The 70,775-nt window shown below is 41.1% G+C and overlaps 2 protein-coding genes and 1 pseudogene across 4 annotated transcripts; all 3 read left to right on the top strand.

The window, feature by feature from the left end:
- Positions 1–9,190: 9,190 nt before the first annotated feature.
- LOC117546533 lies at positions 9,191–12,617 on the top strand (annotated as a pseudogene).
- A 30,240-nt stretch (positions 12,618–42,857) lies between these two features.
- On the top strand, positions 42,858–48,658 carry LOC117546534 (E3 ubiquitin-protein ligase TRIM21-like). Its single transcript, XM_034216749.1, has 2 exons — positions 42,858–42,962; positions 46,383–48,658. The coding sequence occupies exon 2, from the start codon at positions 46,392–46,394 to the stop codon at positions 48,033–48,035; it is 1,644 nt and encodes a 547-aa protein (XP_034072640.1). The 5' UTR covers positions 42,858–42,962; positions 46,383–46,391; the 3' UTR covers positions 48,036–48,658.
- Positions 48,659–58,281: 9,623 nt separating this feature from the next.
- LOC117546539 (E3 ubiquitin-protein ligase TRIM39-like) lies at positions 58,282–68,939 on the top strand. 3 transcript variants are annotated; one of them, XM_034216755.1, is made up of 2 exons: positions 58,282–58,950; positions 66,157–68,939. In XM_034216755.1, exon 2 carries the CDS (start codon positions 66,159–66,161, stop codon positions 67,788–67,790), a length of 1,632 nt encoding a protein of 543 aa, XP_034072646.1. In that variant the 5' UTR covers positions 58,282–58,950; positions 66,157–66,158; the 3' UTR covers positions 67,791–68,939. The 3 variants fall into 3 exon arrangements, with proteins under 3 accessions (XP_034072646.1, XP_034072645.1, XP_034072644.1); XM_034216754.1 differs by having other exon boundaries at positions 66,150–68,939; XM_034216753.1 differs by having other exon boundaries at positions 66,143–68,939.
- Positions 68,940–70,775: the final 1,836 nt, after the last annotated feature.

Raw genomic sequence — 70,775 nt, 5'->3', positions numbered from 1 at the left:
CGGGGCTCGCTGCTCCGCCCTGTGAGGCTCGAGGAGCGGACAGTGTGAGCTGGGTTACTGGTGTCGTTTCCTGTTTGCTGCGTGGGGTCTGCGAGACAGCGAGACACCGCGGTACTCAGCCTGAACTGTGAGTGGAGATCCACGGAGCCGCGGCTGAGAAAAGATACGGCTGAGTGAGAGCTCCACGGATTGGTCCATTTGGACCTGGGCATGGTTACGACACTATACTCGGGAAGAAAAAAATGAAAAAAAAAGAGAATCTCCAACGAGGCGTTCTGGGCAGCACAGACAGGTCTTCTCTGTGTTAGAGTTGTACTCGCTTCAGGGGTGTACTTTGAGGGTTTGTGACTCTGCAGACCGTTTACATGCAGAAAAACCATCATAACAACAAGTGGACGGGTCAGAACCAGAAAAGCATGACATGGGACCTTTCAAAGTCACAACATTTTTTGTCAAACTGAGTTTATGCATGCAGACAGATTTTTCTCATGTGAATTGTCGTGGGACTAACTAATTGTCCTCTTTTTTTTGTTGCACATGCAGATTTGACTTGGAAAATGTCAGGTTCAGAAGAGTCTCCAGTCCCAGGTTCAGAAGAGTCTCCAGTCCCAGGTTCAGAAGAGTCTCCAGTCCCAGGTTCAGAAGAGTCTCCAGTCCCAGGTTCAGAAGAGTCTCCAGTCCCAGGTTCAGAAGAGTCTCCAGTCCCAGGTTCAGAAGAGTCTCCAGTCCCAGGTTCAGAAGAGTCTCCAGTCCCAGGTTCAGAAGAGTCTCCAGGGTCAGGTTCAGAAGAGTCTCCAGTCCCAGGTTCAGAAGAGTCTCCAGGGTCAGGTTCAGAAGAGTCTCCAGTCCCAGGTTCAGAAGAGTCTCCAGGGTCAGGTTCAGAAGAGTCTCCAGTCCCAGGTTCAGAAGAGTCTCCAGTGCCAGGTTCAGAAGAGTCTCCAGTCCCAGGTTCAGAAGAGTCTCCAGTCCCAGGTTCAGAAGAGTCTCCAGTCCCAGGTTCAGAAGAGTCTCCAGGGTCAGGTTCAGAAGAGTCTCCAGGGTCAGGTTCAGAAGAGTCTCCAGTCCCAGGTTCAGAAGAGTCTCCAGTCCCAGGTTCAGAAGAGTTCAGAAGAGTCTCCAGTCCCTTCATTCCAGGGTCAGGTTCAGAAGAGTCTCCAGTCCCAGGTTCAGAAGAGTCTCCAGGGTCAGGTTCAGAAGAGTCTCCAGTCCCAGGTTCAGAAGAGTCTCCAGTCCCAGGTTCAGAAGAGTCTCCAGTCCCAGGTTCAGAAGAGTCTCAAGTCCCAGGTTCAGAAGAGTCTCCAGTCCCAGGTTCAGAAGAGTCTCCAGTCCCAGGTTCAGAAGAGTCTCCAGGGTCAGGTTCAGAAGAGTCTCCAGTCCCAGGTTCAGAAGAGTCTCCAGTCCCAGGTTCAGAAGAGTCTCCAGTCCCAGGTTCAGAAGAGTCTCCAGTCCCAGGTTCAGAAGAGTCTCCAGGGTTGTGCTCAGTCTCAGGTCATAAATGTGTCTGGATCTGATTTCCTGGCTGGTTCTGGTCCTCCACAGTCCTCTCCACCAGCTTCTGTTTCCAGGTGTTCAACTTAGCTACTGGCTGGGATCCAGTCTGAGTTTAATGAAGCTGTGAGAACTGACGACCAACACACTTATGTCTTGACCGAATGACTCCAGGTGAGTCTTTTGTCACAAATACTGCAGCTGAATGGTTTCTCTCCTGTGTGGATTCTCATGTGGTCCCTTAAAGGTGGGGTATGTCATTTATTTCAGAAACACTTTTTGTTATATTCCATGGAATGCTCTTAACATCCCGATGGCAATGAATATATTAAATGCTTTGACAATAAATACTTACAAAAAATTCATCTGTGGAAGCCGTAGCACTGTAAAAAGCACGACCAATCATTTCAATCAATAGGATACGGCTGTAATAGGCCTAAGGCCTTTTAGTCGCTCATAAATAAGTAGATCACTGTTCTTTATATGTGACCTGCTCTATCGAAATCAGTCGGAAGTCGCAACGGGTCATTTCAAAATAAACGTGGATTTGCGTAAAAAACTATTTTTCCGGGGTTCGGGTGTTTTGTTTGATTTTAAATAAACAAAGTCTTGGCTTTCAGAATATGAAACTTTTATTTCCAAAATCACACGATAAATACATTTTTGAAGCTTACAAAAGGGACGAAGACAGGCACTTCTCTCTCGCAATCTGCTCTTCTACAGCGCCGCTTTCCCTCCCTCCGCTGACATTATGAATGTAAGGCATAGTAATCATAGATAACACCGCAGGGTCCGTTACAGTTTGTTTTCATCTGATTTCAATTAAACAAAGTCTTGGCTTTCAGAATATTAAACTTGTTTCGGGAAATTCAGATGATAAATACAGCTTTGAAGCTTGTAACGGCATAATTACAAGCGGAGAACGGAGTAGCTTTACGTCACTGCAGGCATAACAACAGCCGGTGAGGGGTTTCCCCGGGAAACAAACACAATACGCACAAACGCAAAATTACACACACACACGTATACACACACACACTCGCGAGCTTCCCCTCCAACGAAAATATCTTCCCTCCGTAGTATTTTGATCATTTGCTCCGCTAATAATCAATCAGATCGATGGATTCCAGAAAAGAGAAAACTTTGAAGGCCTTTTCTCAAAATGATGACTCGGTGACAGTCATTATATAATGTGACATATTTCGCTTAATATCTGGAGAACAACAACAATCCTGATATCATTAGAAAGCTAGGAATCTCCTCTTTCCAGCAGTGTATACAACTCAAAATGTGTCTTCGGGTCAATGCGACTGATTTCGATAGAGCAGGTCACATATATTATGGATGCTGGCAACAGTCACATAGTCCAAATGTGGCCCGGCTAAAGTAACTGGATGGCCTGTCAGCCTTCCATCTATGCACAAACTTATCTCGTGCCCTCATTGGTCATGTGCGCGTTCGTGTGTGTTGGAGGAGGGGCTCTGTGAGGAAGGGGCAGATTTTTCCGGCTGTGTATTTTCAAATTCTAGCGCACTCGAGCTGGTTTCTCCAAAATTACCTACCCCACCTTTAAGGCGAGACACGGCAGGCAAAAACATAGTTTTTCATGCACAGGTCAATTTTGAGATTGTGCTATTTTGATTCCATAACATGTTTTCTTTCAGGCTTTTGGAAGGAAAACCTACAAAATACACATTTAGATGTTTATTTTTTACTATAGTTTGTCTATTTGCGTCTGTAGATTTCTCCTAAATTCAGCAAAAGTTAGAATTCTAACGTAACATAAAGTACCGTGACCGCTGTGTGCAGCATGTCAACAGAGATATCGCTGGAAAGCTCCGTCTCTCCTGCACAATCTCATCGGATCCAAATATGGTCATTTCCTTTGTATCAGCAACCAATCGTGAAAGCACAAAGGGGTCTTAAACCAAGAAACGAAATCTCATTGGCTGGTGTCAATTTCTAACAACGTGATTCGTTCAGATGCGTCACATGATGTGCTAAAACACTTCCTGGTTTAGTTTCCGCTGGAAATTGAAATCTCAAAATGGCAAAAGAACGGCGAAAAAAACGTTCACAGAGAAGACGCCAACAATTGTCACTTGCACGAAGCAAGGTTATAAAAAAAAACAAATGACCCCGAACATGAAATACCTTCACGGAGTGCGTCGATGCGCAAGCTGTCATCCAAAGAACAGGAGGGTTTAGCTAGCGCCTCACTGCAATCTTTAAAGGTCGTTTTCTCAAAATGAGTTTTTACTCATATTCTGAGTGAGAAATGTCCACTTCAGTTGCACTTACATACACCAAACCTTCCAGATTTAATTCTATCAATATTATGAAGGCTTTTACAGAAGGGTTGGTTTATATATCATTCATAGCCTGAATTATATAACATGTTATACCTAAAAACATGGCGAACATTTATATTTTAGGGCTGTTGACAGTATTTTCTGATTTATGGAGTGATACAAAGAGATATCCAAAATCCCTTATGTAAAAACTTTAGATTCTAATATGACTACAAAATGAAATAAGAATTTTGAACCTGGCTTTATCCAAAGTTTCGATTTGTGTTCCGGAAATGTATTAAAATATGCGCATATTTAATGAGATGATGGCTCATTTGCATATTTAAACATGCTATTTCAGAAAACTTGTAATACAAAAAACAATTGTCTTAATGCAAGTAATTCACTGGAGAAATCTCTAGCTGATATCTTTAAGTAAAACAAATTACCCTATTCACCTGTAGTGTCTCGCCTTAAATGTCCTCCGTGTTTAAAATATTTCTCACAGACTGAGCAGCTGAATGGTTTCTCTCTACGTCTTGAATCACTGACAGGGTCTTGCTTATTTCTCTGAGAGTTTGAACCTGGTTCTCTGGTCTCCTTCCAATCAGCCCTGTCTTCAGTCCCAGGTTCAGAAGAGTCTTCAGGGTTGTCCTCAGTCTCAGGTTGTAATTGTCTCTCTGGATCTGAGCTCCTGGCTGGTTCTGGTCCTCCACAGTCCTCTCCATCAGCTTCTGTTTCCAGGTGTTCAGTTTGTCTTTGATGAGGCTGAGAGGACTGAGGTTTCTCTTCATCATCTTCACTCTTCACAAGGACAGGAGTGAAAGTGGACTTGGTGACATCAGCCTCCTCCAACCCTTGAAGCTGCGCTCCCTCCTGACTGCTCCTGAGTTCCTCCTGTTCCTGCTTAATGTGTGGGGGGGGGGGGGCTCTGCGTCCCCCTGGTCCAGACTGGCGCTCCACTCCTGCTGCTCAGGGGGAACCTCTTCTTTGACCACCACCAGCTGCTGGATGTCTGCAGGTAACAGGAAAAACATATTCAGAGAAACTGTAGAGTATTAGAATGTTGAAATCTAACCACGATTAACACTTAACTTTGCAGCCTTTTTCCATTCCATAAATGCTTGCCTATCATTTTGCTAAGTCCCGCCCCCTTTGTTTTTCTGTTGGCTCAATAGACTGTCAATCACACCCTTTTTCCAGATGCCCTGGAGAGTTTCAGGACAACAGGTGAGTTAGTACTGTAGCTGATCTAAAACATAGTTTCACTGCCGCTTAGCAAGACGTCGCCATTCACGGAGTGTGAGGCCTTAGCCTTATAGTTTGTGACCTGTCCGCAGAGTCGTTAGCTGAGAACTGGTGTTTCTCAGAGTAGTCGTTTAGCATCTCTCACCGCCTCGCTAAACCTGTACTTGAACTCATACAGGTGCATCTCAATACATTGAATATCATGGAAAAGTGCAACAGAAAGTCTGCAGACGATAAAGTGGATATGAAGGAGAGTGAGGACGGGATGGGAGAGGAGGCTCTGAGAGGTTCCTGTGTGACGGCGAGGGGACGAGCCAGAGGAAGAAAGACGATGGGGAGGAAAACGCAAAATGCAAGGGGGCAGGTCCAGACACGGGGGAAGGAATGGAGAATTGAATTTCTCTCTTCCTCTTCGTAATCAACATCTTTTGCTTCATTTAATGGACATGGGCTTAAGAAGAAGGACAGAAGGGAGCAAGCTATTCTTTTGTGTGCCACGGACATTATCTGTTTTCAGGAGACACATTGGGATGAAAGGTGTGTAGAGGATGTTAAGAAGGGGTGGATGGGTGATGTGTTTGTAAATAACGGGGGTGTGAATGCTGGGGGGTGGGGGGGGGGGGGTAGAGAATGTGAGGAAAGTTGAGGATGATGGTGGAATGATTGGTGTTTGAGTATATGGGGGACGTGTCTAAGCTAATCAATGTATATGCGCCGAATGAGGAAAAGGGGAGGAGGATGTTTTTTGAGGGTTTGGGAAGTGTGGGGAAACTGTATGGTTGTTGGTGATTTCAATGTGTGGTGTGGGAGAATAGATGTGTTTTAAAAGTGATTCTTCACGGGGTATGTTACAAAAGGTAATGAGGGATAACGGTATGAAGCATGTATGGAGGGAGAGAAATGTGTATGGACTGGTTTTTTCTAGGAAGCAGGTGGTTGAGGGGTTTTAAAACAGAGTAGGATTGATCTATCTAGCATTAAGTATAGTAGTGTGAGAAATAAGAGAGAGGGAGAAAAGAGTTGGATAAAGAGGCAGAGAAGGTTGAGGTAGAGACCGGGAGAGATATAGGAGAATATAATAGGTTGAGGGATGAGTTGGGTGAGAGAGAGAGGACGAGGTGTGTGGGAGCAATAGTTAGGAGTAGGGCTAGATATTTAGTGGAGGGGGAGAAATGTACGGGTTCCTTTTTGGGGTTGGAAAAAAAGAAGCATGGTGCCTCTACTTCTGGAGCTATACAAACGTTTAGAAGAGAGGGCTGAATTGCAGGCTATCAACGGGGGTGATCAGTATTTTGTTTAAAAAGGGTAGAATTATAGGCCACTGAGTATGTTAAATAGTGATTACAAAATGTTAGCAAGGGCATTAGCAAATAGGATCAAGAGGGTGATAGGTACAGTGGTGGGGAGCGTGCAGGCATATAGCATACCGGGCAGGGATATTAGTGACTCAATTAGTAGTATAAGGCATGTGATAAGTTATATGAAGGGAGGTAAAGGTGGGGTGGTTGTAAGTTTAGATTTGAATAAAGCATTTGATAGGGTGAATCATGGGTATTTGTTTAAGGTGTTAGAGAAGGCGGGGCTTGGGAGGAGGCTAGTGGAATGGATTAGGAGAGTTTATGGTAGAGCAGTTAGTTGTGTAAAGGTGAATGGGATTTTAACTAATGTGTTTAGGCTAGAGAGGTCAGTCCGGCATGGAGGCCCTCTCTCGGCGATGGCGTTGTCAGCGGAGCCACTGGCGGGCCTGCTGCAGCAGAATGAGGATGTGAAGGGAGTGGAGGTACCGGGGGAAAGGAAAGCTCGGTGTATCAGTATGCTGATGACACCAAGATAACAGTTAAGGATATGGGGAGCATTAAAGGAGTGTTTGATAGTGTGGATATATATAGTAGGGCTTCAGGGGCGAGGGTATATGGGATGTGTTAAATAAGTGTGGGGGATTGTGGTATTTTGATGAGCTTTAAGAAAGGGTGGATGAGTGAGTTTCAGAGGGAAGTGGTGAGTGCATGGTGGGGGGTTTGTCGAATGTGAGATATGAATGTGTGAGCGCAAAACAAGTGTGGAAGCAACCCATCTTCCTGAATCAAAGGATTGTGAAGGAGCAAAAGGTTATCTTCAACAAAAGCATTTTGTATACATGTTTTTTGTTTTAATCATTTTAAATTGAGGGAGACATGATGGGTGTCTCTGATACGTTTTAAAAGGGTAGATTCAGGATTCATGCTTTAATTACTGTATATTGGTACAAAATGTATTGACAGTTACTGCGAGAATCAACACTATCTGATCATTAAACATTAGGCTGCAGTGGTTTAAGAAACGAGGGAAATGAAAATGTTACATCTCAGCTGTTTGTTGTGTGATGTTCATTTCATTTTGTCCACCTCTCTGCACACTGCTTGTATAGTTTGAATAAAGTCGACAAAGAGCCAATGGACTTCTTTTTTTTTAAACAATTTTTTTGTCTTTTTACAAATGTTTTATCTGAAGTACAGTTTTCACTAGTTCTCAATTTAAGTAAAGTAGCTTAAAAAAATGTACTTGACTATTTCCATTTGTATATTTCTACCTCACTACATTCAACCCAGTCTCACGGCATTTCGTGTTATAGTCACGACATTTAATCGATTGATTGATTGATTCGTTCACCAACATGATTTTCCCCTTTTTTCGTGTCACACAGAACGATTTTTAAAGCAATGTATTTCTATTGGTAGTATGTTTTTGTCTTTTTGTCCGGTCGGGTCTTGGAAGACCGGAAGCTGTGTGGTTCATAAAAACATGTTCTTACTCAATATCAAGCCACGATTATTGTTTTTATTTTAAATCGTATAATGTCGGACTTTTTTTGTCGTCCGTTAGGAAAAGCAATGGGGCTCAGTCTCAAAATACTGAAATCTGTATTTTTTTTAATCTTTTTTTCCTTTTAATTTGTTATTCTTTTCTAAATAACACATTGTTATTTACTCACCAATAACACACAATTAACCTTGTTTTTATTTATTTGATTAATTCCATAATCTCTGGCTTTTTTGGCGTCTGTCAGGAACTGAATTTCAAAATAAAAATAACCGGAAACAGACATAAGCCTATAAGGGACATTTTGAGCATCATTGCGATACACAGCCACTGAACTGATTACCCAAGATCCTCAGCTATGGTTTAAGCTCGCTGATTGGATGTTTTAGCCGCAATGCATGTAGGGATATGGTGTTAATGCGATATGAAATCCGAAAAACATTTCGGACTTTAGGATGGCCTAAGACACTACACTACCCATAATCCCCAGCTATCATTTGGGACTTTTCTTTTTTTCTGGGATTCATATTTTTTTCGGAGTATTTCATATTTTCGGATGAGGATAGAATGGGTGATCTGTTTGGTGTTTTGAACAAAACACTAAATAGACATGATTTGTATACATAACTATACCTATAATATATGCCTACAAATATTATAATTGGAGATCTGTAAAGAGGACCTATTTTGCGTTTTGGGCGGTTTTCCCTCTCCTGTAGTGTTATAGAGTATTAGTGCATGTAAATGGTCTGCAAAGGCTAAAATCCCATGGAGTTTCTCTCTGTTTGGTGCGTTAGTGTACCTGAGCGTCACTCTGCTGCTCCGACTCTCTGGCGGAGACTCGAGGTCTGCTCACGACCTCCTCGTTGCTCTCTGTGTCGGAGGTGTTGGGAGAATCAGATCCAGGAACTCGTCCCGTCTCTGGCCCCGGAAACGGATCCTTTCCAGATGTTTCCGCATGGTGGGCGCCGTTTAGCCGGTTGTTCTCTACCTGAACATGACTGCTGGCAGCACTGCAGACACTGAAGGAGGACAGGAACACATCATTAATATTGTTATTATTATATTAAAGTTCCTAGGATACATTTTGATATATTGCAACATAAATATACATTTGATTTAACTACATATCAAAGAATACAACTGAACAGAATCAACATCAGTTAATCTGACACACATTAGAGCTGTAGTTCGTTTACATCTAAATCCAAAACTAGAGGTGAATACAAATGAATCTGGTTCTAATATAAACTAAGACTGACCTGAATGTGAGTCAACAATCAGTGTCAGTTCTCTCCAATAAAAACCCTTATCAGTCTGTTCAGGGAGGAGGAAGTGTTTCACCAGCTGCTCTTAAACAGGGATCATAACACACAGCCTGTAAAACTGTTGTGAAATAAAGCGGAAGGAGGAAATGCAGTGAGAACATATTCCTACTTGTGCTCAATACACTGTTTGAAAGCCTCTTGGATCAGTTGTAAAATGCATCGTCACAAAGTTAAATAACAAGCCTCAACAGTTCTTCCTCCACTCCCTCTTGGCAAACTGCCACTGAGAGGAGGGACCACACTGAAAGAGGAGAGTTTCAATTTCCCAGAAATGAAAGCTGGAGATTGTCTGAGCGACAGCAGAGCAGCAGTCTCTGTTTCTCTGAAGAAACACTCGACTCAGTAGCTCTTTTCAACACAGCAGGATCTCTGCAAACTCTGGTGAGTGCACTACAGACACATCACTCACTACATATTTAGTCAAAGCTGGATTGAAATCTGAATCTGACTGTATTACATCCATTTGACCATATGTAGCATTTCCCTCCGAATAATGCTCGTAGGCTTTACTTTACTGATGAATTAGAATGTATTTGTAACTCCAGACCCAACTTGAGAGCTTGAGCCTCTTTTGGGGGTGCTAACATTTAAACACATACAGTCCATTCTTCTCCTTCTCCGCCGTTACATAGAAGATATTACTTTCTCCGTCACGTTGTTTCCAAAGCTACAACCACTTCCTGTCAGCCGCGTTAACTCGCCTTCAAAATAAAAGCATACAAATGAAACAGGAAGTTCACCTAAATTACATTATAAGATATATAAACTGCAACAAAAACAATGCAACACCCCCTTCAGTCTCAAATAGAACACATTGGGTTATCTTCTACACCATATAAAGAACATTATACTATAGAAATGTGTCAGTTAAGAAATTAGCAACAGCCGAAAATACAATGTAAACTCTGGGTGAGGAAGGTTAGACAGAATGCAGCCAAAGCTAGCATTAGCTTATACTTATTTTCATATTTCCTGTATTTGAAAACATCTTTATAAATGACTGTATTAAACAAAGTAGTATCTAAGTGTTAGATTTGTTCTGGACTGTCCAAAGCAAGGTATCTGTTGTTATGTTACAAGTTTTTGGAATTGCTTATAAAAAGCATGATATTTACATATTTCTTCTAATATAATTGTGACACACTGTGGTGAGCAGCCTTGAGCTTTGAACCCTTCTTTCTCAGCCGCACTGTTTCTGTAATAACTGCTCTCGGCCTTTATACAGCTGATAACGTTTACTGTTAACTATTAACTTCAGTGATGCTCAGCAAGGAGGTTTCACTCCTCTGTTCAACAATGGCAAAATCCCCCAAAATGAATAGAGCTTACACATTGTGTATTTTAGAGTTTAAACTAAATGCTGCTATGATTTTCCAGATTTTATTTATAATATTAACAAGTGACTTTTTTGAAAAACAATGTTTTTGGTTGTTTGTTCTACGTCCACAACATCTGAACTGCACATTTGAGCCATCTTTAACCCCCTGGTAGATAATGCTGATTCATGCTAATAACATAACTTATGCTAATTGTGCAAATTGCCCGAAAAGTTATCATCCTGCAGTCTCTATGTGCTGGGGACCTTTACTATACATTTCTAACATAAGACGTTGGGGTTGTTAAAATGTTCGCGTTCGTAATAGGACTCAAATAGACAATATGTAATTAAGTTGTGTTTCTTCACATGTTTAGTCCTCAGAGTGAAGACATGTCTGCTGCCAGCTGTCTGCTGACTGAAGATCAGTTTCTGTGCTCCATCTGTCTGGATGTGTTCACTGATCCAGTCAGCACACCATGTGGACACAACTTCTGTAAAGCCTGCATCTCTCAACACTGGGATAGAAATGTCCCGAGTCAGTGTCCCAACTGTAAAGAGGTTTTCAACATAAAGCCTGAGCTGCGGGTCAACACTTTCATCTCTGAGATGGCTGCTCAGTTCAGACAGTCAGCTCAACAGAAAGCCAGCAGCAGCAGCTCAGAGCAACACGTTGTCAAACCAGGAGAAGTTCCCTGTGACGCCTGCACTGGAACCAGACTGAAGGCCCTGAAGTCCTGCCTGGTGTGTCTGGAGTCCTACTGTGAGACTCACCTGGAGCCTCACCTGACAAGAGCAGGCCTGAAGAAACATCAGCTGATCGACCCTGAGGAGAACCTGGGAGGCAGGATGTGTGTGAAGCACGATAAACTGCTGGAGCTGTTCTGTAAGACCGACCAGGTGTGTGTCTGCATGCTCTGCACTGTTTCAGACCACAAGACACATGATGTTGTTCCTCTGAAAGAAGGATATGAAGGAAAGAAGGCTGAGCTAGGGAAGACAGAGGCTGAAATTCAGCAGATGATCCAGAAGAGACGACTGAAGATTCAGGAGATGAATCGCTCAGTGGAGCTCAGTAAGGAAGGAGCAGACAGAGAGATAGCAGATGGTGTTCAGGTCTTCACCGCTCTGAAGGAGTCTGTTGAGAGAAGCCAGGCCGAGCTCATCGACTCCATCAAAGAGAAGCAGAGAGAGACAGAGGAACAGACTGAAGGCTTCATCAAAGAGCTGGAACAGGAAATCTCTGAGCTGAAGAAGAGAAGCTCTGAGGTGGAGCAGCTCTCACGCTCTGAAGACCAGCTCCACCTCCTCCAAAGCTTCACGTCCCTGAACGCTGCTCCACCCACCAAGAACTGGACAGAAGTCAGGGTCCGTCCACCTTCATATGAGGGGACTGTGAGGAGAGCTGTGACTCAGCTGGAGGAGACGCTCAGTAATCAGATGAAGAAGCTGCTCGAGCTGAAGAGGGTCCAGCAGTATGAGGTGGAGGTGACTCTTGATTCTGATACAGCACAACCCAAACTCATCCTGTCTGATGATGGAAAACAAGTGAAACATGGTGATGTGAGGAAGAATCTCCCAAACAATCCAGAGAGATTTAATGCTAGTTACTCTGTGTTAGGAAAGCAGAGTTTCTCTTCAGGAAGATTTTACTACGAGGTTCAGGTTAAAGGGAAGACTGACTGGGACTCTAGGAGTGGCCAGAGAGTCGATCAACAGGAAGGGAAAGATCTCACTGACTCCTCAGAAAGGTTACTGGACGATATGGTTGAAGAATGAAAATGAGTACAAAGCTCTTGCTGGTCCTTCAGTCCGTCTCTCTCTGAAGTCTCAGCCTCAGAAGGTGGGGGTGTTTGTGGATTATGAGGAGGGTCTGGTCTCCTTTTATGATGTTGATGCTGCAGCTCTGATCTACTCCTTCACTGGCTGCTGCTTCAAAGAGAAACTCTACCCATTCTTTGGTCCTTGTAAGAACAAAGGTGGTAAAAACTCTGTCCCTCTGATCATCTCTCCTGTCAATCACACCGAGTCGAACAACCCTTTGATTTGAAATCAGGTTCAATATCATGTAATGTTATAAACAGGGCTGCACATAACTGGTGCGCAGGTGCGCATGCGCACCTCCGCCAAAAAAAGAGCACCGGGTCATTTGAAAAAAGGCGCATTTGCGCACCAACATTGAGAGAGAGGGAGAGAGAGAAGGGAGAAGAGGGAGAGAGAGAAGAGAGGAGAGAGAAGAGAGAAAGATATTTGCGAGTTGCATATGAACTCAGGGCCGGCCCGTAGCACTGGCGTAATAGATGTTCGCCTAGGGCGCCAGATCTGTGGAGGCGCTGCGCTGGCAGTTTTGGGAGGGCAAAACATTTTTTTGACCGTTGGGGCTCATCCTAATTTTCGGCCTTGATGTAACGATATTCACAATTAAGTAAATGTAACACCCTTTTCACCCCGGTTACACGTTTAATTTTGCCCTGTACGATGGGCGCTGTAAGTGATGAAAATGGGGGATGTTGGCTTATCTGGCACCCGCAGCTCACAGCCAAAATGCGAGTGAGTGAGGGAGAGAGGGAGGGTGCACCGGTACCGGCGCTGTTATTAGAATCTGGTGCCGTGCTAGCTGCTCTAACGGATATAAGAAGAAGATGTTTCTACATTAATGTGGAGGGAGAGTCCTCTCCAGTCAGACTGAGAGGCTGATACTACAGCTCAGTGAGGTAAAGTCATCTTGAGTGTTTAGATAGTTCACTTTAGTCTAAGTTCAAACGATTTGGTCACAATTTATGTAAACACATATTTCCAAGGAACTCCTTTATAATTATTGGGATAAACAGGTTTGAAATCATTCCAATGTATACTATAGGACAGTAACCAAAAATATCCTTTAAAACTGGAGAGATAGAAAAAAAAATGTTTACGGTAAAATAAGATATGAATGAACAACACAAATAAAATAAGTTACATCCATTTGTTATTGGCTATGGTAGGTTATTGGTTATGTTCACATACTTATTTGATTACATCCACTTGTCTAAGATGACAACAGAGACTTTCGACCCAAACCCAGCTGTTAACTTGTGGATGCAAGCAGCTAATCGCAGACTCAACCAGAGAGGAAAGAAGTAGGCCTACATCATCAGCTACCATGTCTGACAGAGAGGAAGACAGTGAGGAGAACAGTGAGGAGGGTAGTGATGACAGCTTGTAGGATTACTGGTCGTGCTAATGTTGTCTTGTGTTCACCTCTGCATGTGTGTTCTGTGTGCACCTCTGCATGTGTGTTCAGTGCCGTGTGTCTGGCAAATAAAGTCAAGACCCCCTCAAAAGTTACGGTTTATTTCATTTTAAGGATGAGCACCAAGCAACATCTCCAGGTGCTCCTTTGAGAACCAGGGCAAAAAAGTTATGTGCACCCCTGGTTATAATGTATGTGTTTTAGGGGGTGGGCGTTGTTTACACTTTATTATCAGATTGAGATCAATGCATTTTTTTCTGTAAATATTTTCGTTGCTACTAAAACAGCAAACCGATTTGACTACATATTTTGAAACGATCTGATGAATTCTAAAAACTCTATTACTTGCCTTTGAAATCATCGAGAACAACATATTCAAAATGAGAAGCATTTGTACTTTCCTGGCATGTCTTGATGCTAAATCTATCTTTTATTTTCTAATCATTGATTATATACAACATCAGGAACATACGTCCCCAGCTGACCCAGAAAGTCACACAGGTTCTGGTCCAGGCTCTCGTCATCTCACGCCTAGACTACTGCAACTCCCTCCTGGCTGGTCTACCTGCATGTGCCATCCGACCTCTGCAGCTCATCCAGAATGCAGCGGCTCGTCTGGTCTTCAACCTTCCTAAATTTTCCCACACCACTCCGCTCCTCCGCTCCCTTCACTGGCTTCCGGTAACTGCTAGAATCCACTTCAAGACACTGGTACTTGCTTACCATGCTGCGAATGGATCTGGCCCTTCCTACATCCAGGACATGGTTAAACCGTACACCCCAGCGCGTGCACTACGCTCTGCATCAACCAAACGACTCGCTGCACCCTCGCTGCGAGGGGGACCCAAGTTCCCATCGGCGAAAACACGTGGGTTTGCTATCCTGGCTCCAAGATGGTGGAATGAGCTCCCCATTGACATCAGGACAGCAGATAGCTTACACACCTTCCAGACTGAAAACTCATCTCTTTCGACTCCACTTCGAGCGATAGAACTATTAACAAAGCACTTATATACTAATAAAGGACTGGCTTACCTAAAGCCAGTTGAGTAGCACTTGAAATGTTTTGGCTCTATGAAACCTGATGTACTTATATGATTCTGTTTTCTTCAAGGTTGTGTCTTCCTGGTCGAATGTACTTATTGTAAGTCGCTTTGGATAAAAGCGTCAGCTAAATGTAATGTAATGTAATATAGGACATGTTGCATATTGGCTCACACAACTGAAGACCATTTTATGAATAAGTCTCAAAAATAATAATGATCTCTTTTCTTTGGAATAAACAAAGTCAAATTAATGTCTGATGATTTTTGTTTTGTTTTTGCTTGTTGTGTAAAAAAAAGAGAAAAAACAGCTGATTTTATTATAACTGCACCAAATAACATAAAGAACACCATGAGCTGTTCTCAGATGAGCTGAACATACCTCTTCACAGTTGAGATAGTTTAGTAGGAAGTGTGTGATAATGTTGTTTATAAGGTTTTGGGGTGTGTGTGAACAGCTGATTTGAACACTGTGATACATCATGAGGGACATCTGAGGACGCCCTTTAGAGGAGTTCAGGACTCTTTAAAGTAGAGACACTACATACTGATATACACCTGAACATCAGCAGGAGAGGACTCTTTAAAGTAGAGACACTACATACTGATAGACACCTGAACATCAGCAGGAGAGGACTCTTTAAAGTAGAGACACTACATACTGATATACACCTGAACATCAGCAGGAGAGGACTCTTTAAAGTAGACACTACATACTGATATACACCTGAACATCAGCAGGAGAGGACTCTTTAAATTAGAGACACTACATACTGATATACACCTGAACATCAGCAGGAGAGGACTCTTTAAAGTAGAGACACTACATACTGATATACACCTGAACATCCGCAGGAGAGGACTCTTTAAAGTAGAGACACTACATACTGATATACACCTGAACATCAGCAGAAGAGGACTCTTTAAATTAGAGACACTACATACTGATATACACCTGAACATCCGCAGGAGAGGACTCTTTAAAGTAGAGACACTACATACTGATATACACCTGAACATCAGCAGGAGAGGACTCTTTAAAGTAGAGACACTACATGCTGATATACACCAGAACATCAGCAGGAGAGGACTCTTTAAAGTAGAGACACTACATACTGATATACACCTGAACATCAGCAGGAGAGGACTCTTTAAAGTAGAGACACTACATACTGATATACACCTGAACATCAGCAGGAGAGGACTCTTTAAAGTAGAGACACTACATACTGATATACACCTGAACATCAGCAGGAGAGGACTCTTTAAAGTAGAGACACTACATACTGATATACACCTGAACATCCGCAGGAGAGGACTCTTTAAAGTAGAGACACTACATACTGATATACACCTGAACATCAGCAGAAGAGGACTCTTTAAATTAGAGACACTACATACTGATATACACCTGAACATCCGCAGGAGAGGACTCTTTAAAGTAGAGACACTACATACTGATATACACCTGAACATCAGCAGAAGAGGACTCTTTAAATTAGAGACACTACATACTGATATACACCTGAACATCAGCAGGAGAGGACTATTTAAAGTAGAGACACTACATACTGATATACACCTGAACATCAGCAGGAGAGGACTCTTTAAATTAGAGACACTACATACTGATATACACCTGAACATCCGCAGGAGAGGACTCTTTAAAGTAGAGACACTACATACTGATATACACCTGAACATCAGCAGGAGAGGACTCTTTAAAGTAGAGACACTACATACTGATATACACCTGAACATCAGCAGAAGAGGACTCTTTAAATTAGAGACACTACATACTGATATACACCTGAACATCCGCAGGAGAGGACTCTTTAAAGTAGAGACACTACATACTGATAGACACCTGAACATCAGCAGAAGAGGACTCTTTAAATTAGAGACACTACATACTGATATACACCTGAACATCCGCAGGAGAGGACTCTTTAAAGTAGAGACACTACATACTGATATACACCTGAACATCAGCAGGAGAGGACTCTTTAAAGTAGAGACACTACATACTGATATACACCTGAACATCAGCAGGAGAGGACTCTTTAAATTAGAGACACTACATACTGATATACACCTGAACATCAGCAGGAGAGGACTCTTTAAAGTAGAGACACTACATACTGATATACACCTGAACATCCGCAGGAGAGGACTCTTTAAAGTAGAGACACTACATACTGATATACACCTGAACATCAGCAGAAGAGGACTCTTTAAATTAGAGACACTACATACTGATATACACCTGAACATCCGCAGGAGAGGACTCTTTAAAGTAGAGACACTACATACTGATAGACACCTGAACATCAGCAGAAGAGGACTCTTTAAATTAGAGACACTACATACTGATATACACCTGAACATCCGCAGGAGAGGACTCTTTAAAGTAGAGACACTACATACTGATATACACCTGAACATCAGCAGGAGAGGACTCTTTAAAGTAGAGACACTACATACTGATATACACCTGAACATCAGCAGGAGAGGACTCTTTAAAGTAGAGACACTACATACTGATATACACCTGAACATCAGCAGGAGAGGACTCTTTAAAGTAGAGACTCTACATACTGATATACACCTGAACATCAGCATGAGAGGACTATTTAAAGTAGAGACTCTACATACTGAAATACACCTGAACATCAGCAGGAGAGGACTCTTTAAAGTAGAGACACTACATACTGATATATGTTGTGGAAATAATTATCATAAGACGCCAATTAGTAACATACAGGACAAACCTCGATGTCTGTTTACCTTCTTTAAGGACACAGGCGGCTTAGCCAATAATGTTATTGTTCCCATTCTGTGACCGGTCAATACTGGGTCACAGATGGTCTGTGTTGTGGGTACACTGGGACACTTCCTTCTCTGTATTTGTGGACTCCAAGGTAAAATCTTCGAGGTCATAAGTGTCCGAGGCAAGTAGCTCTGTGTTCCCACACTGTTTAGGCTATCTCCTCAAATATGTTGTTTACTCTCTGCGAAACCAGTTAGATGGGCTGGCAAGAGAGAGGCTCTCCAGAATTGACGTGGCAACTCTACCGTGGAGTCAGAACCTCTGACTCTTGGATTTGTGATGTGAATACTCTGGTACCAACTCCAAATAAATCACAGTGGTTTGACATCAAAGCTCCGACTCTTCCCGTGTCTCCTTCCTGAGTCGGTGACTCCACTGCATGCTACACAGAAGTTTCCTCTACAACCAGCAGGAGAGGACTCTTTAAAGTAGAGACACTACATACTGATATACACCTGAACATCAGCAGGAGAGGACTCTTTAAAGTAGAGACACTACATACTGATATACACCTGAACATCAGCAGGAGAGGACTCTTTAAAGTAGAGACACTACATACTGATATACACCTGAACATCCGCAGGAGAGGACTCTTTAAAGTAGAGACACTACATACTGATATACACCTGAACATCCGCAGGAGAGGACTCTTTAAAGTAGAGACACTACATACTGATATACACCTGAACATCAGCAGGAGAGGACTCTTTAAAGTAGAGACACTACATACTGATATACACCTGAACATCAGCAGGAGAGGACTCTTTAAAGTAGAGACACTACATACTGATATACACCTGAACATCAGCAGAAGAGGACTCTTTAAATTAGAGACACTACATACTGATATACACCTGAACATCCGCAGGAGAGGACTCTTTAAAGTAGAGACACTACATACTGATATACACCTGAACATCAGCAGGAGAGGACTCTTTAAAGTAGAGACACTACATACTGATATACACCTGAACATCAGCAGGAGAGGACTCTTTAAAGTAGAGACACTACATACTGATATACACCTGAACATCCGCAGGAGAGGACTCTTTAAAGTAGAGACACTACATACTGATATACACCTGAACATCCGCAGGAGAGGACTCTTTAAAGTAGAGACACTACATACTGATATACACCTGAACATCAGCAGGAGAGGACTCTTTAAAGTAGAGACACTACATACTGATATACACCTGAACATCAGCAGGAGAGGACTCTTTAAAGTAGAGACACTACATACTGATATACACCTGAACATCAGCAGAAGAGGACTCTTTAAATTAGAGACACTACATACTGATATACACCTGAACATCCGCAGGAGAGGACTCTTTAAAGTAGAGACACTACATACTGATATACACCTGAACATCAGCAGGAGAGGACTCTTTAAAGTAGAGACACTACATACTGATATACACCTGCACATCAGCAGAAGAGGACTCTTTAAATTAGAGACACTACATACTGATATACACCTGAACATCAGCAGGAGAGGACTCTTTAAAGTAGAGACACTACATACTGATATACACCTGAACATCAGCAGGAGAGGACTCTTTAAAGTAGAGACACTACATACTGATATACACCTGAACATCAGCAGGAGAGGACTCTTTAAAGTAGAGACACTACATACTGATATACACCTGAACATCAGCAGGAGAGGACTCTTTAAAGTAGAGACACTACATACTGATATACACCTGAACATCAGCAGGAGAGGACTCTTTAAAGTAGAGACAATACATACTGATATACATCTGAACATCAGCAGGAGAGGACTCTTTAAAGTAGAGACACTACATACTGATATACATCTGAACATCAGCAGGAGAGGACTCTTTAAAGTAGAGACACTACATACTGATATACACCTGAACATCAGCAGGAGAGGACTCTTTAAAGTAGAGACAATACATACTGATATACACCTGAACATCAGCAGGAGAGGACTCTTTAAAGTAGAGACACTACATACTGATATACATCTGAACATCAGCAGGAGAGGACTCTTTAAAGTAGAGACACTACATACTGATATACACCTGAACATCAGCAGGAGAGGACTCTTTAAAGTAGAGACAATACATACTGATATACACCTGAACATCAGCAGGAGAGGACTCTTTAAAGTAGAGACACTACATACTGATATACACCTGAACATCATCAGGAGAGGACTCTTTAAAGTAGAGACACTACATACTGATATACACCTGAACATCAGCAGGAGAGGACTCTTTAAAGTAGAGACACTACACACTGATATACACCTGAACAACAGCAGGAGAGGACTCTTTAAAGTAGAGACACTACATACTGATATACACCTGAACATCAGCAGGAGAGGACTCTTTAAAGTAGAGACACTACATACTGATATACACCTGAACATCAGCAGGAGAGGACTCTTTAAAGTAGAGACACTACATACTGATATACACCTGAACATGAATAACATGTCCTTACTTACCAGCAGCAGTGGGTTTGTGGAAGAAGCTAAATTAGCAGCAGGGTAGCAGTTGTATCATATTATTTATTGTGTGATGTTACAATAAAGGAGGTTCCTGTTGAATTATATTGGGGTTTACATGAAATAAGACCTTTTTGAACATGAAAGCCTCTACTGTGACACACGTCAAAGTTAAAACACTTAATATGTCCTTACTAAGCAACACACCTATCAGACCCCAGACTCTGAGAGCTCAGGTTCCAGCAGCAGTGGCTTTGTGGAAGAAGCTGTGGATTTGCTGAGCTGCAGCCTGACCCACGATGGGCTCCAGCTCGTGAGGGGCGGCGTTGCAGAGCTGGTGGACGCTGGAGAACTCCTGCAGCAGCGCCAGAGCTTTGACCCCGCCGACTCAGGACCAGGACCTTTGGGTCCAGCAGCCGAGAGGAACTCCTCCTCCTGAAGGGGTTCTCTCGACCCTCCCCGTGGACCTGGAGACCGTCAGATGCAATGCATTGCAGTTTCTTTTAACTAGACTTATTGAACATAATTGAATCCGGTGTTGCAGTATAACTTGAGTCATGACAACTGGCGACATTCTATTATTTTCGTCATAGAAATCCGGGGCGTGTACATTGAGGACCCATTGTTGACTTACCATGTCGATCGCCTCGTTTGTCGTTTACGTTCATCTTTTGCTATATCTGCCTTCCTAAGATCACTTTGATGCACATTCAGTACTCGTATGTGAGGTTGTGGGTGAGAGGTGGATATTGTGACGCTTACAGGGAGGTATCGAACATTACAAAGTAGGTGACTGTGTGGCTGCCTGTTCAAAATATTGCAAACTTGAATAAATCATTTAAATTATATATTTGTGTCCGACTTTCATTTGTACATCGTTCTTAATGTGATGTATAGTAGCTTTGATAGCTGTCCATACCTCCAGACAGCCTAAAAGTAAAACACAAGTTGTTTATTCACAGCACGAACGCTCATCGACATGACTGGATCACTCATGACAAGTTGTGATCAGCTCCGATTAAATTGTGATATAAATGCTGTAGCTATTCTCCAGGGAGCACGTTTTTTTTATGAAATACCTGTATCCCTCTCATCACAACAAGACTCTACACTGTGCAGGAAAAACAATTATATACATGAAAATAACCTTGATGCATGAATGAATCACACAAACTATCTTCCGTGGCTATAGTACTGATGTCACAGTAACGGTCAACCACAGAAACGTAAGTCCAGCGGGGCACAAGTTGAATACATATAATACAGTAGTTCTATTATGCCTTTAAGCCTATACGTTTAACCCATAAGAACCCGGACCCATTTATACTTTTGGGGAAATTAAGGGGAACGTCATTTAGACTAAATAGACCACCTAGAACACATTTCTGACAAGTAACCCCCCCTAGTGTCAAATATCTGAAATGTGACATATGTGTCACAGTGGGCTTTAATGGTAAAGTAACTCTTATTTATAACTTCATTAATGAGGATGATTTTTTGGTTTACATTTGTTTGAACATACTTTGAATTGAATAATAAAGAATATGTTATAGATATAATTGAATCAGCTAAATTAACTGAGCAGATCATAATCATATTTGTAATTGTGCATATATGTCACTCCGGGTTTACTGTGAATGTTTAGGGTTAATGTCCCGATGTGACATCAGTGTCACAGCAATATTTATGGCATTTGTTTCATATCAATTTCATCAATAAATGTTTCTACAACAAGTTATATGTAATCAGAATCAGAAAAGAGCCGAAGACAGCTTAATGTTTAACAAATGACATGTCATGTAAGCATTTTTATTCTTAAATGGCTTGAATGTTAACTTTAGCAACAAAAAACCTTTCCAAGCTAGTTCTGTCACATGTGTTAGCCTGGCACATGGACATCTTGGACATGTTGTTATGGGAACACAAAAGCAAATGACAAGGACCATAACCCACCAGACTGTTCAGTGTGTGTCACTTAGGGACTTAAAAAAGGCTAAAGCTGTATAAGGAACTTTCCAGAACATTTAAAGTTCATGTGACACCTGTGTCTAAGCAATTCTGTCTGCCTTCCGTGTTGCACCATGAGGACCCACTGATATAAAATGCTTAACTGTCTAAGTTGCAACCATGCACTTTTTGGAGCGCTAAGCGCCAGCTTGACATATTGTTGGCTTCATTTATAGAAGGAAAGACAACAGTGATAGTTATGTTTCAGAATAACATTTATTGGAAATTGTTAGAACAATCTCACTGGTCACCGGCTTGAGCTTCAATCTCAGGATCCATGTATTTGTGATCAAAAGTAGACTAATATAAAAGTAGTGTAAGACAAGTCATTACATTTCAGAGACAGTAATATTGTAATGTAACGTAGCCTGTTACTTAAAAAAGACAGTAATAAGTAATGTACTGTATTACATTTTGGAAGTAACTTGCCCAACACTGCAGATGATCCAGTCATCTCGATGCTGCTTTCGGGCTGTGAATAAACAACTTGTGTTTTACTTTTAGGCTGTCTGAAGGTATGGACGGCTATCAAAGCTACTAGACATCACATTAAGAACGATGTACAAATGTTTTATATGTATTCAACGTGTTCCCCGCTGGACTTACGTTTCTGTGGTTGACCGTTACTGTGACATCAGTACTATAGCCACGGAAGATAGTTTGTGTGATTCATTCATGCATGAAGGTTATTTTCATGTAGCCTATGTAATTGTTTTTCCTGCACAGTGTAGAGTCTTGTTGTGATGAGAGGGATACAGGTATTTCATTAAAAAAAACGTGCTCCCTGGAGAATAGCTACAGCATTTATATCACAATTTAATCGGAGCTGATCACAACTTGTCATGAGTGATCCAGTCATGTCGATGAGCGTTCGGGCTGTGAATAAACGACTTGTGTTTTACTTTTAGGCTGTCTGGAGGTATGTACAGCTATCAAAGCTACTATACATCACATTAAGAACGATGTACAAATGAAAGTCGGACACAAATATATAATTTAAATGATTTATTCAAGTATGCAATATTTTGAACAGGCATCCACACAGTCACCTACTTTGTAATGTTCGATACCTCCCTGTAAGCGTCACGATATCCACCTCTCACCCACTACCTCACATACGAGTACTGAATGTGCATCAAAGTGATCTTAGGAAGGCAGATATAGCAAAAGATGAACGTAAACGACAAACGAGGCGATCGACATGGTAAGTCAACAATGGGTCCTCAATGTAAACGCCCCGGATTCCTATGACGAAAATAATAGAATGTCGCCAGTTGCAGTGCTGGAATTGGGCCGGTACTCACCGGTACGCAGTACCGGCACTTCTGGTTCTGACCCATGGAGTACCGGCACTTCTTGCTCAGTACCGGCATGCTGGCGGTACTCCGGTACTCATGCACCGTGCCAGTACTCAACACTCTCCCGCCGTTCTTATTATACATCCATATATATATATACAGCAGCCCGGTACTCAGTAGATGCGTCATGAGGTGCCGAACCGACATTCTCATCGCTCTAACCGCTGGAGTTTCACAGCGGCTGTCAGCTGTTTACTCCTGTCATTCAAACAGAACGTGCTGGAGAGGGGGCGGGGCTTATCTTCTCCATGTAAATACTGTGGTGGAAACGACTATGTCAAAATTAACCTATTTGACCGTGATTTAATAGTAATACACGTTTCAAAATAATAATAATAATAATAATGCCGAAGTAACAACATACTGAAAACTGTTAGTAAAACCATGTTTTAATGCTTTACAATTTACATACCTAGATGCACGTGTGTTGTGTTTATGCAGTGCAACTCCCACCCAGTGGGTGGCTATGTAGAGTGATAGAACAGAGCAGGCACGCCCCCGAGAGAAGGAAAGCAAGTCACGTCACAAATGAGCATTTCTAAAATGTTAGCGTGGATTAATAAAAGTGCAAAAAGACAGCGGTTGTCGCCGGAAGAAACTTCAAATACAGAGAATGCTGTGCCTGTGTTGGAAATTGTGTCTGATGGGGAGCTTTCTTTGGTTGATCCTCCTGCTCCAAGTTCTAGTGCATTAGCATTAGCACTAGCTCCGCCGCCTCCTCCAGAGCCTCTAACGTTAGCTGCTGCTGGCGCAACTGCCACCACCAACACCGGGCAAAGCGATGCACCTGACTGCTGGACAACTGACCAGGTGCAATATTTTTGCAAGACCAATGCATGGCTCCTTCTTAAAGATAAGAAGCTAGGATGTCGGATATGCAGAGATGTCAAATCTTTGGGAATACACACTGGACAAGAACTGAAACTGTCAACTGAATGGGGTGAGTGTGCAGTGTCTCATTTCGGTGTTGACAAGGGCAAACAACAAGCTAGCCTGAGAAAAAAAATCAAAGAACATAAAGAATCACAAGCCCATGTAAAAGCTGCTGACATCCTTACATCTGCTTCATGTGAAACTATTCAACATCAAGTGCAGTCTATGCATAAATCTGAATTAGACACCACTATCAGAGTTTTTCGAACGGCATATAAAATTGGCAAACATAGCCGGCCATTCACAGACATGCCAATTGATTTGAATGTACAGAAACTGAATGGGCTGAACGTGGGCAGGGTTTTGCACTCCAATAAAACCTGTGGCGAAATCATCGACCACATAGCTCATGAGCTGAAGAAAAAAATGGCAAAAAACATTACAGAAAACCAAAGAAAACTCTGTGTTTTGGTCGATGAATCTACCACTATTAGTGGTAAAACGGTGCTTGTTGTGTGTCTACGCTCAGCATTAGCTGATGCTGAGCCCGAAACGTTTTTTTGGGAGCTGATCGAGTTGGATGGAACAACGGCTGATGACATCACAAAGGCGTTAATGGAGTGTCTTGGAAGAGATTTTAACGAGGACTTTTTAGGTCAGTGTTTCGTTTCTTTTGCATGTGATGGGGCTTCAGTCATGCTAGGGAAGAGAACAGGCGTTGCTACCCAGTTGTGTAGTAAATTCCCAAGCCTGTTTGTGTGGCACTGCTCCAATCATCGTCTAGAGCTGGCAGTTGGGGATGTGGTCAAGGAGGTCTCAGGGCTCAATCATTTCCAGATCTTTTTTGACAAACTCTATTCCTTGTTCCATGCCTCCCCCAGAAATCAGAGGCAGTTAGCGCAGTGTGCGCAAGCAGTCGGACAGCGTCTCCTGGTGATAGGGCGTGTTTTGTCCATCCGCTGGGTGGCTTCAAGTGAAAGGAGCGTCAGAGCAGTCTGGGAAAACTACCGAGTGCTTCATGATCACTTCACAAATGCTGCAAACGACACGAGCAGGGATTCCAGAGACAGAGCAAAGTACAAGGGCCTGGATGATGTGCTCACATCTGCAACGTTTGTCAGCAATCTGGGACTGATGTACGATGCGCTCACAGAGCTCAGCGACCTCTCTCGGCAACTCCAAAAAAGAGAGATGACACTGCCTACAGCAGATAGGCTCTTAACTCGAGAAATATGAGTTTTTGAATCCATGGTCACCATGCCTGGCCCACACATGACTACAGTTCATACAGCTCTAGCTGAGAAGTCCTTCAAGGGTGTTGCCCTGCGTGAGAATGGCAGGCTTGTACAGATTCATGCAGGTCAGTTTTTCCGCAGTATGGTAGAGAATCTGAGACACAGAATGACTTCCACAACCTCCTCTCATGTCAGCACAAGAGAAATCCCATTACATGGCCGGGAGGCCCGGGACAATCAGCTAATCCAGGACATGAAAGTTATCCATCCTGGAAGTTGGCCTGAAGAGGAGTTAGACGTACAGTATGGGGACGTAGAGGTGCTACGTTTGTGCGAAGTGCTGAAAGTGGACAGAAGAGAGACTGTTCAGGGCTTTCGCGAATACAAGGAAACCAGGGCATCCCGTACACCTGCTGCCATGGAGCCTCTACTGAAAGCAGTCCGAACCATCGCTGTCTCCACTAGTGAGTGTGAGCGGGCATTCAGCTGCATGAACGATATCCATACTGCAAAAAGGAATGCTCTCTCTGTCAGCCGACTGTCCAGCCTGGTTTTCATTAAATGTAATGGACCATCACTAGGACAGTTCAATCCGGAACAGTATGTGAGGTCCTGGCTGGCAAAGGGAAGGAGAAGTGCTGATGAAAGAGCCTGTCCAGCTCCAGCCCCTGATACTGATGTCCCCAAGGCCTTCTGGAGCCTTTTCTAACAATGTGAAGTATATTGCAAAGCAGCTCACCCAGTGAGAAGACTTTTGGCATAATGTGCCGATTTGTACAGATCCTGGAGATAGAAGGACTTCAGACCAACCAGGGAGTTATCTGATCAGCTTGGTGTTCAATGTAACTCTTTACCATGGCTCAGACTTTGTTACTTGCAGTTACAGTTTCTCATTTTAGATTGTGCAAATTTTGCATTTGTTTTTACATGTTCTTTGTTCATGCTCTTTATCATTTTTCTGAGTTGGAAAGTTAGATTGCATCATAGTTTACTTTATACATATTTGTATTCTTCAGTGGTGAAGTATATTGCAAAGCAGCTCAGCCATGTGAGAAGACTTTTGGCACTTTTTCGTTTTTCGTTTTCTGAGTTGGAAAGTTAGATTGCATTCAAAATGTACAGAAATACTTAATTTTGTTAAAGCTTTTTATAAAAAATGCTTCTGACCAGAGCTTTGTTTCCTTGTCATTAATGTTGAACACCACCAGAGGGGCTCTCACCTGAAAGGTCTCTGCTTCATGTGTCTTCAGCAGAAGATCTAGACTTTGATTGCTATATTTTCAGTTAATATTGACCTTACTGAGCTTTAGCCATATCCGCTGCCTATCATAAAAAATGTAAGTACAGTGAACCTTTCTAAAATATACAGTAGTAAAGACACAAACCCACCAGCATTATAGTAGCCAAATTCTTGTTTGTGGGCTGTATATATCAAATTGACTTGAAAAAGTTGCTGATTTTAGAGTACTGGCACCTTTTTCATTCCAATTCAAGCACTGGCCAGTTGTCATGACTCAAGTTATACTGCAACAACGGCATTAACACCAATAACAAGCATCGCTTTCTTCCCATGTAACATTTATATTTAGATTGATTGTTATGGTTACATTTTGTGGACGTTTTAAATTGAGGACATGTGAGCGGAATAGATGAGAGGAAGTATTTGACAGATAGAATGTGAATTATCATTTTCTACACCTTGTTTTTGTCTGCATTTTATTGAAATGTACATGAAAACAGCGAACGGGGTTTGGCACACGTAACGCCCCAGACGTTAGCGTGATAACACGGTTGGAATTGGGCCGTTAACGTAATAAACGGTAAGTAAACTCATGTATTTACCCTTTAAGCTTTGAATAAGGGACGAATTCCTCCATTTCTCGCTGGTTATAACATGTCCGTAAGGAGGGACCGCATTCAGCAGAGAAGGCGCTTTGCTCTCCATTAAATCACAACTGTTAATACAATATAATATATATATATAGAGAGAGTATTGAAACTGTATCCATGGAGACGAGTTAGCTGACCGACATGTCTGTTTTGTTGCCTCCAAAACATCAAAATGTCTTCTTCGTCTGCAGTTCAGTCAGTAGTGCGACAGACGGCTCATCATCGCCCCCTGCAGGACAACTCAGATATCTTTTTGATAATTCTGACTATTCACATTTATTTTTTAAGAAAATTCAGACTTTTCTGATTTATTTATTTTATTCTGACTTGTCTGATTATTTTTTTTAATTTGTACTTTTCTGAATTTTGGGGAGATTCAGATTTTTTTCATAATCCTGACTTTTTTTTAAATTTGAGACTTTTTGTGAGAATTCTTACTTTTTTCCATCATTCAGATTTCTTTTTTAGAATTTTCTCTTATTTTAGAATTAGATTTTTTTGGACAATTCTGACTTTTTTCTCAGAATTCAACCTTTATTGAGAACTATTTTTTTTAAATGACAAATCTGACAATTTTTGATCTTAATGTTGAGTTTGTGGGTATACGTGTTATATATTTGTTAAATATTAACAAATAGCCCAGGCAAATAATAAGAATAGGCAAGGCAAGGCAAGTTTATGTATATAGCACTTTTCTGTACGCGACAATTCAAAGTGCTTTACAAAACAAATTAAAATACTTTTTAGGAATAAATACATTAAAAACACATACAATTTTACAACAGACGTTCTTTCACACACACATACGGGTATTGGGCCGAGGGCGACACCGTATTTCCGGTATCCGCCGTTTTACGCGAGGTGCAAGCAGGCCGGTTTAGCCGTACACCGTCTAGGTGTTGCTAAACTTCCTGTACTGAATATCATAGTCTATTGCCTTAATCAATATCTAGTCAACTCTAAAATACCACATATATGCAATGGCATGATAATATTATTGTGACAAGTGGGGTATTCACCTGGTGTTTCCAGAAATTAGATGTAGATGCAGCCAAAATCGACGAAGGCCATTTTCGAGGGTCGTTTTTCCATACATCTGCAGGCAGTCTGTAAGGGCAATCCGACAACCCACACAGCTCTAGTTTACGCTGGTAACGACCTAGAGCACACCCCTCAAGTCCAGAGATGTAATCCGAAGACATGCAGCGATTTCTTCGGTCGTTAAATCAGAAAAAACCTAGTGCGCTCTGCCTGGCTACGTTAGCTAGCTGTTTATATTTGCACTTCCAGGATATTTGCACCTCCAGGAAAATGGCGTATTTATATATGGCGTGTGTTGCATTGTGGGTAGCTCGTGATGTCACTGTGTGTGAAAGAATTACAAAGCAAAGATAATAAAATAATAAAAATAAACACCACAGGTAAACAATACATGTTTAAAAGGCATACTGTAGTTCGAATATGAGCATCTCAATTAAAAGCAGCGGCAAAGAGATATGTTTTTAGTCTCGATTTTAAAATAGTAAGCGTTTCTGTGGACCTGCATGATTTGGGTAGTTTATTCCAGAGTGTCGGGGCATAAAAGCTAAATGCTGCCTCTCCATGTTTTGTTTTTACTCTCGGAGCCGATAGCAGACCCGTCCCAGAAGACCTGAGGCACCTTGATGCCCGTAATTATGCAGGAGTTCAACAATATACTTTGGTCCTAAACCATGTAATGATTTAAAAACTAGCAATAGTACTTTAAAATCAATTATTTGGCCGGGTTTCTAATCTGCTTAAATACTTTTGTTTATTATTCAGAGGTTAAAAAACCGTCAAATTGTAATATGAAATGTTTTACGAAGAATAATATGTTTAAGTGAGAAATGAATTAAACTTCTGTTAGACAGCTATCATACTGAATACATATTTACTGTGAATGTATGCAACAATGTATGACATATAGCTGACTAAAAGAAGTTAAATCAATTTCTGACTTATTCTGACAATGTACGTAACCCCAAATAAAAGAACCCAATAAAAAGAGTTGTTAAATAATAGTGAAGTCACGTTGTAATAACAATAAGTCATCTCTCTCGAGTTTTCTTTTTGTGTTTTGCCAAAAGCCACTGTGTCAAGTGTCCTACTTGAGTTGCCGTATGGAGTTGTCAAATATGGCGGACCATCTTGCACATGCGCACTGCAGATAGGTCAGGGCGGGATATCGGCCATATCGGGCATATCGGGCATTGACAACCACACCTGCAGAAGCTCGGAAACAGGTACGTTTTTCCGATTAAATAAGATGGAACTCAAACGAACGTGAAACATGTAAAACAAAACCTGTTTAAATCAACACTTGTCGAATTTGCCTTCAATTCGGAGCACTTTTTTAAAATTGTTTTAGTTATCGGTGAACTAATGCTAGCTCAAGTTAGCTCACGTTAGCTAAAGTAAGCACGTGTTAGCCGACATGTGCTTCTCGCTCTTGGGGGCAAAATGTCGACCTTAGCTATTCATTCTTATTTTGATGTTTAGTAAACACGTTGCCAGCTTAGTGAACCCGGAAATGTCGAGTACCCCAAAAGTTGAATGTTAGTAATGTGTAGTAGGGTCCCCAGCACATAGAAACTGCCGGATGCTAACCGGCATGTTGGGCAATTAGCATAAATTGCATGAATTAGCATATAGCCCAAAATAGTAAAACATAATAATAACTTGGCCGATTTGGACATTTTAGGAGTGGTTTTGGGGGTTATTGAGGATGCTGAATCCATTTTCAGTTTTAACTATAAAGTAGCGATATTTGTATTCTCTGTGGGCTGATTTTGACTACCATGAGTAGTGTTGCAACCATTGGAAATAGAGAGAAAAAGATGAAAAGTATTACCTCTACTGTGGACACATTTTCAAATAAGGATAAGATAAGTTGTACTTTAATGATCCCAAATTGGGACGTTTTTGCGTTGAAGCAGCATAACAAATGAGCAAATAGGCAATCTGACCAATCCAAATGATCCAGAGTCCCCTAAACCTGCCAAATAGACCCAAAATTGATCAAAATCAGCCCATCGAGACTACAAATTGGCCCCTTTCTGGTTAAAAATGTAATTTCTGATCCTGGAAATGTCAGAACTGGACTCCGCTTCCTCAATAACCCACTTCAAAATTGTCCAATTCGGTGAAGCCATTTTACATTACATTACATTACATTGCATTTAGCTGACGCTTTTGTCCAAAGCGACTTACAATAAGTACATTCGACCAGGAAGACACAACCTTGAAGAAAACAGAATCATAGAAGTACATCAGGTTTCATAGAGCCAAACATTTCAAGTGCTACTCAACTGGCTTTAGGTAAGCCAGTCCTTTATTAGTATAAAAGTGCTTCGTTAATCGTTCTAACGCTCGAAGTGGAGTCGAAAGAGATGAGTTTTCAGTTTGCGCCGGAAGATGTGCAAGCTATCTGCCGTCCTGATGTCAATGGGGAGGTCATTCCACCATCTTGGAGCCAGGATAGCAAACCCACGTGTTTTCGCCGATGGGAACTTGGGTCCCCCTCACAGCGAGGGCGCAACGAGTCTATAGTAGTTTATAAACTATTGCCTCCTTAGGCTCTAATGTTAGTTAATGTTAGTTAATGCTAATCAATTAACACAACTTATGATAATTGTGCAAATTGACTTACATATGCAGGTTAACATCTGGAAGTTTCTATGTGCTGTGGACCCGTACTACACATTTCTATCTTAAAATTTGAGGGTACTCAACTTTTCCGAACAGAACAAACCGACTATTACTGCAAAAGCAACCAGTTCGCTCACTTGCTGTGCTTTCTTTCAGTGTCCACCATGCTGGAAATTTCAATTGTAAAGGTAAGGGACTGTTTAAGCAAGAACATTAACGTTCATTTATATAACAGCCAGTCAGTGGCCTAATAATCAGAAATAATGGATAAATTAGCCGTGTGTTTCCCCACCATGTTTGTCCATTTTAAAATGAAATTAAGATAGTATATACGTCTTGTATAATTTCCTATAGTTTATTATTGTTTCCATTAAAAAATTAACCAAGGTCAAGTACACTGTATTTCTAATGCTACTTAAATGAGTGCTTCCTCCACCACTGCTCATTTCTTTAAAGAATGTAATAAAGCTCAAACTCAATAAAACCAAAACAGGAACATTTTCATGTAAATGTAATTAAGCTTCCTAAAAATATCATTAAATCCATTCATGTTTTGGGTAATTTACAGAAAAGTTCCTTCCTCTTTTGGTCCTTTTTCTAGTCAAGTGTAAATCTGTGGCTCCTCAAAGCGGTGCTTATTTTGCCTTTTCATTCTAAGACTGTGGACATAAGGGACTGTTTCACTAACGAGTAAGCACGGAAATTAAAAGTAATTAATATGAATACTGCCGGTTCCCGTGCAGCTTAAAAAACGATAGCACTTTGTGGTTAATGGATGAATATGTGGGTTTGAGGGAGTTTTATCAGATTTGTTTTCCACCACGTGACTCCATTTTAAGTCCAATTAAGCTAGATATATTTTAACGTATAAGTTGCTGTTTCTTTTGAATTCAAGGCTTTATCATCATCAGTAGCTACAGTGTAGATATGGGAATGAAAAACTACAATATGTTGAGCAATGTTCAACAATATGTTAATAGTGTACTATCCAGTATTTCTAATGTGACCTAAATAAAGAGTTTGATTCTACCCCTGTAGTTTGCCTTTTCCTTCTAAGACTAAGGACCTTAATATGCTTTTACAACAGCGTCCAATTGTCTCTGAAGGCTTTTAAAGTTTTCCTTTAGGTTTGCTTACGGTATAAAGAATTATCGTACTTGAGATCGTATATTCTGTAAAAACTGACCCTTTTGTGGTGGCTCATTTTGAATCATTTCTTTGTGGCCCCTGCAGGTTGAAAGTCCGTCGTGCCTTTGGGGCCGAGCGGGTCGGGGCGGACAAGCGGATCAATACGACGGTCTGCTGGCAGAGGTGGGAAGGAGAAGAGTTCAAACACTTCGCTACTGTACTTAAGTACATTTTTCTGTTATCAGTACTTTACTCCACTACTTATTTTTCTGACAACTTTTTACTTTGACTTCTTACATGTTGAACTCAAATACCTGAACTTTCTACTTCTTACATGTTGAACACAAATACCTGAACTTTCTACTTCTTACATGTTGAACACAAATACCTGTACTTTCTACTTCTTACATGTTGAACACAAATACCTGTACTTTCTACTTCTTACATGTTGAACACAAATACCTGTACTTTCTACTTCTTACATTTAGAACACAAATACCTGTACTTTCTACTTCTCACATGTTGAACTCAAATACCTGTACTTTCTACTTCTTACATGTTGAACTCAAATACCTGAACTTTCTACTTCTTACATGTTGAACACAAATACCTGAACTTTCTACTTCTTACATGTTGAACACAAATACCTGTACTTTCTACTTCTTACATGTTGAACACAAATACCTGTACTTTCTACTTCTTACATGTTGAACACAAATACCTGTACTTTCTACTTCTTACATTTAGAACACAAATACCTGTACTTTCTACTTCTCACATGTTGAACTCAAATACCTGTACTTTCTACTTCTTACATGTTGAACTCAAATACCTGTACTTTCTACTTCTTACTTGTTGAACTCAAATACCTGTACTTTCTACTTCTCACATGTTGAACACAAATACCTGTACTTTCTACTTCTTACATGTTGAACTCAAATACCTGTACTTTCTACTTCTCACATGTTGAACACAAATACCTGTACTTTCTACTTCTTACATGTTGAACACAAATACCTGTACTTTCTACTTCTCACATGTTGAACTCAAATACCTGTACTTTCTACTTCTTACATGTTGAACACAAATACCTGTACTTTCTACTTCTTATATGTTGAACACAAATACCTGAACTTTCTACTTCTTACATGTTGAACTCAAATACCTGAACTTTCTACTTCTTACATGTTGAACACAAATACCTGTACTTTCTACTTCTTACATGTTGAACACAAATACCTGTACTTTCTACTTCTTACATGTTGAACACAAATACCTGTACTTTCTACTTCTCACATGTTGAACACAAATACCTGTACTTTCTACTTCTTACATGTTGAACTCAAATACCTGTACTTTCTACTTCTTACATGTTGAACTCAAATACCTGTACTTTCTACTTCTTACATGTTGAACTCAAATACCTGAACTTTCTACTTCTTACATGTTGAACTCAAATACCTGTACTTTCTACTTCTTACATGTTGAACTCAAATACCTGTACTTTCTACTTCTCACATGTTGAACACAAATACCTGTACTTTCTACTTCTTACATGTTGAACACAAATACCTGTACTTTCTACTTCTCACATGTTGAACACAAATACCTGTACTTTCTACTTCTTACATGTTGAACACAAATACCTGTACTTTCTACTTCTTACATGTTGAACCCAAATACCTGTACTTTCTACTTCTTACATGTTGAACACAAATACCTGTACTTTCTACTTCTTACATGTTGAACTCAAATACCTGTACTTTCTACTTCTTACATGTTGAACACAAATACCTGTACTTTCTACTTCTTACATGTTGAACACAAATACCTGTACTTTCTACTTCTTACATGTTGAACTCAAATACCTGTACTTTCTACTTCTTACATGTTGAACTCAAATACCTGAACTTTCTACTTCTTACATGTTGAACACAAATACCTGTACTTTCTACTTCTCACATGTTGAACACAAATACCTGTACTTTCTACTTCTTACATGTTGAACTCAAATACCTGTACTTTCTACTTCTCACATGTTGAACACAAATACCTGTACTTTCTACTTCTCACATGTTGAACACAAATACCTGTACTTTCTACTTCTTACATGTTGAACTCAAATACCTGTACTTTCTACTTCTTACATGTTGAACTCAAATACCTGAACTTTCTACTTCTTACATGTTGAACCCAAATACCTGTACTTTCTACTTCTTACATGTTGAACACAAATACCTGTACTTTCTACTTCTCACATGTTGAACACAAATACCTGTACTTTCTACTTCTTACATGTTGAACTCAAATACCTGTACTTTCTACTTCTCACATGTTGAACACAAATACCTGTACTTTCTACTTCTCACATGTTGAACACAAATACCTGTACTTTCTACTTCTCACATGTTGAACTCAAATACCTGTACTTTCTACTTCTTACATGTTGAACACAAATACCTGTACTTTCTACTTCTTACATGTTGAACTCAAATACCTGTACTTTCTACTTCTTACATGTTGAACTCAAATACCTGTACTTTCTACTTCTTACATGTTGAACACAAATACCTGTACTTTCTACTTCTTACATGTTGAACACAAATACCTGTACTTTCTACTTCTCACATGTTGAACACAAATACCTGTACTTTCTACTTCTCACATGTTGAACTCAAATACCTGAACTTTCTACTTCTTACATGTTGAACTCAAATACCTGTACTTTCTACTTCTTACATGTTGAACTCAAATACCTGTACTTTCTACTTCTTACATGTTGAACACAAATACCTGTACTTTCTACTTCTCACATGTTGAACACAAATACCTGTACTTTCTACTTCTCACATGTTGAACTCAAATACCTGAACTTTCTACTTCTTACATGTTGAACTCAAATACCTGTACTTTCTACTTCTTACATGTTGAACTCAAATACCTGAACTTTCTACTTCTTACATGTTGAACTCAAATACCTGTACTTTCTACTTCTTACATGTTGAACTCAAATACCTGTACTTTCTACTTCTTACATGTTGAACACAAATACCTGTACTTTCTACTTCTTACATGTTGAACACAAATACCTGTACTTTCTACTTCTTACATGTTGAACTCAAATACCTGAACTTTCTACTTCTTACATGTTGAACTCAAATACCTGTACTTTCTACTTCTTACATGTTGAACTCAAATACCTGTACTTTCTACTTCTTACATGTTGAACACAAATACCTGTACTTTCTACTTCTTACATGTTGAACACAAATACCTGTACTTTCTACTTCTTACATGTTGAACACAAATACCTGTACTTTCTACTTCTTACATGTTGAACACAAATACCTGTACTTTCTACTTCTCACATGTTGAACTCAAATACCTGAACTTTCTACTTCTTACATGTTGAACTCAAATACCTGTACTTTCTACTTCTTACATGTTGAACACAAATACCTGTACTTTCTACTTCTTACATGTTGAACTCAAATACCTGTACTTTCTACTTCTTACATGTTGAACTCAAATACCTGTACTTCTACTTCTTACATGTTGAACACAAATACCTGTACTTTCTACTTCTTACATGTTGAACTCAAATACCTGTACTTTCTACTTCTTACATGTTGAACTCAAATACCTGTACTTTCTACTTCTTACATGTTGAACACAAATACCTGTACTTTCTACTTCTTACATGTTGAACACAAATACCTGTACTTTCTACTTCTTACATGTTGAACTCAAATACCTGTACTTTCTACTTCTCACATGTTGAACACAAATACCTGTACTTTCTACTTCTTACATGTTGAACTCAAATACCTGTACTTTCTACTTCTTACATGTTGAACTCAAATACCTGAACTTTCTACTTCTTACATGTTGAACCCAAATACCTGTACTTTCTACTTCTTACATGTTGAACACAAATACCTGTACTTTCTACTTCTCACATGTTGAACACAAATACCTGTACTTTCTACTTCTTACATGTTGAACTCAAATACCTGTACTTTCTACTTCTCACATGTTGAACACAAATACCTGTACTTTCTACTTCTCACATGTTGAACACAAATACCTGTACTTTCTACTTCTCACATGTTGAACTCAAATACCTGTACTTTCTACTTCTTACATGTTGAACACAAATACCTGTACTTTCTACTTCTTACATGTTGAACTCAAATACCTGTACTTTCTACTTCTTACATGTTGAACTCAAATACCTGTACTTTCTACTTCTTACATGTTGAACACAAATACCTGTACTTTCTACTTCTTACATGTTGAACACAAATACCTGTACTTTCTACTTCTTACATGTTGAACACAAATACCTGTACTTTCTACTTCTCACATGTTGAACACAAATACCTGTACTTTCTACTTCTCACATGTTGAACACAAATACCTGTACTTTCTACTTCTCACATGTTGAACTCAAATACCTGAACTTTCTACTTCTTACATGTTGAACTCAAATACCTGTACTTTCTACTTCTTACATGTTGAACTCAAATACCTGTACTTTCTACTTCTTACATGTTGAACACAAATACCTGTACTTTCTACTTCTCACATGTTGAACACAAATACCTGTACTTTCTACTTCTCACATGTTGAACTCAAATACCTGAACTTTCTACTTCTTACATGTTGAACTCAAATACCTGAACTTTCTACTTCTTACATGTTGAACTCAAATACCTGTACTTTCTACTTCTTACATGTTGAACACAAATACCTGTACTTTCTACTTCTTACATGTTGAACACAAATACCTGTACTTTCTACTTCTCACATGTTGAACTCAAATACCTGTACTTTCTACTTCTTACATGTTGAACTCAAATACCTGTACTTTCTACTTCTTACATGTTGAACTCAAATACCTGTACTTTCTACTTCTTACATGTTGAACACAAATACCTGTACTTTCTACTTCTTACATGTTGAACACAAATACCTGTACTTTCTACTTCTCACATGTTGAACTCAAATACCTGAACTTTCTACTTCTTACATGTTGAACTCAAATACCTGTACTTTCTACTTCTTACATGTTGAACTCAAATACCTGTACTTTCTACTTCTTACATGTTGAACTCAAATACCTGTACTTTCTACTTCTTACATGTTGAACACAAATACCTGTACTTTCTACTTCTTACATGTTGAACTCAAATACCTGTACTTTCTACTTCTTACATGTTGAACTCAAATACCTGTACTTTCTACTTCTTACATGTTGAACACAAATACCTGTACTTTCTACTTCTTACATGTTGAACACAAATACCTGTACTTTCTACTTCTTACATGTTGAACTCAAATACCTGTACTTTCTACTTCTAACATGTTGAATACAAATACCTGTACTTTCTACTTCTCACATGTTGAACTCAAATACCTGTACTTTCTACTTCTTACATGTTGAACACAAATACCTGTACTTTCTACTTCTTACATGTTGAACTCAAATACCTGTACTTTCTACTTCTTACATGTTGAACTCAAATACCTGTACTTTCTACTTCTTACATGTTGAACCCAAATACCTGTACCTTCTACTTCTTACATGTTGAACTCAAATACCTGTACTTTCTACTTCTTACATGTTGAACCCAAATACCTGTACCTTCTACTTCTTACATGTTGAACACAAATACCTGTACTTTCTACTTCCTATGTTGAACCCAAATACCTGTACTTTCTACTTCTCACATGTTGAACTCAAATACCTGTACTTTCTACTTCTTACATGTTGAACACAAATACCTGTACTTTCTACTTCTTACATGTTGAACTCAAATACCTGTACTTTCTACTTCTTACATGTTGAACATAAATACCTGTACTTTCTACTTCTTACATGTTGAACACAAATACCTGTACTTTCTACTTCTTACATGTTGAACACAAATACCTGTACTTTCTACTTCTTACATGTTGAACACAAATACCTGTACTTTCTACTTCTCACATGTTGAACTCAAATACCTGTACTTTCTACTTCTTACATGTTGAACTCAAATACCTGTACTTTCTACTTCTTACATGTTGAACATAAATACCTGTACTTTCTACTTCTTACATGTTGAACACAAATACCTGTACTTTCTACTTCTTACATGTTGAACTCAAATACCTGTACTTTCTACTTCTTACATGTTGAACACAAATACCTGTACTTTCTACTTCTCACATGTTGAACTCAAATACCTGTACTTTCTACTTCTTACATGTTGAACCCAAATACCTGTACTTTCTACTTCTCACATGTTGAACACAAATACCTGTACTTTCTACTTCTTACATGTTGAACACAAATACCTGTACTTTCTACTTCTCACATGTTGAACACAAATACCTGTACTTTTTACTTCTTACATGTTGAACACAAATACCTGTACTTTCTACTTCTTACATGTTGAACTCAAATACCTGTACTTTCTACTTCTTACATGTTGAACTCAAATACCTGTACTTTCTACTTCTTACATGTTGAACTCAAATACCTGTACTTTCTACTTCTCACATGTTGAACTCAAATACCTGTACTTTCTACTTCTTACATGTTGAACTCAAATACCTGTACTTTCTACTTCTTACATGTTGAACACAAATACCTGTACTTTCTACTTCTTACATGTTGAACACAAATACCTGTACTTTCTACTTCTTACATGTTGAACTCAAATACCTGTACTTTCTACTTCTCACATGTTGAACTCAAATACCTGTACTTTCTACTTCTTACATGTTGAACTCAAATACCTGTACTTTCTACTTCTTACATGTTGAACACAAATACCTGTACTTTCTACTTCTTACATGTTGAACACAAATACCTGTACTTTCTACTTCTTACATGTTGAACTCAAATACCTGTACTTTCTACTTCTTACATGTTGAACCCAAATACCTGTACTTTCTACTTCTTACATGTTGAACCCAAATACCTGTACTTTCTACTTCTTACATGTTGAACTCAAATACCTGTACTTTCTACTTCTTACATGTTGAACACTAATACCTGTACTTTCTACTTCTTACATGTTGAACTCAAATACCTGTACTTTCTACTTCTTACATGTTGAACACTAATACCTGTACTTTCTACTTCTTACATGTTGAACTCAAATACCTGTACTTTCTACTTCTTACATGTTGAACACAAATACCTGTACTTTCTACTTCTTACATGTTGAACCCAAATACCTGTGCTTTCTACTTCTTACATGTTGAACTCAAATACCTGTACTTTCTACTTCTTACATGTTGAACCCAAATACCTGTGCTTTCTACTTCTTACATGTTGAACCCAAATACCTGAACTTTCTACTTCTCACATGTTGAACCCAAATACCTGTGCTTTCTACTTCTTACATGTTGAACCCAAATACCTGTACTTTCTACTTCTTACATGTAGAACCCAAATACCTGTGCTTTCTACTTCTTACATGTTCAACACAAATACCTATACTTTCTACTTCTTACATGTTGAACCCAAATACCTGTACTTTCTACTTCTTATATGTTGAACTCAAATACCTGTACTTTCTACTTCTTACATGTTGAACTCAAATACCTGTGCTTTCTACTTCTTACATGTTGAACTCAAATACCTGTACTTTCTACTTCTCACATGTTGAACTCAAATACCTGTGCTTTCTACTTCTTACATGTTGAACACAAATACCTGTGCTTTCTACTTCTTACATGTTGAACTCAAATACCTGTGCTTTCTACTTCTTACATGTTGAACTCAAATACCTGTACTTTCTACTTCTCACATGTTGAACTCAAATACCTGTGCTTTCTACTTCTTACATGTTGAACTCAAATACCTGTACTTTCTACTTCTCACATGTTGAACTCAAATACCTGTACTTTCTACTTCTTACATGTTGAACCCAAATACCTGTACTTTCTACTTCTCACATGTTGAACTCAAATACCTGTACTTTCTACTTCTTACATGTTGAACCCAAATACCTGTGCTTTCTACTTCTTACATGTTGAACTCAAATACCTGTACTTTCTACTTCTTACATGTTGAACCCAAATACCTGTACTTTCTACTTCTCACATGTTGAACTCAAATACCTGTGCTTTCTACTTCTTACATGTTGAACCCAAATACCTGTACTTTCTACTTCTTACATGTATAACCCAAATACCTGTGGTTTCTACTTCTTACATGTTGAACACAAATACCTATACTTTCTACTTCTTACATGTTGAACCCAAATACCTGTACTTTCTACTTCTTACATGTTGAACCCAAATACCTGTACTTTCTACTTCTTACATGTAGAACCCAAATACCTGTGCTTTCTACTTCTTACATGTTGAACACAAATACCTATACTTTCTACTTCTTACATGTTGAACCCAAATACCTGTACTTTCTACTTCTCACATGTTGAACCCAAATACCTGTACTTTCTACTTCTTACATGTTGAACACTAATACCTGTACTTTCTACTTCTCACATGTTGAACTCAAATACCTGTACTTTCTACTTCTCACATGTTGAACTCAAATACCTGTACTTTCTACTTCTTACATGTTGAACACTAATACCTGTACTTTCTACTTCTCACATGTTGAACTCAAATACCTGTACTTTCTACTTCTCACATGTTGAACTCAAATACCTGTATTTTCTACTTCTTACATGTTGAACTCAAATACCTGTACTTTCTACTTCTCACATGTTGAACTCAAATACCTGTACTTTCTACTTCTCACATGTTGAACTCAAATACCTGTACTTTCTACTTCTTACATGTTGAACTCAATACCTGTACTTTCTACTTCTTACATGTTGAACACTAATACCTGTACTTTCTACTTCTCACATGTTGAACTCAAATACCTGTACTTTCTACTTCTCACATGTTGAACTCAAATACCTGTACTTTCTACTTCTTACATGTTGAACACTAATACCTGTACTTTCTACTTCTCACATGTTGAACTCAAATACCTGTACTTTCTACTTCTTACATGTTGAACACTAATACCTGTACTTTCTACTTCTCACATGTTGAACTCAAATACCTGTACTTTCTACTTCTCACATGTTGAACTCAAATACCTGTACTTTCTACTTCTTACATGTTGAACACAAATACCTGTACTTTCTACTTCTTACAGGTTGAACACTAATACCTGTACTTTCTACTTCTTACATGTTGAACCCAAATACCTGTACTTTCTACTTCTCACATGTTGAACTCAAATACCTGTACTTTCTACTTCTCACATGTTGAATACAAATACCTGTACTTTCTACTTCTTACATGTTGAACTCAAATACCTGTACTTTCTACTTCTTACATGTTGAACCCAAATACCTGTACTTTCTACTTCTTACATGTTGAACTCAAATACCTGTACTTTCTACTTCTTACATGTTGAACACAAATACCTGTACTTTCTACTTCTTACATCTTGAACTCAAATACCTGTACTTTCTACTTCTTACATGTTGAACTCAAATACCTGTACTTTCTACTTCTTACATGTTGAACACAAATACCTGTACGTTCTACTTCTTACATGTTGAACTCAAATACCTGTACTTTCTACTTCTTACATGTTGAACTCAAATACCTGTACTTTCTACTTCTTACATGTTGAACTCAAATACCTGTACTTTCTACTTCTTACATGTTGAACTCAAATACCTGTACTTTCTACTTCTCACATGTTGAACACAAATACCTGTACTTTCTACTTCTCTCATTTTCCAAACAGCTGGTTCCTTTAGTCTGAATGTGTGTTTGATGCGTGATCATTATTCTTTAGAGTCATTGCGTGCCTATTGATTTGAACACGATCCGTGTATCCATCATTTCCTGGTCTTCTCTAAAGAAGAGGGACCAATGAAACGTTGTCATGTTGCCGTTGTTCAGCATGGAAACATTCATTAGCTAACAATGACATTATTGTTCTATTGATATAAAGGGAGGTCAGGTACTCTTTAAAACAGCTGCTAGTTATGGGTACTTTTTACTGAAGTACATTTCAAAGCCTCTTTACTTTGACTTGAGTAAAGAAGTTTAGTCAGTACTTCTACTTTCACCAGAGTATTTTTAAACACAAATACCTGTACTTTTACTTTAGTAAAGGATGTGTGTATTTGTGCCATCTCTGCTACAGTAATTGGCAATATGAATTCATATTAACTTTAACATGTATATCAGTTACTGGTAATGTACAGAGGTGGGAGAAGTATGTATTGCACTTTAGTAAAAGTAGAAGTACTCAGATCTTCTATTTTAGTAAAAGTAGAAGTACTTATTATCCAAGCTATATGATCAGTAAAAATACTCATCAAAAACACTAGAGAGAGATACACTCCAATAAACTCATGCCAGCCCTCTGGGGTTTATAACAAACTGCTGTGTGTGTGTGTGTGTGTGTGTGTGTGTGTGTGTGTGTGTGTGTGTGTGTGTGTGTGTGTGTGTGTGTGTGTGTGTGTGTGTGTGTGTGTGTGTGTGTGTGTGTGTGTGTGTGTGTGTGTGTGTGTGTGTGTGTGTGTGTGTGTGTGTGTGTGTGTGGGGCTACACTGAGAGGTGGAGCCACACAGAAAGTTGAGACGTCACATTTCCTCCAATCAAAGGTAAAGTGTGTGTGGGTGAGAGCAGAGCTGCAGGTGAGACACGACTCTCTGTCCCTCTCTAAAGGAACTGGATCCTCAACGACACAGAATCTTCCAGAAACCCGTGAGTACGCTGCCCTATAGAGACAAGCACACTATCTAAATATCAGTCCACATTTAGTTAAAAACTGAATCTTTGACACCTGTTTTACTATTCAAAATAATGTTACGCCACAAAATGAATTCATTTTGAGGCGGATTAGTTTTCCCTTTTGGATATAGCCCTGTGTGACTGTTTTTAAATTGTATTTTTACCATTGTACAAAATAAACTTCTATTTTTAACACGTCTCTTGTTCCATGAGTAACCGAACCTGTGTGTCCTAGTGACTTAAAACGTGTTATATGTCCCTGGGTGAAATTCCCAGGGAGGCGTTGTCGAACTTAGTGGTTTAACCAAACTACTGTTAAATCAATACATTTCTTCTGCGGCCGCTGCCACGAACTGGCCTGTAGGGAGGCTGTGGCTCAGTGGATAGTTTGATGGACTTCAAATCAGGGGATAGCAAGTTCGAGTCCCACTGCAGTCAGCATGTCGTTGTGTTCCTGGGCAAGACACTTCACCCCAAATTGCTCCTGTGGGGATAGAGGCGAAGTCCCTCCCCTTCCGGTGGAGCTCCATGGGACCTTATTTCTGAAAAGTTATGCTTTGAAGTCAATGGAGAGAAAAAGATTATCTTTCGATCCCGTTTGAATTGTGCCACGAATTACACACATGATGTTTGACAATTTAAAAGATAATTTTCCAAGTCAAAAAAATTAAAAAGTGTCGTAAAACTGTGAAGTAACACTTTTTTGTGTGAAACCGCTCAATGACCTACATCTCCCGTCTCGCTCCACACACCCAGACGGCCGTCACGTTGAAACATTTCACTTCTTTCTCTCAGAATGAGGCGGAAAGTATTAAAAGAGGTGAAAATCACTCCAAGTCTGGGCACGTTGAGAGCTGCACATACACACAAGGGGAGTTAGTCGGTTCCGTGAGAGCTAGCATGCGGGACCGGGACTCTGGGATTTGTAGTCTTTCTTTGCGTATTTTTCATAGTCTTATATTTCAACAGTTTTACGACAAACTGTGACTTTTTTGACATGGAAATTATTATTTAAGACTGACAAACATCATATATGTAATTCGTGGCACAATTCAAACGGGATCAAAAGATAATCTTTCTCTCTCCATTGACTTCAATACAAACTCTTTCCGAAATAAGGTCCCATGAGTCCCACCGGAAGGGAAGGGACTTCGCCTCTCTATTGTCCACAGTACTGAATGTATGTAAGTCGCTTTGGAAAAAAAAGTGTCTAACAAATTACATGTAATGTAATAACAAGAACATTTAGCCAGAAATATAATACAGTTACTAAACTCTGGTTAGTTAAAGTGAGACAGAACGTTGTCAGCTAATATTAGGTTAACATGTACAAACTTTCCCCTGACCTTTATTGTCTGTGGTTAAAGAATAACTTATGATGGTCTAACATTTTAATAAGTGACTTTGTTTTACCACACACATATATAAGGAATAAGAGTTATCTGACTTGCCCTTTGGATTTTCTGCACTAGTGTCAGATTTGATCTTGTATTTCATGTAAAGCCATAAAACTATAGTTTAACAATGGTTACACAATTTGTCGAGTAGCCTTGAATTCCCAGATGTTTTTTCTTGACTTCACTGTTTCTGTAGGGACTGATGTCTTCCCTTGTAAGATGGTACAAATGATCATTGTCACTGTATGTTAATAACCGGTATGAACTCAAAACCTGAGCTCTACTCTGAGAGGAATTACTTTTCAGGGCCGTAGACAGGAGACGTTTCTAACTGAGGCATGAAAAGAGAGATTCCTGCAAACTGTCCATGAACTTGAGTGAGTTTAAGAATTAGGATCCAACTCTTTCTTCCCTGTAAAACAAATGTTAGTGGAAATCACCATGTCATCACTTTTTTGATGAGTTGGTGATCTCATAAAGATATAACAATTAAATTGCACATCTAAGTTTCCTTTACTGGCAGCAAAGTCCAGAACTGGACTGCAGGGGCGCCGTAAGGGGGTGAAAAGTTAGGATGATTCTCAGGGCCTGTGACTGACAGGGGCCCCAAAACATTTTAGAACATTAAGAAAAAAAATGTAAGTAACCTTTCATCAATAATTAACATTAATATATCGTCATATTGATGATGTACTCACTAAACTTATGATTCATTTAACTTATTTTCTTCCAAAAGTTAATTATCCAAAGCATCGAACACCCCCCTCTATTTACATGTAATGGTTTGGTCCTGCCTCCAAACGCTGTGCAGCACCGGCCCTTTCTAGCAGAGAGATTAGTGAGAGCATGTGAGGAGGGATGCTAGTACTTACGTCTGTACGATGTCTCAACGACTAACAAAGTCAGGCTTTCAAGAAAGAAAAGAAAGGAGAAAAGACAAGAGAGAGGGACTAAAGGGTGACAGTATGTCACCCAGTTTTTCAAAAGAAAAGGTGGTGTGGTCCATGAGTGGTGGAAATTAGTCTGTTAGCTAAGCGTAGTCCATTGTAAATAATAATTGTAATGGTTTGCCGACATTAAAGGTGGGGTAGGTAAGTTTGAGAAACCGGCTCGAGATACACTTTTTGTTATATTGCATGGAATGGTCTTAACATCCCGATAGCAATGAATATCTTAAGTGCTTTGACAAAAAATCCATTACCTGTACAGGTAGTTATTTAAAGCATAAATGAGTCGGTTGGGTTCTGGAGGTGTGGTTACAGCATTGTGCTTGGTTGGCGTGGCCTGGGCCTGGTGGTGGGGCCCAATGTGATATCTTTTCATGGGGCCCAAAATCCCTGGCGGCGCCCCTGCTGGACTGCATGATAAGCTGTGTGAACCAGACGCTGAATACCTGCAGATGGCAGCCAAAAGTTCAAGGACAATTATAATGGTTATGTGTTGTGGGCCATCTCATTGAAAGTTTTAGTGATCATTTGATTGCAATAAAACTAAATAATTCAGGATGACTCTCCTGATATTTCAGAGTTTTAGTTTTAGTTCTTGCCATTAGCCGGTTCCCATTCTACATATCTCTACACATTTCTCCTTAAACTGTGGGTTTTTCTCCGGAAGTTTTTCCTTGTACGATGTGAAGGTCTAAGGACAGAGGGTGTTGTTTTTCTCATACTGATATTCTGAACAATCTGTGTTGTTGTATTTGCTGTAAAGTGTCTCTACTGTAGGCTATTTTTATTATATGTACAGCACTTTGGCTCGACCAAAAATCGTGTATAAATGTGCTATATAATAAAACTTGATTTGATATCTGGCTTGGACATATTCATCTACTTTCAGATGGAACCTCCATTCAGAGGATTAAATCATCCATATCTTTCACTTGATACAGATGTTATTGAACTTTGAAAGCCATCCACGGCATGTCCACTGCATGTTAAATAAATAATCATTTAAAAAACTAACAATGGTTTTGTTTTTTCACTTGCTCTGTCCTCAGAGTGTAGACATGTCTGCTGCCAGCTGTCTGCTGACTGAAGATCAGTTTCTGTGCTCCATCTGTCTGGATGTGTTCACTGATCCAGTCAGCACACCATGTGGACACAACTTCTGTAAAGCCTGCATCTCTGAACACTGGGATACTAAAGTCCCCTATCAGTGTCCTAACTGTAAAAAGTTATTCCACACAAAACCTGAAATGCTGGTCAACACTTTCATCTCTGAGATGGCTGCTCAGTTCAGACAGTCAGCTCAACAGAAAGCCAGCAGCAGCAGCTCAGAGCAACACGTTGTCAAACCAGGAGAAGTTCCCTGTGACGCCTGCACTGGAACCAGACTGAAGGCCCTGAAGTCCTGCCTGGTGTGTCTGGAGTCCTACTGTGAGACTCACCTGGAGCCTCACCTGACAAGAACAGGCCTGAAGAAACATCAGCTGATCGACCCTGTGGAGAACCTGGAAGGCAGGATGTGTGTGAAGCACGATAAACTGCTGGAGCTGTTCTGTAAGACCGACCAGGTGTGTGTCTGCATGCTCTGCACCTATTCAGACCACAAGACACATGATGTTGTTCCTCTGAAAGAAGAATATGAAGGAAAGAAGGCAGAGCTGGGGAAGACAGAGGCTGAAACTCAGCAGATGATCCAGAAGAGACGACTGAAGATCCAGGAGATGAATCGCTCAGTGGAGCTCAGTAAGGAAGGAGCAGACAGAGAGATAGCAGATGGTGTTCAGGTCTTCACTGCTCTGAAGGAGTCTGTTGAGAGAAGCCAGGCCGAGCTCATGGACACCATCAAAGAGAAGCAGAGAGAGACAGAGGAACAGGCTGAAGGCTTCATCAAAGAGCTGGAACAGGAAGTCTCTGAGCTGAAGAAGAGAAGCTCTGAGGTGGAGCAGCTCTCACGCTCTGAAGACCAGCTCCACCTCCTCCAAAGCTTCACGTCCCTGAACGCTGCTCCACCCACCAAGAACTGGACAGAAGTCAGGGTCCGTCCACCTTCATATGAGGGGACTGTGAGGAGAGCTGTGACTCAGCTGGAGGAGACGCTCAGTAAACAGATGAAGAAGCTGCTTGAGGTGGAGCTGAAGAGGGTCCAGCAGTCTGAGGTGGAGGTGACTCTTGATCCTGATACAGCACAACCCCATCTCATCCTGTCTGTTGATGGAAAACAAGTGAAAGATGGTGATGTGAAGAAGAATCTCCCAGACAATCCAGAGAGATGTAATACTTGTGCTTGTGTCTTAGCAAAGCAGAGTTTCTCTTCAGGAAGATTTTACTACGAGGTTCAGGTTAAAGGGAACACTGAGTGGGATCTAGGAGTGGTCAGAGAGTCGATCAACAGGAAGGGAAAGATCTCACTGTCTCCTCAGAAAGGTTACTGGACGATATGGTTGAGGAATGAAAATGAGTACAAAGCTCTTGCTAGTCCTTCAGTCCGTCTCTCTCTGAAGTCTCAGCCTCAGAAGGTGGGGGTGTTTGTGGATTATGAGGAGGGTCTGGTCTCCTTTTATGATGTTGATGCTGCAGCTCTGATCTACTCCTTCACTGGCTGCTGCTTCAAAGAGAAACTCTACCCATACTTTAGTCCTTGTAAGAACAATGGTGGTAAAAACTCTGCCCCTCTAATCATCTCTCCTGTCAATCACACCGAGTAGAACAACCCTTTGATTTGAAATCAGGTTCAATATCATGTAATGTTATAAATGGATGTGTTTTAGGGGGTGGGCGTTGTTTACACTTTATTATCAGATTGTGATCAATGCATTTTTTTCTGTAAATGTTTTCATTGCTACTAAAACAGCAAACCGATTTGACTACAAATGATCTGATGAATTCTAAAAACTCTATTACCTGCCTTTGAAACTGTAATATCATAGAAGAAAAACATAGGAAATGAGAAGCATTTGTACTTTCCTGACATGACTATGTGCTAAATCTAACATTGTATTGTCTAATTATTGAATAGATAGGAAATGTTGGATATTGGCTCAAGACCATTTTATGAATAAGTCACAAAAGCAATTATTGTTATCTCTTTTCTTTGGAATAAATAAAGTAAAATTAATGTCTGATGAAATGTTTTTGTTTGTTATTACAGTAAAAAAACAGCTGATTTTATTATAATGGCACCAAATAACATAAAGAACACCATGAGCTGTTCTCAGATGAGCTGAACGTACCTCTTCACAGTTGAGATAGTTTAGTAGGAAGTGTGTGATAATGTTGTTTATAAGGTTTTGGGGTGTGTGTGAACAGCTGATTTGAACACTGTAACTACTCTGGTCTTGAAAGAACTTTAGGCATCGAACTGATGTCCACAATCACGTTTATTCTCTTCTTTGCAGAATCATGAAACACCGTGAAAACGTGTTTGCCTAGTAGACCAGCAGTAGAATCACATCGTTTACACTTTTACCGCCCTTTACTCTCTCACAAACACAATATAAACATCCGGGGCAAGAGGTCACATGACTTCCGGAAAGACAACCCTTATCATTTTTACAAAATAAAACAAAGTTCAAGCATACATTAAACACACAAAAAGGACAAAACAATAATAAGGGACCTTTGAGCGTCAGCTACACTCTGTGCTCCATCACGAGGGACATCTGAGGATACATTTACTTTGTTTTTGTTGTTTGTTTGTTTTAGTTTTTTCATAGATCTTTTCTTTAATGTATTTTCCTTTTTGTTCGTATTAGTTCATTTAATTATTTTTGGAGCAAGTACATGTTTGGTGTAATTTTGAAATCTTGAATGTAATGTAATTAAACCCCTACTGCTATTCTCAATAAAAGTATACAACAAAATATGAAAGTCCGTTGTATGCACTATTTTATTTCTATTCTGTTATTTCTTTCAATATTTGTATTTGATTTATTTGTTTTATGTTCTATATATATTCATGTTCCATTGTCGGAGGAGCCTGGGTCTTAAGTTTTTCATTACCATGTCTACACTGTAGCTAATGTGCACATGAGGATAACGTTTTTGAATTTGAATTTGTCAGAAAGACACCTGAACACAACACAGAGGACTGTCAGAAAGACACCTGAATACAACACACAGAGGACTGTCAGAAAGACACCTGAACACAACACACAGAGGACTGTCAGAAAGACACCTGAACACAACACACAGAGGACTATCAGAAAGACACCTGAACACAACACACAGAGGACTGTCAGAAAGACACCTGAACACAATACAGAGGACTATCAGAAAGACACCTGAATACAACACACAGAGGACTGTCAGAAAGACACCTGAACACAACACGTCAGAAAGACAGGTGTAAGATTTGACCGACATCTGACCTTTGACACCCACATCAAACACCTGTGCAAAACCTCCTACTACCACCTCAGGAACATTGCAAAACTCCTGTCAGATGCTGAACAGCTGGTCCATGCCTTCGTCTCCTCAAGGCTCGACTATTGCAACGCTCTCCTCATCGGGACTCCTAGCGGGAGCCTTCAGAAGCTCCAATACGTACAGAACAGTGCCGCTAGGATCCTGATGAGGGCGAGAAAGTACAACCACATCACACCCGTCCTTCATTCCCTCCACTGGCTTCCTGTCTCATTCAGGATCGAATACAAGATCTCACTGCTCACCCATCAGTGCATCCACGGGAACGCTACTTCATACCTCAAATAACTACTCACATCACAAACCTCCACATAAAACCTCCGCTTCAAAACAAACCATCCACAACAAACCATCTGCTTCGCCCCCCCAGGACCAAACTCCGCACCATGGGGGATCGGGCTTTCTGTGCAGCTGCTGTGGAATTCCCTCCCAGACCACCTGAGGACTCCCAGACCACCTGAGGACTCCCAGACCACACGAGGACTCCACAGACCACCTGAGGACTCCCAGACCACCTGAGGACTCCACAGACCACCTGAGGACTCCCAGACCACCTGAGGACTCCCAGACCACACGAGGACTCCACAGACCACCTGAGGACTCCCAGACCACCTGAGGACTCCCAGACCACCTGAGGACTCCCAGACCACCTGAGGACTCCCAGACCACCTGAGGACTCCCAGACCACCTGAGGACTCCACAGACCACCTGAGGACTCCCAGACCACACGAGGACTCCACAGACCACCTGAGGACTCCACAGACCACTGAAGCCTTTAAGAAAGGCCTAAAAACCTTTCTTTTAAAAAAAGCCTTTGATTAAACTTTTGTTTCTTTCTATTACGCCTCTTGTAGAACTTTAGGATTGCTTTTAGCAATGAAAGGTGCTTTACAAATAAAATGTATTATTATTATTATTATTACCTGAACACAACACAGAGGACTGTTAGAAAGACACCTGAACACAACACAGAGGACTGTCAGACAGACACCTGAACACAACACAGAGGACTGTCAGACAGACACCTGAACACAACACAGAGGACTGTCGTCTGACACCTGAACACAACACAGAGGACTGGCAGACAGACACCTGAACACAACACAGAGGACTGGCAGACAGACACCTGAACACAACACAGAGGACTGGCAGAAAGACACCTGAACACAACACAGAGGACTGGCAGAAAGTCACCTGAACACAACACAGAGGACTGGCAGACAGACACCTGAACACAACACAGAGGACTGTCAGAAAGACACCTGAACACAACACAGAGGACTTTCAGAAAGACACCTGAACACAACACAGAGGACTGGCAGAAAGACACCTGAACACAACACAGAGGACTGGCAGACAGACACCTGAACACAACACAGAAGACTGTGTAGAGTTATATTTGTATTTATTCATGTTAGCAAACTATGGATAAGCTTAAAATGAGAATAATTTGGGTAAAACTGTGAGCTGCATTTGGGGCCTGTTGACATGTGTTTTTGAGGACAAAGGAAGATGGGGGAAGGGGAGAGCATGTCCTGATTTGCATTCAACTTAGATCTAGCTGCAGTGTTTGTGAGGTTAAGAGAGGTCCCTTGGGTTTCTCTGGTGCTTAACAATAGTAGCAGTTAAGTGAATACTGTTCAAACAATACCTGTGTTTGTGTTTTATATTGATTTCTCTGTTTTATCCTTTCATAAATGTAAGGACTACAAATGGCTATAAACATTCTGGGCTGGTTGGAGTAAACAGGGTTTTATGGCTCTGTGGGGGAGGTGTAGGTATGCAGGCCTTGAGACCTTTTGTTGTAAAGTGAGCCTGTTTGGTTTCCTGCTGCGTTGCGTCTCCCAATGAGATGACCTGAAAAGATGACCAGCTGACCTAACACCAAACCCCTCCTTCTTACTCTGGTATATCTCCGGTGGATCCCTGGCGTTCGGCCTCTTCTTCACATGCTGCGCTCGGGTGAAAGTAGCTCTGCAGTATGCGGACTAGAGCAGGAGTAAGCCGGCATTACTCCTTAAGCATTGCAATATAACTGTAATATATCATGTTGTATTGTAATGATTGTATTGCATTGTCATATTGCCATTAAAGTAGATTATTGTTAACGGTTACTTTGTAGATATGGATTCCTTCCTGTATTATAACCAGCTTCATAGGAACGCGCGGAGATTTGAAAAGCGGACCAGTTATCCCTCCAAATCTCCAACAAAATGGTGACCCTGACGTCTAGAGATAACGAAGCGGAGGAAGAATTCAGACGCTTTCAAACATCTCAGACAATCAGCAGGACTCTGCAACTTTGCAAATAAGGTAAGCAGACGATGAAAGTCGCCTGTCTGTAATTGGATACGCTAAAACTTTAGGATTGTCTGTAGGCGTTTCACAGTGTTTTTATAGTTTAAATGGAATATACAATGCATATTTTACTATGTTAGGAAAGTTATATACAAAACGTAAACGTGGATCGACAGGTAGACGAAAGTCCTGCGTGACGTGAAATAGAGCAGTTTGGCGCGGATCTGCAGGTGTTTATTCCTGAGTGGCGTAGAAATGGTGCAGTTTGTGTGAATGCGAGGTTTGAATCCTGCACGGCAAAACCTGAAAACTCGATATATCAGATCGAGTCGCCGTTTAAAACTGGGGTTTAAATAACAGACCAATGCTAAAAGCTTAAAGCCAGAGGTCTGTTATATATTAAACCAAGGTAGAGCGTTCTGCTGCCATCTAGTGGCTGAAAGGGGGTATCACACCCTTGAAACTTCTGCTGCTGCCATCTAGTGGCTGAAAGGGGGTATCACACCCTTGAAACTTCTGCTGCTGCCATCTAGTGGCTGAAAGGGGGTATCACACCCTTGAAACTTATGCGAGCTTAGAGTTTAATCATTACATTGCTGGCCGGTATTGTTTGGTAAACTGGTACAAAACAATAAGGGATTGAACATTTTTTACAACGACAGCACCAGGAGATGAGTAAACTCAAGAATCTGTAGAGTGTAAATACATTGTGCAAAACACATTTTACACTCGAACTGTTTGCAAATGTAGACAATATAAATAAATGTTCAGAAAGAAGACATAGGCCTACACTTGATTCAAATTTCATTACTGTGATCCGATTGGTGTGCTCTGCAGGTTTACTATTGTTCGAAGTAACAGTGGGATTTAAAATGAGAGAAGATATGGAGATGTTCTTTCATAGTGTGTGGAATATGTGATGCTGGAAACATGTAAGTATTTCAGAGTTGTGTTGGGTAAATATGTAACAATGGATGAAACAATTTTTGGAGTGAGTTTTTGTAATATCATAAGTAGACATTAATTATGTTGTTTAGATGGCATTTAACAACTAAGACAGATAGTATGATTAGAAAGAGACAGAGTGGAAAGGGTTAGATTTATTTAACATCAGTGTACTAGACTTCTTATAGGTAATGTGTACCGGGACCTGGACTCCCCCTCTGAGTTAGAAAGGCTTTGATCCCGACCCTCCAAGCAGACAACGAGACCTAACCCAACAGGAGACTCCTCCTTCTCCATCGTACAGACAGAGAACCAGAGCTGAACCAACAACAACAACAAGACTACATCAAGACTGCAGCCAGAACTATCTCCACCTGTGGCATCCAGAACCAAACCAGCATGCTGACATACAGAGAGATACTCTCATCGGTCCCTCAAACAGGACATGAAGTTCCAAACTGCGCTGCGAGATTTGGCACAATAGACATGAGAGCAGAATCCGCCCTCCATAAAAACAGCAGAGAGACTGTAAAGGAGGAGTGCAACAACAGTGGCATGATGGGGCTGCAGATGTGACTGGGCCAATGGCTGCCTACAAAAGTTACAGTGGATGGATTCAACAGCTGATGGACTGAAGAGAAGACAGAATCAGAGGAGTTGGCATGGTCGATTAGAAGTGAGGAGGCCGGGGTCACGGCTTGAGAAAACCAGGGGAGGAGGAAAGGAGAACGGGAATGAGTGAGTTACACATAAACACACTTATTCACGAAACGCACATTTAAATAACTTGAATTAACTTCATAAATACGTAAAGACAGAAAGATTTATTAATCATTTGGTAAATTAAAAATAGCAGTAAAGAGGAAACTATTAAAGTAAAATGATAATCATCCTAAAACACACTGACAGAGTATAACCATATTCTTCAATATTTTCATCATGTTAACAATTCATTCTTTAAGACATTTTTATTCACGTGTGAATAAAGTAGTGATCTCATTGGTTACAATATTGATCACCATTAAAAGGATAGTTTTAGGAACCACTCTATAGGACAAATCTTTGTTTGTATTAATGGCTAGTGCCAAGCCACATATTAAATTCCAATCTAAAGTGTTGATTTCACCATTGTGGCATAGTTATTACCAGACTTCGGTTTTAAATCCTTGATAAAGGAGGGAGTAATTGTTGCATGTTCAGACACCCAGGTTCCACACACTGCTAAAGAGTTTAACATCGTTTTTTAAGTAGACCAGAATTATAATGAGCTATGAAATGCAGAGCGACACAGATCCTAGTAATGTTTTGACTCAAGATAATAGTTATTGTACAAAAGTTTCTGAAATAGATCATTAGACATTTTAATTAGTAGTGGTACTCGAAGGAAGTGAGTTTTGTACCAAGTTTCAGGAAAAGTGGGAGGCGGAAGTCCCAATGACAAGTGAGAATCATCTTGAAAATTATAGTTGAAATCGTGACATATTTTTGTAGACAAAGGATACTGGCCTATGCTGAAATGTCAAAGTCTCTGCAGAGCACGACACATGGCCAAAAAAGACGGAGACCAACTGACCTTTGACCCTGACCGACAGTGTAACTTGACAAGGCACTGTGGATGACTGACTCTGGGGTGAACCTGACCAAACTTGACATGACAACCAGACAGTGTGAGTGTGAATGAATGCCGGCATGTGATCAGTGTAACTGCATGATTCTAAAACAATAACTAACCAAGCATGTTTTTGGACTAACATATTATTTTGGAGCTCCAAGGGAAACGAGAGGTTTCCTAAAAATTCCACAAAAAGGGGAAACCGCACATGTGATATTTTCCTCTCACATGAGTTGGCGGTTTGCAAATGTAAAAGCTGAAGATTCTGTTTCTTTTAGGCCTGAAGGACGGAGAGGAACACTTCTTTTCACTGAAGTGTTCACTGTGGAAATAATGATAATAATGTTCGTTATGTTCCTAACCAATTACCTGACAGTTTTTGTTCCCCTCCCATTACAGGCTTTTGTTACACATTATTTCATGTGTAAAAAGGGGGAGTGAGTAAGTATAATGTATAAATGTCAACATGGCTGTAAAATTCACAATTTACATTTTTTAAGGATTGAGCATTGAATGTAATTAACCTGCTCCATATCTGGGGATAAGATACTGTTTGATGAATGTTGAGATGTTTCTAAATATTGATTTGAATTATAGCAGGTAACAAAGAAGCAGTGGCCAAGGGGCTACTGTGAAACCGAAGAAGTTGACCTGTGATAATGAAACAATTTTGTAATATTTTAACAGACATTAGAGCAACTGAGGTTTGAAATGTAGAAAGAACATATTACAGTTAAAGCTAAAACATAGTAGTGTATTGAGACAGAATTTAATTTAGACAACATCCTGTAACTAGCCTGGTAAAGAAGTAAGAGCCATATACTTTATTATTTAGGTCATTATAGGGATATACATTTAATCTAAATTTATAATAGAAAGACATTTGATGACAGTTTGTTGGAATTCTGTATTCATTTTTTCAGCGTGATAATATCTAAGCACTGACAGGTAGAAGCAGTATCACCAGGAAATCATTCACTTTGTTAGCATCGTGATTTTGGTTGTTTTTGAATCCATAACATTAGTGGGTTTCTTTACCAGAAACATTAGCAGTTCATATTAGATTTGGATTTTAAATAGGATTTCATTTAAAAATAAACACAGATGCTTGTCAGAAATTCAGAGCTATTGAAATATGTTATTTAGTTTACCTAAAGATGTTGGGGTTCTTATTTAGTTGGCACAATCCAAGTATTAAGATTCTGAAGCTGTACTGGCAGATAGGAGGTCTACAATTAATTTGGAAAACCTGTTCACAGACGGCTGTTGTTTCAAGACACCCCACCAACAGGCTCCAAGTGGGTCAAAACAGCTGAGCGTAGGCTTGAGGGAGTTGTATCAGATTTCTCCACACAGGTCACCGGCGCCAAAAGGGGGACCCGAGAAGCACGAGGACAAAGTGGCTCAACCCCAGGCTCTCCGACCCCGACCGAGTGACCCAGCGGACCTCTTATGCCGTCTGCCTGGGAGAAAAGGGGGACAGCTCGTACCACGGGAGCCAGTGTGCGGCGGGGAAACCACCTACTAGGACCAGGGGACGACATCAGGACGGACGTGGCCCTGACAGACGTGGACTACTCGGAAGCAGCAGACTGGAGGAGCAGGACCCTGGAGACATCCTTACAGCAGACGACCCGGGAGGCATCATCAGCGGGCCGGAGAAGGAGGACCCTGGAGACATCTCTACAGCATCGACCCGGAAGCCGCCATCAGCGGGACGAGGAGGAGGAAGACATCTCTCTAGCAGGCAGCCCAGAAGCTGCTGTCAGCGGATTTGGGGAGACAAAGACACGGCAAGCCAGGACGGCGCAGCAGAGGAGTCTACTTTGCTCTGATCAGTTCTACCCGTGAAGGGAAAGCTGCATCTCCCCCTCCCTATTAGCTGTCCTTGTGGGCTATTCCTCGGGGGGGGGGGGGGCTGATGATTCTAGCACTCAGCTACCCCCTCATGGTTCCTTCACTGCGATGGAAAGTGGTGTTCGGTCTCCATGAAGGTTTCAAGTACTCTGAATACCAGCTTCGGATGGATTTACGGACACAGTAGAAAAGAATGACCGTGGGTATATTTCAAAATGCCTTGTCTAAGTTTATCTCTGGAGAAGGAGATAAAAAGGGGGATTTGTAGAGTTATATTTGTATTTATTCATGTTAGCAAACTATGGATAAGCTTAAAATGAGAATAATTTGGGTAAAACTGTGAGCTGCATTTGGGGCCTGTTGACATGTGTTTTTGAGGACAAAGGAAGATGGGGGAAGGGGAGAGCATGTCCTGATTTGCATTCAACTTAGATCTAGCTGCAGTGTTTGTGAGGTTAAGAGAGGTCTCTTGGGTTTCTCTGGTGCTTAACAATAGTAGCAGTTAAGTGAATACTGTTCAAACAATACCTGTGTTTGTGTTTTATATTGATTTCTCTGTTTTATATCCTTTCATAAATGTAAGGACTACAAATGGCTATAAACATTCTGGGCTGGTTGGAGTAAACAGGGTTTTATGGCTCTGTGGGGGAGGTGTAGGTATGCAGGCCTTGAGACCTTTTGTTGTAAAGTGAGCCTGTTTGGTTTCCTGCTGCGTTGCGTCTCCCAATGAGATGACCTGAAAAGATGACCAGCTGACCTAACACCAAACCCCTCCTTCTTACTCTGGTATATCTCCGGTGGATCCCTGGCGTTCGGCCTCTTCTTCACATGCTGCGCTCGGGTGAAAGTAGCTCTGCAGTATGCGGACTAGAGCAGGAGTAAGCCGGCATTACTCCTTAAGCATTGCAATATAACTGTAATATATCATGTTGTATTGTAATGATTGTATTAAATTGTCATATTGCCATTAAAGTAGATTATTGTTAACGGTTACTTTGTAGATATGGATTCCTTCCTGTATTATAACCAGCTTCATAGGAACGCGCGGAGATTTGAAAAGCGGACCAGTTATCCCTCCAAATCTCCAACAACTGTCAGACAGACACCTGAACACAACACAGAGGACTGGCAGACAGACACCTGAACACAACACAGAGGACTGGCCGACAGACACCTGAACACAACACAGAGGACTGGCAGACAGACACCTGAACACAACACAGAGGACTGGCAGACAGACACCTGAACACAACACAGAGGACTGGCAGACAGACACCTGAACACAACACAGAGGACTGTCAGACAGACACCTGAACACAACACAGAGGACTGTCAGACAGACACCTGAACACAACACAGAGGACTGTCAGACAGACACCTGAACACAACACAGAGGACTGGCAGATAGACACCTGAAGAGAGATTATTTTCATTATTAAAGTACCGCTTAAATATTATTATATCAGGTATAATTATCCAAAAATACAATCCTGTAGCCTACTTCAAGTGACATTTTAAATGCAGAACTTTCACTTGTGATTGAGTATTTTTCAGTGGTTGAAATATTTAAACTAAGAACTGTTTCTCAATTGCTATTCAAGTACATTTGAGTTACTTGTACCTTGCTTTTTCATTATCTATACAACCTTATATTTCTACTCCACTAGCTTGAGTTACTCTTCAGCAAAGCACTGACTCAACATTTTACTGCACGATAAAATATATATAGGAATATTTTCAGTGTGGTATTAGATCTTCTACTTCAGTTCAATCAGGAAAGTCTTTTTTGGGTTAAAGAACATTTATTGACACACGCGCCAAATGATAGAAATGTTAATAGTCTTTGGTTCCCCCCCGGGGTCTAGACACTGGTGGGGATGTTGAAGATCTGGATTTGAAGAGGAGGAGGGATGAAGAGGATGCTCAAGATCTGGATTTGGGGAGGAGGAGGGATGAAGAGGAAGTGTGATGAGGAGGAGGGATGAAGAGGATGCTGAAGATCTGGATTGGAGGAGATGTGGTTTTTGGATTAGCTCTCCTGGCACTGGAGGTGGATGGGGTGGAGGTGGGCCGCAGTATAAATGCCTGAAATCATAGCTGACTGCAGGAGAACCATTTTAAAGTTTGACTGCAGCATGATGATTGGCTGCTGGAGATTGAGGTGAAATGTAATTGGTTCAAAGATGATGCCCATAATGATCTGACTACATGCAGCTGTGGAGTAAATTCATGCATTCCCAGTCTTCCCGCTTGAACTTGAGCTGAGCTTCATGAAATTATTTGAATATTTCCTCCTCCACTCCCTCTTCGCGACGGGCAACTGAGAGGAGGAGCAACACTGAAACAGGAGAGTTATAACTTCACAGAAATGGAAAGGTAAAGTTAGTGTGAGCAGAGCTGCGGTCCAGACAGCGTCTCTGTTTCTCTGAAGAAACAACTGAATCCAGCAGCTTCTTCTCAACAACAGCAGAACCTCTGAAACACTGGTGAGTTCACTACAGAGACTCACTACATATTTGAACAAGGTTTGGTTTCATCAGAATCTGAGGGTTGTGGATCTGTTTTTATCAGATATCAAGTTTTAGGCCATAGAAATGTAACATTTAAGGTAAAAGTGTGTCCATTGAGCCTCGAGTACAAAGCAGAGGTAAAACCAAACACAGTGACTGAACTCGGCTAGCGAGGGTTAGAGAGAACACAGTCACAGCTAGCATTAGCTTAAGCTCATTTCCAGACCTGTTTGCTGTATGAACTCAAAGCCTCAGCTCTGCCCAGACAGGAAGTGCCACTCAGGGCCGCAGCAGGAATATTAAAGTGGCATTTAAAAACATTTAGCCTTCTTTAAATATAATTTGACTCTAATAGCAGAATAAGCAGCATGGCAGCAGTTTTATCACATGAATAAATGCATGATGTGACAGTAATGGAGATGGACACATTGTGTTTTTAATGGTTTTCTATTGAATGTATTTAGGACCTTACACATGTACACAATTGTGATGTTAACAAGAACCATCAAGCTCCAGATGATATTACAGCAAAAAGGCATATGATTAGTTAAGTTTAGTCTAAATGTGTTTTTACTATTAGTTTAATAACCAACAAGCAGCTGGAATACAAACGTTAGTTTTTAAAGTGACTTTCAGCAGACAGGGATCAGTCAGACAGCCTTAATGAACGATGTAAAACTACAGAGAGAAGAGTGATCAAACTACTCTTGTTTAGTCTTAAAACATCTCTATTAAACTTTATACTATTAAAAAAACACAGTCTAATCTTTGGAACTATTCTGAAATGGTGGCGTTGACAGGAAACCGAGAGCTCGCTGACTCTTGCTTAACTAAATGAAAAGCTTTCAGATGTACTTTAAAACTGAACGCTGTTTTTATCTGTGTTCAACAAGCTCACACTGCAGACCAGTCGGACTTGTTCAGCCACATGTTTTTATAGGGCGATACATTTAAATGCTGGTTACCATGGTTACAACCGGTTTGTTGGCCCCAGAAAAAGAGATGCACACCAAATGAGAAATAATAAACTGAGTATGATTAAAGTTATTTACAAATGAAAGGGACAATCAGTATGGAAGTTGGAGTTAGTGACGTCAAAGTAAAAAACAAACTACCGACTAAACCCCAATATTAATCGAACTGATTTTATTGACTTGAAAATTATTGTATAGCTTCCTCTAAGAAAGTAAACTCCGCTCCACGGAGCACCAACGTCTGGACCTCCGACAAGTGAATTTAAAATGAAGGCAGCTCTGATCCAAGTCTGTTGACAGTTTCCACAAACAAGTCCTTAAACACTACAGAGCGCTTACCGTGTTCCTGTTAGTGTTCACTTCCTGTCTGTAGCCCATACCGTGTTCCTGTTAGTGTTCACTTCCTGTCTGTAGCCCATACCGTGTTCCTGATAGTGTTCACTTCCTGTCTGTAGCCCTTACCGTGTTCCTGTTAGTGTTCACTTCCTGTCTGTAGCCCTTACCGTGTTCCTGTTAGTGTTCACTTCCTGTCTGTAGCCCGTACCGTGTTCCTGTTAGTGTTCACTTCCTGTCTGTAGCCCATACCGTGTTCCTGTTAGTGTTCACTTCCTGTCTGTAGCCCGTACCGTGTTCCTGTTAGTGTTCACTTCCTGTCTGTAGCCCATACCGTGTTCCTGTTAGTGTTCACTTCCGTGTTCCTGTTAGTGTTCACTTCCTGTCTGTAGCCCATACCGTGTTCCTGTTAGTGTTCACTTCCTGTCTGTAGCCCGTACCGTGTTCCTGTTAGTGTTCACTTCCTGTCTGTAGCCCATACCGTGTTCCTGTTAGTGTTCACTTCCTGTCTGTAGCCCGTACCGTGTTCCTGTTAGTGTTCACTTCCTGTCTGTAGCCCATACCGTGTTCCTGTTAGTGTTCACTTCCTGTCTGTAGCCCGTACCGTGTTCCTGTTAGTGTTCACTTCCTGTCTGTAGCCCAAACCTTGTTCCTGTTAGTGTTCACTTCCCGTCTGTAGCCCGTACCGTGTTCCTGTTAGTGTTCACTTCCTGTCTGTAGCCCATACCGTGTTCCTGTTAGTGTGTTCACTTCCTGTCCGTAGCCCATACCGTGTTCCTGTTAGTGTTCACTTCCTGTCTGTAGCCCATACCGTGTTCCTGTTAGTGTTCACTTCCTGTCTGTAGCCCAAACCTTGTTCCTGTTAGTGTTCACTTCCTGTCTGTAGCCCGTACCGTGTTCCTGTTAGTGTTCACTTCCTGTCTGTAGCCCATACCGTGTTCCTGTTAGTGTTCACTTCCTGTCTGTAGCCCAAACCTTGTTCCTGTTAGTGTTCACTTCCTGTCTGTAGCCCGTACCGTGTTCCTGTTAGTGTTCACTTCCTGTCTGTAGCCCGTACCGTGTTCCTGTTAGTGTTCACTTCCTGTCTGTAGCCCATACCGTGTTCCTGTTAGTGTTCACTTCCTGTCTGTAGCCCATACCGTGTTCCTGTTAGTGTTCACTTCCTGTCTGTAGCCCATACCGTGTTCCTGTTAGTGTTCACTTCCTGTCTGTAGCCCATACCGTGTTCCTGTTAGTGTTCACTTCCTGTCTGTAGCCCAAACCTTGTTCCTGTTAGTGTTCCCTTCCTGTCTGTAGCCCGTACCGTGTTCCTGTTAGTGTTCACTTCCTGTCTGTAGCCCATACCGTGTTCCTGTTAGTGTTCACTTCCTGTCTGTAGCCCAAACCTTGTTCCTGTTAGTGTTCACTTCCTGTCTATAGCCCGTACCGTGTTCCTGTTAGTGTTCACTTCCTGTCTGTAGCCCATACAGTGTTCCTGTTAGTGTTCACTTCCTGTCTGTAGCCCATACCGTGTTCCTGTTAGTGTTTACTTCCTGTCTGTAGCCCATACCTTGTTCCTGTTAGTGTTCACTTCCTGTCTGTAGCCCGTACCGTGTTCCTGTTAGTGTTCACTTCGTGTCTGTAGCCCGTACCGTGTTCCTGTTAGTGTTCACTTCCTGTCTGTAGCCCATACCGTGTTCCTGTTAGTGTTCACTTCCTGTCTGTAGCCCATACCGTGTTCCTGATAGTGTTCACTTCCTGTCTGTAGCCCTTACCGTGTTCCTGTTAGTGTTCACTTCCTGTCTGTAGCCCTTACCGTGTTCCTGTTAGTGTTCACTTCCTGTCTGTAGCCCGTACCGTGTTCCTGTTAGTGTTCACTTCCTGTCTGTAGCCCATACCGTGTTCCTGTTAGTGTTCACTTCCTGTCTGTAGCCCGTACCGTGTTCCTGTTAGTGTTCACTTCCTGTCTGTAGCCCATACCGTGTTCCTGTTAGTGTTCACTTCCGTGTTCCTGTTAGTGTTCACTTCCTGTCTGTAGCCCATACCGTGTTCCTGTTAGTGTTCACTTCCTGTCTGTAGCCCGTACCGTGTTCCTGTTAGTGTTCACTTCCTGTCTGTAGCCCATACCGTGTTCCTGTTAGTGTTCACTTCCTGTCTGTAGCCCGTACCGTGTTCCTGTTAGTGTTCACTTCCTGTCTGTAGCCCATACCGTGTTCCTGTTAGTGTTCACTTCCTGTCTGTAGCCCGTACCGTGTTCCTGTTAGTGTTCACTTTCCTGTCTGTAGCCCAAACCTTGTTCCTGTTAGTGTTCACTTCCCGTCTGTAGCCCGTACCGTGTTCCTGTTAGTGTTCACTTCCTGTCTGTAGCCCATACCGTGTTCCTGTTAGTGTGTTCACTTCCTGTCCGTAGCCCATACCGTGTTCCTGTTAGTGTTCACTTCCTGTCTGTAAGCCCATGCCGTGTTCCTGTTAGTGTTCACTTCCTGTCTGTAGCCCAAACCTTGTTCCTGTTAGTGTTCACTTCCTGTCTGTAGCCCGTACCGTGTTCCTGTTAGTGTTCACTTCCTGTCTGTAGCCCATACCGTGTTCCTGTTAGTGTTCACTTCCTGTCTGTAGCCCAAACCTTGTTCCTGTTAGTGTTCACTTCCTGTCTGTAGCCCGTACCGTGTTCCTGTTAGTGTTCACTTCCTGTCTGTAGCCCGTACCGTGTTCCTGTTAGTGTTCACTTCCTGTCTGTAGCCCATACCGTGTTCCTGTTAGTGTTCACTTCCTGTCTGTAGCCCATACCGTGTTCCTGTTAGTGTTCCTTCCTGTCTGTAGCCCATACCGTGTTCCTGTTAGTGTTCACTTCCTGTCCTGTAGCCCATAAGTTCTGTTAGTGTTCACTTCCTGTCTGTAGCCCATACCGTGTTCCTGTTAGTGTGTTCACTTCCTGTCTGTAGCCCATACCGTGTTCCTGGTTAGTGTTCACTTCCTGTCTGTAGCCATACCGTGTTCCTGTTAGTGTTCACTTCCTGTCTGTAGCCCCAAACCTTGTTCCTGTTAGTGTTCACTTCCTGTCTGTAGCCCATACCGTGTTCCTGTTAGTGTTCACTTCCTGTCTGTAGCCCATACCGTGTTCCTGTTAGTGTTCACTTCCTGTCTGTAGCCCAAACCTTGTTCCTGTTAGTGTTCACTTCCTGTCTGTAGCCCGTACCGTGTTCCTGTTAGTGTTCACTTCCTGTCTGTAGCCCATACCGTGTTCCTGTATGTGTTCACTTCCTGTCTGTAGCCCATACCGTGTTCCTGTTAGTGTTCACTTCCTGTCTGTAGCCCATACCGTGGTTCCTGTTAGTGTTCACTTCCTGTCTGTAGCCCATACCGTGTTCCTGTTAGTGTTCACTTCCTGTCTGTAGCCCATACCGTGTTCCTGTTAGTGTTCACTTCCTGTCTGTAGCCCAACCTAGTTCCTGTTAGTGTTCCCTTCCTGTCTGTAGCCCGTACCGTGTTCCTGTTAGTGTTCACTTCCTGTCTGTAGCCCTATACCGTGTTCCTGTTAGTGTTCACTTCCTGTCTGTAGCCCAATACCTTGTTCCTGTTAGTGTTCACTTCCTGTCTAGTAGCCGTACCGTGTTCCTGTTAGTGTTCACTTCCTGTCTGTAGCCCATACAGTGTTCCTGTTAGTGTTCACTTCCTGTATGTAGCCCATACCGTGTTCCTGTTAGTGTTTACTTCCTGTCTGTAGCCCATACCTTGTTCCTGTTAGTGTTCACTTCCTGTCTGTAGCCCGTACCGTGTTCCTGTTAGTGTTCACTTCGTGTCTGTAGCCCGTACCGTGTTCCTGTTAGTGTTCACTTCCTGTCTGTAGCCCGTACCGTGTTCCTGTTAGTGTTCACTTCCTGTCTGTAGCCCATACAGTGCTCCTGTTAGTGTTCACTTCCTGTCTGTAGCCCATACCGTGTTCCTGATAGTGTTCACTTCCTGTCTGTAGCCCATACCGTGTTCCTGTTAGTGTTCACTTCCTGTCTGTAGCCCATACCGTGTTCCTGATAGTGTTCACTTCCTGTCTGTAGCCCGTACCGTGTTCCTGTTAGTGTTCACTTCCTGTCTGTAGCCCATACAGTGCTCCTGTTAGTGTTCACTTCCTGTCTGTAGCCCGTACCGTGTTCCTGTTAGTGTTCACTTCCTGTCTGTAGCCCATACAGTGCTCCTGTTAGTGTTCACTTCCTGTCTGTAGCCTGTACCGTGTTCCTGTTAGTGTTCACTTCCTGTCTGTAGCCCATACAGTGCTCCTGTCAGTGTTCACTTCCTGTCTGTAGCCCATACCGTGTTCCTGTTAGTGTTCACTTCCTGTCTCTAGCCCATACAGTGCTCCTGTTAGTGTTCACTTCCTGTCTGTAGCCCATACCGTGTTCCTGTTAGTGTTCACTTCCTGTCTGTTGCCCATAGTGTTCCTGTTAGTGTTCACTTCCTGTCTGTAGCCTATACTGTGTTCCTGTTAGTGTTCACTTCCTGTTTGTAGCCCGTACTGTGTTCCTGTTAGTGTTCACTTCCTGTCTGTAGCCCATACCGTGTTCCTGTTAGTGTTCACTTCCTGTCTGTAGCCCGTACCGTGTTCCTGTTAGTGTTCACTTCCTGTCTGTAGCCTGTACCGTGTTCCTATTAGTGTGCACTTCCTGTCTGTAGCCCGTACCGTGTTCCTGTTAGTGTTCACTTCCTGTCTGTAGCCCGTACCGTGTTCCTGTTAGTGTTCACTTCCTGTCTGTAGCCCGTACCGTGTTCCTGTTAGTGTTCACTTCTTGTCTGTTTGCTTCTGGTATCCGACGTCCAGCACTCCATCTTTTAACCTCTTTCTCTCTCTTGATCCTCTTTAGTCTTTATAGTGCTTAACATCGGTCTGTACTACTGTCATATTGACCTCTGAAATTTCCCAATTGACCAATCAGAATCAAGCATTCAACGAAACCGTGTAATAAACAGTGTTAAATGTACGCAGCATGTTGTCAATGCCAATGAAAAGACAACAAATAAAACTAACTATCTTTGTCACGAGTCGGACACAATGGCGTTAAGGCATCCATGACATGACTGTCTGAAGTGCTTCACTCATACTGATGTTATCTCCTCTAACCTTCCTGTGTCACTGACAGCGACCCAGGCAGGTAGACCAGCTGCAGACAGAGTGCAGAAGGGATTTACAGGAGCCACATGCAAGGTCGTTTAGGAGCAAAAACAAGAATACATAGGCCTTTGACTTTATTAACAGAACGAAAAATGAAGTGGTTTGGCTGTAATAATAAACACAATGATGATTGAGGATACATGTACATCAATTTATAGCGGGGTAGGAAGTACTCGATCATTAATTGAAAACATAAATAAATAAGAATAATGTCCTTTTTAAAAGTCAAATATATTATTGGATTTATAATTATTGATGCAATTTTATTAAATCACTATTTAGTTGATTAATTTATTTTTGTACTATCTGCAGTAACAAACTACCTGTGAACAATTCATTTATTGGAGTGAAAAGTGCATTAGGTCCTGCTGATATTTTTGTGGAAAAGTACAAATAAAGATTTAAATGGAAAAGTGGAAATATCTCAGTACACAAGTACAGTACCTGAACACATGCACCTTTTTACTCCCCCTGTCATGGTCCTGTGTGCTTTTTAACTATATATTCTAGTTGGCTTAAATTAATGTTTGTAAGTTAATCTTTGTTATTTATTCCTAATAAGATTTAGTCTGAACAATTTAATATCATATTTGATTCATTTATTAGTGTTGAGAAAAAGATCTCGATGGTATCTCTTACTTTCTCAGCACATCTGGGCTCTAATTCACTTTCACTCAGTTTGATTCCAAATAAACAAATTATTAAAAATATATGTTTTTAGTCCTCAGAGTGAAGACATGTCTGCTGCCAGCTGTCTGCTGACTGAAGATCAGTTTCTGTGCTCCATCTGTCTGGATGTGTTCACTGATCCAGTCAGCACACCATGTGGACACAACTTCTGTAAAGCCTGCATCTCTCAACACTGGGATACTAAAGTCCCCTATCAGTGTCCCAACTGTAAAAAGTTATTCCACACAAAACCTGAAATGCTGGTCAACACTTTCATCTCTGAGATGGCTGCTCAGTTCAGACAGTCAGCTCAACAGAAAGCCAGCAGCAGCAGCTCAGAGCGACAAGTTGTCAAACCAGGAGAAGTTCCCTGTGACGTCTGCACTGGAACCAGACTGAAGGCCCTGAAGTCCTGCCTGGTGTGTCTGGAGTCCTACTGTGAGACTCACCTGACAAGAGCAGGCCTGAAGAAACATCAGCTGATCAACCCTGAGGAGAACCTGGAAAGCAGGATGTGTGTGAAGCACGATAAACTGCTGGAGCTGTTCTGTAAGACCGACCAGGTGTGTGTCTGCGTGCTCTGCACTGTTTCAGACCACAAGACACATGATGTTGTTCCTCTGAAAGAAGGATATGAAGGAAAGAAGGCTGAGCTGGGGAAGACAGAGGCTGAAACTCAGCAGATGATCCAGAAGAGACGACTGAAGATTCAGGAGATGAATCGCTCAGTGGAGCTCAGTAAGGAAGGAGCAGACAGAGAGATAGCAGATGGTGTTCAGGTCTTCACCGCTCTGAAGAAGTCTGTTGAGAGAAGCCAGGCCGAGCTCATGGACACCATCAAAGAGAAGCAGAGAGAGACAGAGGAACAGGCTGAAGGCTTCATCAAAGAGCTGGAACAGGAAGTCTCTGAGCTGAAGAAGAGAAGCTCTGAGGTGGAGCAGCTCTCACGCTCTGAAGACCAGCTCCACCTCCTCCAAGGCTTCAGGTCCCTGAACGCTGCTCCACCCACCAAGAACTGGACAGAAGTCAGGGTACGTCCACCTTCATATGAGGGGACTGTGAGGAGAGCTGTGACTCAGCTGGAGGAGATGCTCAGTAATCAGATGAAGAAGCTGCTTGAGGTGGAGCTGAAGAGCGTCCAGCAGTATGAGGTGGAGGTGACTCTTGATCCTGATACAGCACAACCCAGACTCATCCTGTCTGTTGATGGAAAACAAGTCAAACATGGTGGTGTGAGGAAGAATCTCCCAGACAATCCAGAGAGATTTGATACTTGTGCTTGTGTCTTAGCAGAGCAGAGTTTCTCTTCAGGAAGATTTTACTACGAGGTTCAGGTTAAAGGGAAGACTGACTGGGATTTAGGAGTGGTCAGAGAGTTGATCAACAGGAAGGGAAAGATCACAGCGTCTCCTCAGAAAGGTTACTGGACGATATTGTTGAGGAATGAAAATGAGTACAAAGCTCTTGCTAGTCCTTCAGTCCGTCTCTCTCTGAAGTCTCAGCCTCAGAAGGTGGGGGTGTTTGTGGATTATGAGGAGGGTCTGGTCTCCTTTTATGATGTTTATGCTGCAGCTCTGATCTACTCCTTCACTGGCTGCTGCTTCAAAGAGAAACTCTGCCCATTCTTTAGTCCTTGTAAGAACAATGGTGGTAAAAACTCTGTCCCTCTGATCATCTCTCCTGTCAATCACACTGAGTAGAACAACCCTTTGATTTGAAATCAGGTTCAATATCATGTAATGTTATAAATGGATGTGTTTTAGGGGGTGGGCGTTGTTTACACTTTATTATCAGATTGTGATCAATGCATTTTTTTCTGTAAATGTTTTCATTGCTACTAAAACAGCAAACCAATTTGACTACAAATGATCTGATGAATTCTAAAAACTCTATTACCTGCCTTTGAAACTGTAATATCATAGAAGAAAAACATAGGAAATGAGAAGCATTTGTACTTTCCTGACATGACTATGTGCTAAATCTAACATTGTATTGTCTAATTATTGAATAGATAGGAAATGTTGGATATTGGCTCAAGACCATTTTATGAATAAGTCACAAAAGCAATTATTGTTATCTCTTTTCTTTGGAATAAATAAAGTAAAATGAATGTCTGATGAAATGTTTTTGTTTGTTATTACAGTAAAAAAACAGCTGATTTTATTATAACGGCACCAAATAACATAAAGAACACCATGAGCTGTTCTCAGATGAGCTGAACATACCTCTTCACAGTTGAGATAGTTTAGTAGGAAGTGTGTGATAATGTTGTTTATAAGGTTTTGGGGTGTGTGTGAACAGCTGATTTGAACACTGTAACTACTCTGGTCTTGAAAGAACTTTAGGCATCGAACTGATGTCCACAATCACGTTTATTCTCTTCTTTGCAGAATCATGAAACACCGTGAAAACGTGTTTGCCTAGTAGACCAGCAGTAGAATCACATCGTTTACACTTTTACCGCCCTCTACTCTCTCACAAACACAATATAAACATCCGGGGCAAGAGGTCACATGACTTCCGGAAAGACAACCCTTATCATTTTTACAAAATAAAACAAAGTTCAAGCATACATTAAACACACAAAAAGGACAAAACAATAATAAGGGACCTTTGAGCGTCAGCTACACTCTGTGCTCCATCACGAGGGACATCTGAGGATACATTTACTTTGTTTTTGTTGTTTGTTTGTTTTAGTTTTTTCATAGATCTTTTCTTTAATGTATTTTCCTTTTTGTTCGTATTAGTTCATTTAATTATTTTTGGAGCAAGTACATGTTTGGTGTAATTTTGAAATCTTGAATGTAATGTAATTAAACCCCTACTGCTATTCTCAATAAAAGTATACAACAAAATATGAAAGTCCGTTGTATGCACTATTTTATTTCTATTCTGTTATTTCTTTCAATATTTGTATTTGATTTATTTGTTTTATGTTCTATATATATTCATGTTCCATTGTCGGAGGAGCCTGGGTCTTAAGTTTTTCATTACCATGTCTACACTGTAGCTAATGTGCACATGAGGATAACGTTTTTGAATTTGAATTTGTCAGAAAGACACCTGAACACAACACAGAGGACTGTCAGAAAGACACCTGAATACAACACACAGAGGACTGTCAGAAAGACACCTGAACACAACACACAGAGGACTGTCAGAAAGACACCTGAACACAACACACAGAGGACTATCAGAAAGACACCTGAACACAACACACAGAGGACTGTCAGAAAGACACCTGAACACAACACGTCAGAAAGACAGGTGTAAGATTTGACCGACATCTGACCTTTGACACCCACATCAAACACCTGTGCAAAACCTCCTACTACCACCTCAGGAACATTGCAAAACTCCTGTCAGATGCTGAACAGCTGGTCCATGCCTTCGTCACCTCAAGGCTCGACTATTGCAACGCTCTCCTCATCGGGACTCCTAGCGGGAGCCTTCAGAAGCTCCAATACGTACAGAACAGTGCCGCTAGGATCCTGATGAGGGTGAGAAAGTACAACCACATCACACCTGTCCTTCATTCCCTCCACTGGCTTCCTGTCTAATTCAGGATCGAATACAAGATCTCACTGCTCACCCATCAGTGCATCCACGGGAACGCTCCTTCATACCTCAAATAACTACTCACATCACAAACCTCCACATAAAACCTCCGCTCCAAAACAAACCATCCACAACAAACCATCTGCTTCGCCCCCCCAGGACCAAACTCCGCACCATGGGGGATCGGGCTTTCTGTGCAGCTGCTGTGGAATTCCCTCCCAGACCACCTGAGGACTCCCAGACCACCTGAGGACTCCCAGACCACCTGAGGACTCCCAGACCACACGAGGACTCCACAGACCACCTGAGGACTCCCAGACCACCTGAGGACTCCACAGACCACCTGAGGACTCCACAGACCACCTGAGGACTCCCAGACCACACGAGGACTCCACAGACCACCTGAGGACTCCACAGACCACCTGAGGACTCCACAGACCACTGAAGCCTTTAAGAAAGGCCTAAAAACCTTTCTTTTAAAAAAAGCCTTTGATTAAACTTTTGTTTCTTTCTATTACGCCTCTTGTAGCACTTTAGGATTGCTTTTAGCAATGAAAGGTGCTTTACAAATAAAATGTATTATTATTATTATTATTACCTGAACACAACACAGAGGACTGTTAGAAAGACACCTGAACACAACACAGAGGACTGTCAGACAGACACCTGAACACAACACAGAGGACTGGCAGACAGACACCTGAACACAACACAGAGGACTGGCAGAAAGACACCTGAACAGAACACAGAGGACTGGCAGAAAGACACCTGAACACAACACAGAGGACTGGCAGACAGACACCTGAACACAACACAGAGGACTGGCAGAAAGACACCTGAACACAACACAGAGGACTGGCAGAAAGACACCTGAACACAACACAGAGGACTGGCAGACAGACACCTGAACACAACACAGAGGACTGGCAGACAGACACCTGAACACAACACAGAAGACTGTCAGACAGACACCTAAACACAACACAGAGGACTGGCAGACAGACACCTGAACACAACACAGAGGACTGGCAGACAGACACCTGAACACAACACAGAGGACTGGCAGACAGACACCTGAACACAACACAGAGGACTGTCAGACAGACACCTGAACACAACACAGAGGA

The sequence above is a fragment of the Gymnodraco acuticeps genome, unplaced genomic scaffold (genome assembly GCF_902827175.1).
Source record: "Gymnodraco acuticeps unplaced genomic scaffold, fGymAcu1.1, whole genome shotgun sequence".
In the NCBI taxonomy this organism is placed as follows: Eukaryota; Metazoa; Chordata; class Actinopteri; order Perciformes; family Bathydraconidae; genus Gymnodraco; species Gymnodraco acuticeps.
This window is presented reverse-complemented; position numbering and strand designations above follow the sequence as displayed.

Coding starts and splice junctions, on each gene's coding strand:
- LOC117546534 (XM_034216749.1), top strand. CDS start 46,392: ATGTCTGCTGCCAGCTGTCTGCTGACTGAAGATCAGTTTCTGTGCTCC.
- LOC117546539 (XM_034216755.1), top strand. CDS start 66,159: ATGTCTGCTGCCAGCTGTCTGCTGACTGAAGATCAGTTTCTGTGCTCC.